Source organism: Vipera ursinii, assembly GCF_947247035.1.
Source record: "Vipera ursinii genome assembly, chromosome: 1".
Classification (NCBI taxonomy): Eukaryota; Metazoa; Chordata; class Lepidosauria; order Squamata; family Viperidae; genus Vipera; species Vipera ursinii.
The window spans coordinates 330,848,024-330,902,567 of NC_139512.1; the positions used below are offsets into that span (position 1 = coordinate 330,848,024).

General features: G+C 39.8%; 1 protein-coding gene across 1 annotated transcript; it reads left to right on the forward strand.

Moving 5' to 3' along the window:
• Positions 1 to 13,451: 13,451 nt before the first annotated feature.
• PINX1 (PIN2 (TERF1) interacting telomerase inhibitor 1) lies at positions 13,452 to 54,306 on the forward strand. The gene is given in 8 exon segments (XM_083374815.1): positions 13,452 to 13,480; positions 15,635 to 15,744; positions 16,464 to 16,556; positions 17,815 to 17,893; positions 18,923 to 19,015; positions 19,441 to 19,514; positions 53,661 to 54,149; positions 54,152 to 54,306. Coding segments are annotated over 8 exon segments (984 nt in total). The 5' UTR covers positions 13,452 to 13,461; the 3' UTR covers positions 54,179 to 54,306.
• Positions 54,307 to 54,544: the final 238 nt, after the last annotated feature.

A 54,544-nucleotide genomic window follows, 5' to 3' on the forward strand; every position in this document is an offset into this window, starting at 1 on the left:
CCCATTTATTTGAAAGGAAAGCACACTGCACTTCTATCTTCTGCTGTTATTTGTGATTACCCACAGTGTGATATTTTTCTTTAACTTCATTCATATAGGGTCCATTTTAATGATAATTTTCTGGGAAGGGACAACTCAGCTCATGTCCTTAAATAGGTTTCTCTAAAATGACATCTTTCTAGATATCTTCCATAATTCTTTGTAATTATTCTAATAGTCTTGTCAAATTTTTGGAAAAAAGTAAATTCAAGATAGTTAAAACCAAGGCCTCTCCCTCATGCATTCACTTGCTGCCCGGCTGGCCTTTTCACACAGCGCTCATCAGCTGGAGCTGTGAGCACTGATTCTGGGGTCCCTGCCAAGCCCCAGCAGCCCTGCAGCTCCAGCTGACTCTTCCCCAAAGACTCTGTGCGGCTGCCGGCCACCTGAGGCCGCAGGAAGCCCCGCTTCAGCTGGAGCTGCACGTGACAACCCCAGGCCCTCAGCAGAGCCTGAGCAACACTGCAGCTCCAGCTGACTTTCCCCCAGGCCTCTCTGTTGCTGCTGCCACTTCAGCTCACCGCCCCCCCCGCTACATACTCAATCACCTCCTCCTACTAGTCTGCTTGTGGGCCATTTCTAAACACATCACAGGCCGGATCTGGTCCACGGGCCTTGAGTTTGACATGTAAAACTCAAACTCAGGGTGTTGGACTAGAACAGACATGTCAAACTCACAACATCACATCATATTACTGAATTGTTATTGCAATTCACAGTAGTCTAATGAACAAAACAAACAAAATCCGCTAAGTAGAAAAAAAACCCAGAAACATTGTCCATCCCCAATTTGCAAGTTTTAGAATGAAGAGTACATGACATATTGACCCTAAGGCTAAACTCTGGTTGAGATGGAATAAAATTAGGTGGCTACTTGAGTGACGTAATTAGTGAACAATACAAAAGTCATGTCCTGGAGGGTGAAAAGCTATTGTCATTTGTTTATATTCAAAGCATAGGGCAGGGGGGCCAAACTCAATTTCATTGAGGGCTGCATCAGCATTATGGTTGTCCTCAAAGGGCCAGTTGCCTTCTATCCCTCAGGCTTGCCCCACAGAAGCCTGTCCTGTCTTATCCCCTTCTCTTCCTCAGACTTTCCTCACAGAAGCCTCTCTTATTCTATCCCCTTCTCTCCCTTAAGCTTGCCCCACCAACATGTCTCCTCCCTATCACATTCTCGCCCCCACTCCTCCTCCTTCCTGCTAAAACTCCTCCTTTTATATCCTCTCCTCCCCTCCCCCATGTGTTCACTCACTGCCTGGCTGGCCTTGTCACACAGCACTCAACAGCTGGAGCTGCATGCACTGATTCTGGGGTCCCCACCAAGCCTCTACAACTCCACAGCTCCTGCTGACTCTTTCCCTGAAAACTCCATGTGGCTGCCGGCCACCCCTTAGAGCCCCGGAAGCCCCAATCAGCTGGAGCCATGCATGCCGATCCCAGGGCCTCAGCAGAGCCCCAGCAACACAACAGTTCCATCTGACTTTCTGCCAGGCCTTTCTGGCGCTGCCGCCAGTTCAGCTCACACACACACACTATATACTAAATCACCTCCTCCTATTAGTCTGCTTGCTGGCCATTTCTAAACACATTTGGGGCTGGATCTGGCCCATGGGCCTTGAGTTTGACATATCTGGCATAGGGTAGCATGGTGGGTATGTAAGTGGTACTTTGGCCAAACAGTTTCCCATGGGAGTGGGACTGTTTCACAATTGGGCAACTTTTTTCCACTAGTGTTCTACATTGGTCACATTACACATATCCAACTAGGGAGTGTCAAGTAGCAACATGACAGGCAGTTAAACATTTTTTCTCCTTCATTCATTCATTTGTATCTACAATATTATGGTGGCAAATCACAGAATGTACAGTACATGTTGTAAGAAACCATGGAGTTCATCTGCTTCAATCCATTGTCCAGGGCAGGAATCATTTATTCTAGCATCTTCAAACATTATTAGGATTTCACAGGAAAGTTGTCAGTTGAAATTAAGGCACTATGTCCTTTGTATTTCCAAGGTCAATTTAAATGTACCATCAGAAAAAAAGAACAGGTTAACTAGGCATAACTTCTTTTTGATAAACCCATGCTGGCTTCTACTGAAGAATATATTCTTTTCTAGATGCTCATGAACTAGCTGCTTAATAAACTTGCTCAAATTTTGCCAAGTAGTGATGTCAAGCTGACCATTGTTATCTGTTTCTTTTCCTATCTTTTTGAAGATAGAAAAAATATTTGCTCTGGCACTACTGTCTATTCTCCATTTCTCTACAATACAAAGAGTTCCAATATGAGCTCTGCAATTTCCTTTATGTGTCATTGATATAACTGATTTGGTTTAGAAGACACAATCTTTTTCATGGTAGACAAGTGCTCCCTGACAATCTCTACTTAAGTTGCCTCTCCCTTCTTGTGTTAGTCATTGTGCTTATGTACAGCTGAACTGTGGAGGAGACCAAGGCAAAAGAAGGCAGTAAGATGGAAGACTTTTCCTATCACCATCCTACTGTCTTCTCCAAGCAACGAGGCTACACAATCCTTTTTCTTCTTACTCTTAATGTAATCCAAAAGCCCATTTGATGCTTTTAGCATTCCTTGAGTATAAATTCATTTCTGAATTTCTTTTTGAGATAATACTACTTGCTAATACATATCTTTGGTGACACATATCTACTATTTTCTATATATGCTTAAACTCTTAGTTCAGTCAAATGATCCCTATTGTAACCTAACAGTTTCCTAACATGCTATTTCTTCTTTTAATTTGGGGAATTTGCAGTGTTGGCTGAGTTGCTTTTTCAACAGATGTCCAGGTAATTAATAATAATCATAATAATAGTAAAGTTGGAAGGGACCTTAGAGGTCATCTAGTCCAACCCCCTGCTCAGGCAGGAAACCCTATAACATTTCAGACAAATGGCTGTCCAGTCTCTTCTTAAAAACTTCCAGTGTTGGAGCATTCACCGCTTCTGGAGGCAGTTTGTTCCACTGGTTAATTGTTCTAACTGTCAGGAAGTTTCTCCTTAGTTCTAGGTTGCTTCTCTCCTTGATTAGTTTCCATCCATTGCTTCTTGTCCTGCCTTCAGGCGCTTTGGAGAATAGTTTGACTCCCTCTTCTTTGTGGCAACCCCTGAGATATTGGAACACTGCTATCATGTAACCCCTAGTCCTTCTCTTCATTAAACTAGACCATGAGTTGGCAACCCGTGGCTCCGGAGCCACATGCAGCTCTTTCAGCCATCTCCTGCGGCTCCCAGTCCTCCTCCACCATGTGCAGTCCCCCAAAAAAACTGGGACTAAAAAAGTTCAACCAATCAATTCAAACTTCTCACAAAAAAGACCCTTGCGAAGTTTGAATTAATTGGTTGAACTTCTTTGGTTTGTGGGACTGCCCACAAGTTTCTTTTCTTCTTTGGACTGCACGTGGTGGCAGCGGAGGAAGAGACGGAGGACTGCTGGAAAGGTGACTGGACCCTTTTTCTACCTGCTGCGCCTTCCTCGGGCTCCCCTTCTCCAACCACGCCACTGCCGCCTGGCCCGACTCCCTCCCCCCTGTTTCGTCCAGCCCTTTTTCTACCTGCTGTGCATTCCTTTGGCTCCCCTCCTCCGACCACACCACCACCACCTTGGCCAATTTCCTCCCCCCCACTGTTTCACAGCAGAGTTATCTGGCCCTTTTTCTACCTGCTGCACCTTCCTCGGGCTCCCCTCCTCTGACCACGCCCCTGCCACCTCGCCTAACTTCCTCACCCCCCACTGTTTCACAGCAGGGCCATCCGGCCCTTTTTCTACCTCCTGCATGGTGCCTCTCTCTGCCCTGCGCTGGCACGAGGATGCTGTGGAGCCGCCGCTGGGAGCTGCCCCACTGCTGCTGCTGCCACTGCTGCCGGTTGCACTGGGTAAACCCAGAGAGGCGGCGGCAACTGGGCAGCCATGTCCCTTCACCATCCTCCAGAGGCAGTACCTGGCTCTGCTGGGCAGCATCTTGGGCCTCCTGCTGGTCGCCACTCTCCTGTTGGCCATGTGTGTGTATTGGCCGATCCACCACAGGTAGCCTAGGAAGCTCCCTCTGCCTACTCTGCCTGCCCCTCACGGCCTTCGCCTGGCCTGCCACTACTGCACTATCCCCGGTGGGCTGGATGAGATCGCTCCCCCCCGGCAACTTGCTCGACTGGACCATCTTAACCAAGCTAAGAACTGCATCCACCGCCCTGTTTTGATCTGATGCAAAGCATTGTAGAGCTACCCTGATGGCGAGATGGGAGGCCACCTGGGGCCCCCGCTCAATGCCAGTGCCCCCCAATGTGAAAGAGTGGCATTTTATGGGCCACCACAGAAAGCCCTGCTCTCTTCAGCTGTCCGACTACCACCAACCCCCCCCCCCTTTGCCAGGAATCTAATGGCATCTATCCCTCAAGTGGATTCCAGGGAAAGCACGCTCACCCCCTCATTTGCTCACGTTGCTGCATTTGATATTTTAGATGTCAAAAGGGTTTTGCAGCTCCCAGTGTTTTGCTTTCAGTGGGAAATGGGTCTAAGTGGCTCTTTGAGTGTTTTGGGTTGCCTACCCCTGAACTAGACATACCCAATTCCAGCAGCCGTTCCTTATATGTTTTAGTCTCAAGACCTCTAATCATCTTTGTTGCTCTTCTCTGTACTCTTTCCAGAGTCTCAACAACTTTTTTACATCGTGGTGACCAAAACTGGATGCAGTATTCCAAGTGTGGCCTTACCAAGGCATTGTAAAGTGGTATTAATACTTCACATGATCTTGATTCTATCCTGCTGTTAATGCAGCCTAGCACTATGTTGGCTTTTTTGGCAGCTGCAGCACACTGCTGGCTCATATTTAAGTGATTGTCCACTAGGACTCCGAGATCCCTCTCACAGTTACTACTATTGAAGTTACTACTACTAATTGAAGTTTCCCATTATTAGTACATCTCTCCTTTCTGAAACTTTGTAATTTGGCCCAGGAGCATTACTCAGATCTTTTGCCTAGCTTGGCAGTCTACAGCACATCTCTCACAATAATATCATTATTGCTTTTTCTTACTTGTATTACTTGTATTTTTATCTAAATGCTTTTGACTGAATTCTCATGCTCAACTTCTTGGTTCTGTTCACATATCTGCATTTCCTTCACCTTTTATACCACTCCATTTCTTTCATTTAGCCTGTACCTTTTGAATTAGTTGCATCCTTCAGTCTTTGCATTACATTCATGTGTTTTTCTTCTCTCCAGGTTTTTGTTATACTACATATCATATTAGCCTTCCTATATTTAGACCTCCAATTCTCCCCATTTGTTAGCAGTACTCATACAGAAACACACACAAAAAATTGGGTCATATAACATGACTGATTTCTTCCTGGTTTTTTTTAAATGTTTTATTGATTTGTAACAATTACAATCTTTAGTGCTTAGTAAACAACGTATTGTCTGGGTTCACATATTTAATATTAACTTCTTCAATATAAATCTGTTCAGTACTGCACAATCCAGTATTTTTTCCCTGATCCTCCTTTCTTCCCCATATTTTTCCATTTTCCCCTCATTACACAATTACAATTCTTTCTACCATTAATGCATACAAAATTAAATATAAGCATCCTCATATTTTGCTAATGCTATACAAATAACAATAATATCAATTAATAAATCAATATCCTGTTTTTCATGCTTTGTTAGTTTGATTTCCCATCAATTTTTGAAATATCTTTGTCAGTTATGATTTTCTCAATATTAACTACATTTATACAGCTAAGAATTTTATTCATACCAGCCATCCTCTTATTTCATATTTCCCATATCAAAAAAGAAAAAAAGTACTATTTTAATTCTAAATCATATCTTTCATTATAAAAGTCTAATTATATCTAAGGGTCATCTGTTCTTTTAATCATATTCAAATAGATATTTAATCATATAATGTCCCCTCTAATAGGTCAAATCTTTTGTTTTTTAAGTCTAACTCTTGCTTTCTTTCTTGCCAAATAGCTTGCCAGGCCAAGGTAATTAAGTTGCCCAGGAATTTTCTTTCTATTTTTGTAAAAGTTGCTTGGAATGAGAAAGACAAGGTAGGGTATTTTTTGGGGGGAAGTCCACCCATTTATATTCTCACTTTTCTTCTCCCTCATTTTCTCTTTTCATTTTTTGTCTCCCAAGTTGTGACATTCCACTGACAGCTCTATATTCCATTTTTTAAAATCTTATCATCAGATATATTTTGCAGACCTAAGTGGTAAAGCGCCTTTTCCATTTTCGTTATGACTAAATCTTGCAGTATTTTATTTGTATATGATAGTTTATATGTCCCTTCTTTTATCTCTTCTGCCTCTGAGTCAATTTCCTCTGCTTCATCGTCTGATTTCTAGTTTATTTGTTCATACTTTGTAGTCATTGTCTTGGAATTTTCTAATTGTAGATTTAATTTTAAGATTTGCTCATTTATATTAGCTAAATTGTTTTTAGTCTCATTATGGTTTCTTTTTGTGTCCTTTTTGTGTGCGACAATTGTTTGGTGAATTAGTTGTAGCATAGAGTGTATTTCCTTTTAAAATGTGTTTATTTTTTCTTGAGGCATCTTTCCTGGAGATCCTTGGTTAGCCTGGGTGGGGCCTTCAAATGGAGGTGCATGGTAAATTTTCTTACCACTTTTAGCTCGGCGTGAAACATCCATTTTGTCTCCCCCCCAGCTAATCTGTCAAAACTTTTATGTTCTCCAAATACAAGTCTTTTCTAGTATCACAAATCTTAATAAGAGTAGAACAAAGTTTCATCTAGTTTTCTAGTCTTAATATGTAGCCTTTATAGTCCAATAGATTCCAAAATATGAGTCCAGTCCTAAAAGCAATATTTTGTAGTGATCCTTTGTCTCAGGTGTCCAAGAACTGTCAGTCAGAGAAGGTTCAAAATGTTCAATCACCCTGAAAACAGTTCAAAAGACTCTCCCAGGCAGATGTAGTCAAAAATATTTTTTTCTTTCTCTCCCAATAGTTCTTGAGATTAAAAGTCCAAGCTCAGTGGGTGTTTATAGTCCAAGAAGGTCAGGGTGATTAGTATGCCAAAATATTTTCCTTTATTGCCAGATGTTCTCCATTGAGCTAGGAGTCACCAAGAAGCCAGGAAGCTAGTTCTAGTGCTATACTCAAATCCACCACTATTTTCCACTCTTAAGACAAAGGGTTAATTTCTCATATTTCACCTCAATGTTTTTTTTACCAAAGAGAAAATCTTAACAGTTATTTCAGTTCTTAAATTTATCAGAACTGTAGCTTTATCTTACTTCCACTTCATTATATATTTATATTCCCCATAAAAGAAATTAAAATGCCACTTCCGTTCCTCTGGAATGATGGGGCTACCACCCCCTTCCTTCTGACATTTGGAGGTTTTTAGCTTCTTGGGAGCCTTTCCCAAGAACTTCACTTGTAGAATAGTAAAGAAATGATCAATATTCTCACCTAGTTCCAAACATGCTGTTTACAATCTGCTAATTGGTGCTTTTCTTCTTTGGTTGTCAGTGGCTAATTGCTGGCCACAAGAATGTAGCCAGTCTTTCCCCTGCCATTTGGAAGGCTTTCCTTGGATCAAACGGAAAGACCACCGTCTCTCCATGATCAACAAGGCACCCTTCCTTCATTGCCTCTCCAGGATGACTTTAGGCCCTTTTAGGGCCCCCAGCAGGGCGAAATCGGGCATGGAAGGCAGACCCCTGCCTTCCTGCCTCCATCTCACCACAACGCAAAACGGAAGTCCCTGATTTCTTCCTGTTTTTATGAGGTCATTGTTGAGTGCCTCCACATCCTGTATATCAGTCCCAATCCCAGTCTCAATCCTTTGTATTTAAGTATTTTTGGGTCTCTTTTTTCTCTTCCCACGATTCAGTTTAAACTCTTCTGGATCAGATTTACAAGGTGCCTTTCAAATATATTCTTCTTAGTTCTTACACAACACACCCCGTATCTTTCAAGCGTATTCCTCCATCATGGAAACACATCCCATTATTGAAGATTACAAACCATCTACATCAAGAACATGAGCCCCAGGAAAGCAACATGACAGGTATGTGGCCAAAATTATCATGTGCTAAGTGCACAAGGAATGTTATTGGATAGTTGGAGTTATACAGAAAAATAATTGGTAAGAAAGATGAAATTGTCTACTCTTATGGTGAAAACCTGAACAAGAACACTGCACTATATTTTATATTTTACACTCTTGTGTAAAATGAAATTAAAACTATTATTGTCTTATAAGAAGGTCCACAACTTTGGGCAAAGATATATCTAACAATATGGGCCAAATGGGTGGGTGAAATACCACTCAAAATGTATGGCCCAATGATTCAGCATTTCTCTCCTTAATGGCTTTTTTTCTTCTGTTGTTATAAGATAAAAAGATGGAGAAAAAAGTGGGAAAATGGAAAACAATTTTGTCTGAAGAGCCCCATAAAGTTGTTCAAATGAAGCATGACAATTGTACAATAAAAAGCTTCATCTGGAAGCATTCATAGCTTGTTCCCCAAATAATGGCTCTTACTTGATACTTTCTTCCATATGGCTGAAAGGTACAAATTTAGTCTCAAAATATTTTATTCCAAAATCCATATTAGGTTAGAAACAGAGTGCTCTCTGCTGTTGCCCCCCCCCCACACACACACACCTTTAATGTGAAGAAATGGTTGCTCATGATGAAAATTTCTATTGCGAAGAAATTTAATTGCAGTTTTGACTGAATGGAAACTGCAAACATTCTGAGGCTGAGAATAAAGCACATGAAACATTTATATAGTTTATTTACTCAAATGCAAGCATGGAACTGTTACTGAGAGCTATGATACATTCCTATTAATTTTACTGGCTGAGGTACTCTTATTTTTCTTTTTATTCTTAATTTTGTGTCTTTCTTAGTCTCTTCCCATTGTATGTATTGGGAGAAGGATAAATAAGAAACGTTACTTATCTTAACCATTTGATATAAAAGCCAGAAATATAATGGTGATATCCTTTATTACTGTGTGCCTTATTAATGTATCTTAATTAACAATTGTCTAACTGATGAGGAAAAAGAGAAGCAAATCCTTACATGGAGCATTATTTCATTACATGAAATTCGCAAAGATTTCCCATCTCATCCTCTCCTTTCTTCCATATGTACGTAACAAAGACTTCCAAGAGATTCATAGGTGAAAGACACAGTACAAAAGCAATTCTTTTGGATTTTTATTTTATTTATTTAACAGTATCAGTTCATTTTATTTTTCTTAGACCAACTCTGCAAGCAGAATTTACATTAGCAAATGCCCATTGCTTTTTCTCTTCACCTCCTAAAATAACAGAGGCTTGGCTTAAGTGTTTTGTAGGTTTTTTTTCTCTCTTTCCTACTAAATATCATAACCAAAGATGTCTCTAACTGCACATATTTTTTGCCAGTTGAATTGTTGCTTCAACATGTATGTATGGTGATTTCTAATTAATCTAAAATCTATTTACATCCTATGTTAGGTAAAGGTAAAGGTTCCCCCGCACATGCGTGCTAGTCGTTTTCGACTCTAGGGGCCGGTGCTCATCTCCGTTTCAAAGCCGAAGAGCCAGCACTTGTCCGAGGACGTCTCCATGGTCATGTGGCCGGCATGACTAGATGCCAAAGGCACACGGAATGCTGTTACCTTCCCACCATACCTTCCCTATTTTTCTACTTGCATTTTTACGTGCTTTCGAACTGCTAGGTTGGCAGAAGCTGGGACGAGTAACAGGCGCTCACTCTGTTACGCGGCACTCGGGATTCGACCCGCCAAACTGCCGACCTTCTGATCGACAAGCTCAGTGTCCTAACCCACTGAGCCACCACGTCCCTTACATCCTATGTTAGAGATAAGGAAAAGGCTGGAGATGTACTAGTTCTCTTCTCTCTAGGAAACAAAAAACAAAAAAAACCCCAAACACAAAAAACAGAAGCAACCAATTTAATAAAAAGGATGTGAGGGGGATCTGGATAGCAGAAACGCTGTGAGCAAAAATTTATCAGTGATACAAAAGCTGGTTAAGACTTGGAATCCCATGTCTGAGGCTTTTTTCTAGGTAAACTGTGGTTTGGGGTTTCAGGTTGTTGTGGGTTTTTTTTAAAAAATATGCCATGTGTTAGTGGTTGAATGAACTTTCCCTTCACTCTGTCTTTTGGACAAATTGCATCAGCAGACTAGAGGCTCTTTGGTCTTTGACTTCTGACAGGGCACTGCATCTAAGCTGCAAATACAGTGCAAAAACTTTAGAGCAATTATTCCCTGGCTGAGAAAATTCAATTTATTTATTTATTTATTTATTTATTTATTTATTTATTTATTTATTTATTTATTTATATTTTTATACCGCCCTTCTCCCGAAGGACTCAGGGCGGTGTACAGGGCAATAAATATCAAAATACAAAATACAAAAGTTAAAAAACATTAAATAATTATGCCTGATGTAGTACATTGGTTGAAATCCATGTTAAAACCCCAGACCCCAAACCCATCAGACCAGGCCGTCTTGTTCAAATAAATAGGTTTTTAGATCACGTCGGAAGGAGTGAAGGTCAGGGGCCATCCGGAGCTCAACCGGTAAGCGGTTCCACAGGTCTGGCGCGCCCACAGAGAACGCCCTCCCCCTGGGGGTCACCAGTTGACATACTCTGACCGGTGGCACCCTGAGGAGGCCCTCTCTGTGGGAGCGCACTGGACGGAGGGAGGTTGACGCCGGCAGCAGGTGTTGCCGTAGGTAATCCAGACCCATGCCATGTAGGGCTTTATAGGTCATCACCAGCACCTTGAATCTCACCCAGAAGGCAACTGGAAGCCAATGCAGCTCACGGAGCAGATGTGTAACATGGGAGTATCAGGAGACCCCCAACACAACTCACGCGGCTGCATTTTGCACCAGCTGAAGCCTCCGAGTGTGAGTGACTGTACGCAAGGCATCCCGGTCCAAATGGGGCTGCATCTGGCGCACCAGGCGAACCTGGGCGAAGGCCCCCCTAGTCACAGCTCTTATATGATCTTCTAAGGAGAGCTGTGAATCTAGGAGGACCCCCAAGTTGTGAGCCCTATCTATGGGGGGTAATAACTCACCCCCCATAGTAAGAGGTGGAATAATCTGAATTTCCCGAGATGCCGGCACGCACAGCCACTCAGTCTTGTCAGGGTTGAGCCGAAGCCTGTTCTTCCCCATCCAGACCCGGACCGCCTCCAGGCACTGGGACATCATGTCGAGGGCATCACTGGGGTGGTTTGGGGTTGAAATGAAAAGCTGGGTATCATCAGCATACTGATGATACCCAACTCCAAAACCATGAATGATCTCACCCAGAGGCTTCATATAGATGTTGAACAGGAGAGGCGAGAGGACCAACCCGAGGAACTCCACAAACGAGAGGCCTCAAGGTCGACCTCTGCCCCCTGCCAACACCGACTGCGAACGTCCCAGAAGGTAGGAGAACCACTGAAAAACAGTGCTTCCCACTCCCAACCCCCTGAGACGCCGCAGCAAGATACCATGGGCGTTGGTATCAAAAGCCGCTGAGAGGTCTAACAGGACTAGGACAGAGGAACAACCCCTGTCCCGAGCCCGCCATAGATCATTCATCAGCGCGACCAATGCCGTCTCCGTGCTGTACCCGGGCCTGAAACCTGATTGGTATGGGCCCAGATAATCAGCTTCCTCCAGGAACAAAGGGAGCTGATGCGCCACCACGCTCTCAACAACCTTCGAGAGAAAGCGAAGGTTGCAGACCGGACGAAAGTTGTTTAATACAGCTGGGTCCAGGGCAGGCTTCTTAAGGAGGGGTCTCACCACCGCCTCCTTCAAGGCGGCGGGAAAACTACCCTCACTCAAGGAAGCAGTTATCACTGCCTGGAGCCAGCCTCGTGTCCCACCCCGCGCCGCATAAACCAGTTGTTGCGAAGTTCACTCATCTTAAAGTTGCTGTAGTGCTTTGCTGCCATCTGGAGTTTTTTGGAGTTTTGCAACCAGTTATGGCTGCTAAAAACAACTCCTAATACATGTAGTCCTCAACTTATAACAGTTCATTTAGTAACCATTCAATTTTACAACATTGAACAAAGTGACATGACCATTTTTTACACTTACAACCATTGCAGCATCCCCATGGTCATGTGATCAAAATTCAGACACTTGGCAACTGATTCATAGTTATGACGGTTGCAATGTCCCAGGTCACGTGATTCCCTTTTGTGACCTTCTGACAAGCAAAATCAATGGGGAAGCCAGATTCACTTAAGATCTTTGTAACTAACTTAACAACTGCAGTGATTTTCTTAACTGCAACAAGAAAGGTTGTAAAATGGGGCACTTAACAAATGCCTCAGTTAGCAACAGAAATTTTGGGCTCGACTGTGGTCATAAGTCGAGGACTACCTGAAATCATCTGCAGACCCTGGCCTATCTTCTCAGCAGCCTGCCCAGAACATGAACGGCTCTCCTCTCTCTGTCCTTGCCTTCTGAAACCAATAGGGTCGACCCACCTATTGGATTCTTTCTCTGTGGGTGAATGTGACTTCCACTTTACCAGCTTTTTGGTAATGTTTTAAAGAAGTCCCAATATCATAATTATTAAGCTATAATTGTCATTAATAGAACCAGGTTGGTGTAGTGGTGAGACAAGGGAGAAACTATGAGTTCTAATCCGGCTTTGGGTACAAAATCAGTTGGGTGACTTTAAACTACCGTAGTCAACCTCTCTTAATGGCAATCTGCTTTTTGAAATCTTGCCCAAAAAATTGCAGCGGCAAGGCCAGGCAATCGCCAGGAGTCAACACTGACTGGAAATCATAAAAAAAAAGTCATGGCCAGCTTACTTGCTATTATTTATTTTATTAGTTTTCATTACACTTTTATGAAAGCATCGGTATTTTAAGGATTGCTGATGTACAAACGGTAGTGACCGAAAGCTTCTCTCGCTTGGGACTTCAAATGCACAAATAGCGGACTTGTCCTTATGTGGATTTCAACAACGGGAAGGAAGTTGCGCCTTTCGATATCAATTACAAGGCGAAATAAAAATTGCGGTGGATAAAAATGCGTTTTCGCGCTACTAAATAATTACTTTAAAACGCAAGACACTTACCCGCCCCCCAAATTAAAACATCGTTAGAAACTCATCTACAGAGAGAATTAGATAACTTAATGTAGCCTTGATTGAGATCATCTGTTCTGCGGCCTAATCAAAGAACGGGAAAAAAAATCACTTTTATTTTTTGGCCATTCCTTGGGATTTACCTAATCTATATAAGAAAAGTCCCGTCGCTTTTTCTTTTCTTCGCCTTCTTTTACTGGGCACTTAGGTTGGACGCCTATAAAGCGGCGGTCGCGGATGTCGTTCCGCGCCGGAAGTAGTGAAAGGTCCCCTCTTTTCCCGCAAGATGGCGATGTTGGCAGAACGTGAGTATGAAGCCGGTTAAAACGGAGTAGGTAAAAAGCAGCGCGAGGTATGGGGGTAACTGGCAATCTCTTCCTCCGCTTCATACGCCTGTGATCATTATGAGATGTCTCTGGTTTGTGTAGATCAGCTATGGTAAAGTGAGATTTAAATATATATCCAGCCGGGATCTTTCTTCCAGTATGGGACGATTAGATATGCCCATTAACAAAACATGGGAGCAGCAGCTGCTTCATTTTTTTTTCTTCCACTAGGTTTCAAATCTTTCAGTCTCCAAATCTTTGTTTGGTTCTAATTGAAGACTGTTCGAGCAGGGGGTTGGACTAGAAGTCCTCCAAGGTCGCTTTCAACCCTGTTCTATCTTCTGTGAATATCTAAAGCCCTGTTTCTCCCCGGATGATGACTAGGTGACAGCACCGAGTTATCTGCATCTTTGCTTCATTTAATGGTCGTCCAGATTTTCATAGCCACAGAACGTATATAGACTTCTGTGGTGTGCATTTAAGCAAATCATTTTTAAAGCTACTTCAAGTGCTTATGCTGCCCCCAGATGGTATCAAAGGAGTTAGAAACAATATTGAGATTGGGGCGAGGGAGGCTTTACCTTTGTAATTTGCTTTTTGCTTCTAAGTTACAAAGGCTGAGGCTAAGGCTGTGTTGGCGAAGCCATAGAAAATCCCTCAAGACAATTAAAGATTAGAGGAGACAGAAAAGCTCAGGTTGAATGCTGTTGTTAAATTTATCTGTAAACAAGTGGGCAGTACTGCAATATTAAGCTGTGCAATATCTGGAGTCAAACGGTATCTGAGGAGCCATCTCGCCCCAGTAGGATTGGCCATCACACTCTAGCGGAAGAGGCTTGCTATGGACCCCATCTGTCAATAAATTTTGGCTGGTGGCATCCAGGAAAAGAGGTTGTGGCCCCCACGCTTTGGAAATTTCTGCAGCCAGAGATAACATTCACGCCAACTTTTGGCCTTCCAGAAGGGTCTTAAAACTGGCACTTCCAGCTGGCCTGGGGCCCTAGAGTGGGAGTGGCTGATGAGGTACAAGGAACATCCCACCCCTATGCCACTCTCCTCTTGGTTTTTAGTTTATATTCAATCCTCGTTAATTGTTTTCAAATTTATCTTTTTATATTTTGTAAAGTGCCTAACATCATCTCAATAATGAGATAACCAGCATATAAATTGAATAAATAAATAAAAATGCTAAGTTAATACTGAATTAAATTTGAGTGTTTGAGATCAGAAGTATAATATACATTTCAATTATTACCAGAGCCTTTTTTGTCATAGAAAGCTCAGAACGGAGTTCCGGCACCTTTTTTGGATGGAATCTTGTAGGGTAGGCAAGGCGGGTTGTATGACATGTATGAGATCCGGCACCTTTTTTTCCCAAAAAAACCCACTGATTATTACTATTTATCAGAGGCAATTCCTATTTCCTGTCCCTTGTTCTTCATCAGTGTTTTTTCTTAGAACAGATTTAGGGAATTCTGTAAATCAATGTGTGTGCAAATAGAGATTCACAAAATTACTACAAAATGGCAGACCTGAATACAATATTAGTTGCATTAAACATTTGTCAGTAAAATGCTTAAAATTGCTTGTCAATCATCCTGCCTGGTATCTTAGAATATTGACTATTTCTTGGTAAGCTGTTTAGGAAAAGATTTATTGCCTACTTTCATTTTTTTTGTAAATAAATTTGCTTCTCTGGACGTAATTCAAACATAAAAATAAGTATTTTAAAAATAATTTATGGTGAAAAATGTAAGTCTACCTTTAGTCCTCCAATTTTTAATTATGGAATTTGAGAGTTACTTAACTTGTTGATCTCCCTTATAAGCGAATATAGAATATTCTGGGAAGAGATTATAATATCCTTTATATTAGGAAATATTATACTTATTGACTTGGTTAGTCTGTTTTCTCGCATCTTTTTGGAGCCTTTTCCTAATTTGTCTCTCTTCACAGAATTAAGTGCATCTTGTTGAGATTCCCAGTTCCTTGTGTATTCATTCCCTAAAATGTTCTTTAAAAATCTTTATAGAAAAAGTGCTTTGATTAGGAGAAGCACTACTTGTGAAGAGGAAAGTCTTCCTATTCCGATTTTGAAAATATAACTAGATTTTACTTCATTTTCTCTTCTAGCACGTCACAAACAGAAATGGTCTGTGGATCCCCGGAACAGTGCTTGGAGTAAAGATGAATCAAAATTTGGCCAGAAGATGTTGGAAAAAATGGGATGGTCAAAAGGCAAGGTAAATTTGTATGGTTGAAAATAGCTGCTTAAGTTTTCTTTAGTATTTTCAGGGTTAATTAGAGAATAACATGTTTATGAAATAAGTCTTATAAAAGTTGCCAGAATAAGAAATTAAATGGGGATCATTTGCCAGTTTGGCCTTCCTAACAAGGATCCTCTTACTTTCATCTGGAACAAATTACTTTTCAAATAAAATGTGAAGTTTACTGCAAACTGATTACTCTTGGCATAAGGACTGAGGATAAACTTCCTGAAGCCACTACCCTGAATCCAGTTGTTAAATCTTGAAGATGTGCCTCAACTTGAACTTTCATTATAGGAAAGTTGTCCCAGTTAAATTCTTAACATTTATACTGCCTTATCAGTGCAAAGCTGATGCAAGCAGAAGCACCTTCTAAACCCATTTGTTGCACAAGAATGAAGAGTCATTGAGAAATTACACCTCAAGAGTTTTCAGATTAGTAAGAGAAAGTTTCTGTCTCATACAGAAGGAGCAACCTTGGGGACTTGCTTCCCTTTCTCTGCAAGTATGGATGCTTGATTTCTGGTTGCTAGTTGTTTGAGTGTCTGTGGGTTTTGTTTTGTTTTCTAATTGTTTCAACCTGTTGAGAATTGGATTGAAAAAAAAGACAAGAAAATGAAAAATTGTCACCCTTCTGCACACTAAAAAAAACATGAGGTTTTCCAAGACATCTGTTTGTCATTTGTTTCCACTAGGGGCTTGGGGCTCAAGAACAAGGCAACACAGAGCACATTAAGGTTCAGGTGAAGAACAACACATTGGGATTGGGAGCTTCGGTGAGCAAGGAGGTAAGTGTAGGTAATAGAACTGAGGCTACACAGACTCATAGCTCAAGCGCTTACACACACACACACACACACACACACAAATCAGGTTTTTTATTAGGTTTTACAGAAATAGAATTAAATCTACATATTTAGCAGAAGTAAAATTAAGCTTAATTTGATTGGGAAAGAAAATAATTACAATGCATTTTGGTTTGGTTTGACATAAATATTTTCACATGGGACTGAATTAGTTGGCTGCTTATAATGATTTAGAATGTTGATAATTTTAATGCAAGATATTTGTTCAGTTCACACATTAACATTGAAATGGAAGTGCTAAAATTTGATGATGATAATAATATAATTAATAATAATAAAAGTTGGAAGGGACCTTGTAGGTCATCTAGTCCAACCCCCTGCTCAGGCAGGAAACCCTATACCATTACAGACAAATGGCTGTCTAGTCTCTTCTTAAAAACTTCCAGTGTTGGAGCATTCACTGCTTCTGGAGGCAGGTTGTTCCACTGGTTAATTGTTCTAATTGTCAGAAAGTTTCTCCTTGACAGAACAATTAACCAATGGAACAGCCTGCCTCCAGAAGTGATGAATGCTCCAACACTGGAAGTTTTTAAGAAGAGACTGGACAGCCATTTGTCTGAAATGGTAAAGGATTTCCTGCCTGAGCAAGGGGTTGGACTAGATGACCTACAAGGTCCCTTCCAACATTATTTTTATTATTATTATTATTAAATTTTTAACATACAAATTTTAGCACTCCATTTCACTGTTAATGTTTGAACTGAACAAACATCTTGCATTAAAATGATCAACATTCTAAATCATTATAAGCAGCCAACTAATTGTCCCATATGAAAATATGTCAAACCATATAGTTTACAGTTAGCCAGCAAATCAGCATTGCAAGCTTTAGTTCTAAGTGCTACTCTTAGCATCTATGAATTGCTAAACCCCAAAGCTTCTGGAGGCTACTATATCACATCAAGGACGTGTGGGATGTAATGAGTCACAAATCAAAGCAGATTTGAATCGTGGCTCTTCTGCTTGTGCATTTGAGAGTGCAGACCATGGTTTGTATATCATAGTCAGATTTATAATAACTGTGATTTGGTGGTCTGAATTTGAATCAATAGAACATGGAAGAGGCAATGATGGTCGTAATAATTTTATAGTTTTTAATTAATTATTGTCCTTTTTGTTATCTTTTTCTCACTCCTGATCATTTTAGATTGTAATCATTTGGTTTGTGTGTTGTGTACAGGACAACTGGATTGCTCACCAAGATGATTTCAACCAGCTTTTGGCAGAATTGAATAATTGTTATGCACAAGATGATCCAGGTAACAGGATTCAACTTTGAGAGCAACTGGTAATGATAATCTTAATATAAAATTACATCCAGTATGTTGACCACATGAGGTCACTATTGCTGTTTGAGTGCAAGCATGTGTAATAAAAGCCCACCTTCTACACTGTCAGACTTGCCAAACATTAGAATTTTGTGGGATTAGGTTATAATCTTTGGATGAGGTGACATTACTCTCACATCTAGCTGATAGTTTTGCCAAAATAGTGATGCTTGTAGTTGCTTGTAGTTTGGAGGAATGATCATTTTGAAATCCTCAACTTGATGCAGATCTTCTTTATCACCAAGATCACTTTGCATCTGAATTTGGCTTTTGACATCTGAACTGACACTTGCATCTTAGTGTCCATTAACACACATTCCTGAAGATGCCTGAAAGAACATCTCATATCATGACAGACACAGAAAAAGCTGCCATTCTTAAGCACATGTTCTTCCTGTTTATTGTGATCCAAAGCAAAAAAATGAATTGTCCATTCTCTGGCTAATTGGCAACAGGGCTGAGAAGAACACAAATCTTTTACACAAGTCATTCACCTATGGAACTTGAAGGCAAGACTTTTATAACTTGAGAAACTCAAGGAAGAACAACACTTTCAGTGTAGAAGCTGGGAGCAAGCTATTGTTGTAAGAATCAGTAAAGATGCACTGAGAAAGCAAGAAGTATTGAGAGGATATTCTACATTGGAATTTAGTATGTTAGAAGGACTGTAGATTTTAGCCTGTTGCTCGTCCCAGCTTCTGCTAACCTAGCAGTTCGAAAGCACGTAAAAATGCAAGTAGAAAAATAGGGACCACTACGGTGGGAAGGTAACAGCGTTCCGTGCGCCTTTGGCGTCTAGTCATGCCGGCCACATGACCACGGAGACGTCCTCAGACAAATGCTGGCTCTTTGGCTTTGAAACGGAGATGAGCACTGGCCCCTAGAGTCAGAAACGACTAGCACGCACGTGCGGGAGAACCTTTACCTTTACCTTAATGGCATTTTCTGTTTGTATTCTAGAATCTACTTGCAAAGATAAAAAGAAAACTTTTAACCTTGAGGAAAAATCCAAGACCTCTAAAAAACGAGTTCACTATGTGAAATTTGCCAAAGGTAAATTCAAATGAAACTAAATGAAACCTGTTATGTGAAAAAAAAAACATTAAAATGTTTCTACTGTGATCAGTACAATAACCACACTGAAAAAAATCTATTTAAATATATAATAATATTGTTGAGAGAGTATTTGATGGAGAATCTGTAGCATGGAAAGTATTAAATTTGAAGCTGAGGCATGTGTGTTGGTGCCTGTAGAATATTGAATGCAGTTGGTTTTGATGCACATTGCAACTTTTACTTAAAGGAAGCAAGTTTCGAGAGAATTTTTTTTCTGGTTTAAGCATCATTGAAATGAATGAAATGTTTTTAAAATGTGTATGGAGAAAACTTAAATTTTCTTCCTCAGGAGCATTGACCTAACCTTTATTCTAGAAGAAAGCAATACATTGTTTTGTTGTTTTTCCTGCAATTCTTTCCAGGAAAAGATCTCTCTTCACGAAGTGAAGATGACCTATCCTGTATTTTTGGGAAACGCAAAATCAAAAAAATGCAAGTATGTGATTTTAACGTGACATTGTAGATATGCATTGGGCTATTTGATTTATTCTAATCATTAAAAAAATACTTCTGCTATAAATCATTTGAGACTTACCGGTATATACATTTCTGTGGCCTATCCAAGGCAGCTCCAGTTCACACAAAGCCTTTAGTCTTGAAGTGGTCTCAGAGAATGCTCTTCCACGGCCTTTGCAGGGTTTTTTCTTTTTGGGGGGGGGGAGAGAAACCTTTGAAAAGCAAAAGCACACCCACTTTTCTGTGATTTTTAGTGGGTCTGGAGGCTGCACGAGAACATGGCCCTCTCACACAATCCCATGCAGCCTCCACGAGCTCTGAAAATCACACAAGAAGAAGGTGTGCTTTTGAGAACAGTTGTTGGATGTTGGGAAATGCTGATATGTCACCTAAAATATTATGCCATGTCATAGGTTCACCATCACTGAGCTACTTGCAAGTAGATTATTAGTGCTCATTTATAAAACATAATAAAAGGCTAGGCTCAACACTCCATATTTTGTGTCATAAAAAAACCTTAGGAAGCATAGGTCTCAGTTAAACTCTATTATCTATTCCTGTAAACCACCCTTGTACAACATAGTATGTTTCACCATAAATACCATAATTAATAATCAATTGATTGGAAATTATGGGAATATTTGCCTATCCAGTTTGGGAATAATGTAAATTCTCTGGAAATGATATTTTCTGGAGGGTGGAATTTGGAAACAGAATAACTTGCTGAGGAACTAGTATGAATTAATACTTAGGATAAGTTGATTAAATTCAGCTGTGAAAAAGTGTCGATGAAATTAGGCAATTTGTAAAGTTTTGTTTCTTTTTAGAAAAATTCTCATATTTTATCTATCTATTTGTTGAGTATTTGTTCCAGAATGAATGCCTTTGGGAAAAATATAAAATCCTGGAAAATATATGGAAATTGCAGCCTTCCAGATAGTGAGCACCCATAATTCCCATTCAGCTTAAGCCAGGAGTGATGGGGAATGAAGTCTAGAAATATGTGGAAGAGCATTATTTTCTTTTGCCTCTTGTTTAATATGAAAGTTCTAAGGAGCCTCAAATTTTAAGGCCTCCACGTTGCCTTCTGGTGGGTATAAACAGTTGGAAAGGATGGCTATCTTCAGAATCTTCTTTTAAAATGGTCAGAAATAAATGTTTGGCCTCTGCTAGAAATTGAATGTCAAACTAAATATTCCTTTGGTTTTAGCTGTTCTAGCTCTTTTTCTGCTTGTAAGACAGCTGCTTCAGAATAACTGAGGGAAGTAAATGTCTTTTTTAAAAATACTATTGTTTGATCATTGCAACCATCACATAAATTGCTAACTGCCTACTACCAGACTGCTTTCCTGGTTCCTGTTTTATGTCTTGGAAGCTGAGATTGTATAGTGATAGGGAAGCTTATTTCATTCAAAAACTGTATTTCAGATTAAGTTTATTATGGAGACACACAAGTTCTTCCTTTTATCTAGTCTGGTATGTGGGATTGATTAGAAGTAGTAAAACATGGTACTAGACAGTACCCATGAGCTCTTGGTATGTCCTTAGGATGTGGTTGAAGGTTTGTATTCTTTGGAAGATTGGAATTAAACACACACCCTTGATTTCAAAATTTTGGCATATATGAGTGTCAAGATTAAAAGAACAGGAAATGGTGGATGAGAACATCCTTGTATCTCTTCCTGGCTAGATAGGAAGAGTCCTGGTGTCCATCAAGGCTTAGAGTTCTGTTGTCAATCAAAGATTAGCACAGCCAACATTTTCAATTTTAGTATCTAAGCCAGGTGAATCAGGAATGTTCCTTTGCTAATATAGTTTTCAGCCCATGTTTCTTGCTATCTTATTTCAAAAGAACTCACTTCTGTTTTGCTGGAAGTTTTATGTTCTCAAGAAGCTCCACTGTACCTTTTCTCTTCTTTGCGTATGCATCAGCTCTTTCATCGATTACAAAACACCAAAAACTCCTGTGATTGCTTTTCAGTTCTCTCAAACATGCACTTTAAGTGAATTCTTTAAAAAAAGAAATGCCAGCAACTGAGAACAGGCTTTCTCTGATTTCCTGAAAGAGGTGCCTATGTCAAGCATGATCCTTTCTACCCTTTGCCCTCTAGCTACATTGGATTAGCATAGCTTCCCTTAAAATATGAGATAAGCTTGCCAATAACAATGATATTTTTTATATCTTAACCTTATTGACTTCCTGCATTGCAGATCCTCTAAAACTAAACCTCTGAGCCTGACTTATATTTTTTCCCCTTGGAGGCAAATATTCATGTTCTTCTGTCAACCTCCAATTAAATCTTCAAGTGGTAGAATAATGTCCATTTCTTCCCTTATGTGAGATAAACTCTCCTATTTTTTTGACTTAGCTGCAAACAAACATTTGGCCTCCTTATGAGTTGACAGCTTATTTCCTATACAACAAATTATAAGGCTAAGCAACAGTGTGTTTTGTAACTAGTTAAGGGAAATTTCTGTCATCCTTGATGTCCTTGTTATATAAAAACCACAACAAAAAGTTGCCTACCTAAATATTTTTACATTCAGATTGTTTGCATTTTTTCTCAGGCAGATGGTGAAGTAATTGCAGTTACTGATTAGACTTCCATCAAGGAACCTTTTCAGCAGAAGGAGAATTGCTCAGATGTTTATTTATTTTTTATTGAGCAAAAGTTCTCAACTAAATTATTCAAATTATGGAGAACTACTGAGAGCCCAGTGATTAGAGAAAAATATAATCTGGAAACACCTTAAAAATAGCATTTCCACATAATTGTTTGGATTTGTCAAGAACAAATCTTGCAAAATTAATTTATTCTCATTTTTCATGTGTTAACTTTCTTAAAAATGTGGAATGCATTAGATGTGTCTTGGCTATAATAAAAAATAGCCTGTGTTGTATAAATGTATGGTTTTCATCAAACAGGGGAAAAAAAGTTTTGGGTGTGTTTCCACAATGATCAGTTCTCAATATTCTACTTTTAAATATTTTTATTAATTGTTTTGATAAAAGAGATAGAAGAAATTTATATCAAATGATACAAAATTGGATTGAATATCCTAATATGCTAGAACAGGAGTCCCTAACCTGTGGGCCGTGATGCACTAGTGGGCCATGAAGGGATTGCAACCGGGCTGCAGAAACGGCCAGCCAGTATGTGCACACGCATCTTCATTTGCACAAGCAGTGGTAGAGCACATACAAGTGCATTCCATTTGCGTGAGTGGCAGGCATGTGTGCACGCCACTCGGGCAAATGGAGCTGCATGTGTGCGTGCTTTCTGATAGCTCACGGGGAACCATCTGCTCTCTTTTCCCCTCCACCCCATTGGTCCGCAAAGTTGGAAACATTGGGGAATTCAATCCAAGAAGACAAAACTAAAAATAAATTAGCATAGAAAAAGGCCAAAAATAAAAAACAAATTTTAATAGATAAATACAGAGTTCATCATGAAAGAAAAAAAATGAAATATCGAAGTACTGAAAAGGAAGTACATGGCTTGGTAGGGGGAAAGAAATTGCCTGCAAACAATATTAAGCCAGCAGCATGGGGCAAGTGCAAAAAGGACAAATACCATTTTTGGCTGCATCAGTTGAAGTATAGGTTTGGGAAGAAATCATTCCACTTCATTGTGCTTTAGTCAAATGCTATGTATGGTTTGATTTAAGAATTCAGAAAAATTGAATCATAAAAGGGCAATAAGGATGACGGGAGGATCATAAAAGGGCAATAAGGATGACGGGAGGACTAAAAACTAAATTCTGTGAAGAAAAATAGAATTGAATATGTTTAAGCTTGAGAAATTACAATAAAGGCTTGGATATTAAGTATTTTTTCAGATATAACAAAGAGGATGTCACACAGAAAACCACAGCATATTCTCTCTTGTACTAGTGAGCAGGGCACAGATTTATGTTACAAGAAGGCAGATTCCAACTGAACGTTAGAAAAAACATCCCTAGCGTTAGATGTTAGGCTCCCTTTCATCGGATGTATTCAAACAGAGACTAAACAACCATCTGCTGGAATGCTTTAATATGGGTTCTTACACTGATATAAAGAATACACTAAAACAAAGAATACAAAAAACTAAAATTAATATTACAATAAAAGCCAATTAAAAAGGATACATCTTTCTAGACTTTTTGAAGGAACTTCCTCAGGATGTATGTATTCTAGCCTGGGAGTAGTACAAGAGAAAGTCATCTCCCAGGTAAGCAAACATTGGACAGTGGAAGCATGTTTAGAAAGGGCTCTTCTATAGATCTTGGTGAGGCAAATTCATAATGGAAGAGGTGGTTCCTCGGAAGCTGAAACCCTAAGTTAAACTTCAATATCGATGCCTTAAACTGCACCCAATAATCGGTTGGCAATTAATGCAGGGTTTTATTTTTTCCATTTTTATTTTTGTTTTGTTTAACTTATTACTTATGAAATGGCGTTTTATCGGCAGCAAACTATAACAATTACCTGTAAGGAAAAAATGATTCTCCATAATTTATCGTCATTATTGTAATGACACTTATTTCATCATTAGAAAATTATTTTATGTGCATGGTATTAAAAATTGCAGTAGCTTAAGAACAGGAAAGTTGTGATCATGTCAAGTGTACATAAACTACAGCTTGAAGAATAAAAGTAATATTTTAAAAAGTCCCATTTAATGTAGTTTTTCAGGAACCCTTCGCTTGGCCATGCCTGGAATATATCCTCAGAGCTGCCCAGGAACCTTGAACCCTCCTGTGGCCATGCCTGGAATATATTTCAGGGCTGCCCAGGATCACAAGATGAAAGGTGACTAAGCTACCTTGGAAGCCAGAAGGTCAGTTTTCAACAGCCACTAGTGCAGAATGGAAAAAAGAGATAATTTCCAATCAGTAAGTCAACCTCAGAACAACTTTGTTAGCATGAAAAGATTACTTCAGGACTTTCTTCAGCAGATGGAAGGTCCTATTTCTCTGTAGGGCAGAAGAACCACCTGCAGCAGCCTAGTTAGGGTCATTTAAAGAGACAGATGAAAATAAAGGCTTACTTTGGTTTTTTGTAGATCTGTCAGGCTTGAATAGTGCTTTCTCTCTTGCTTTAAGCTGTTTTGCTGTTTCAGCTGCATCTTACGTAACAGGTTTGAGGTTGATGCAGTTTTCCACTTGGAATTCCAGCAGTGGATTTTTTTTAGTAGAGAATATGTATGTGTGTGTGCACACACAAACACTCCCCCCCAAATACACATAGTCCTTGTAATTTGCATGAGTTAGCAAACAGAATGCTGCATTTTTAACAGTTACTGCTTCTGGACTACAAGCACGTACATAAATACAGAATGTTGTCAAAGCATGAATAACTGTCACACACCCTGACCAGTTAAGGAAAGGTCACAGTTGGCAGCGTAGGCATGATTATGTGAAATTATTCCGCATCATGCCATCTGCAAATCTGCAATGACTGTAGAGATAAAGAAGTATTCACAGACTGTGAACCTGTACTTTCAGAGTGAGTACAACTCTGTGCAGAACATATTGCTTATTTCGTAGTGACCAACAGCATTTATAATTTTCTGGATCTAATTTTATGTTTCCCCCTTTATTTAGTTCATTTTTAATTCAGTCAGCGTTCAAGGTATAATAATGGCTTTTCTGGGACGAGAACAACTCACACGTTGAAGCTGGACGTTATTAGCATATTGATGGCACCTCTTTATAAAATTCTAAGTAACATCCTTAGCAGTCTCCTGTAAAATGCTGTTTAGCTCAAGAGGCAAAATCTGATCTCTTTCTGGTACCATAAGTGTTCTGGGGCAAAACAGTAATCTTTAAGCGCAAGCTTCTGGAACTATTGCAAAAGACTGCCTGAATATCTAGTTTCACAGAACAGTATGGAATGATGTTATAGTCAGTTATATGAAAAGTGGCCCTGAGCTTTATTTATTTATTAAACTTGCATGCAAGCCCATCTTGCCTAAAGGTGACTAGGCAGTTTAAACTCAATAAAAGCTATAATATGAAACACAAAAACAATGACTAATAACACTAAAATTAATTTAAAATTAAGAAAGATGGGAAGGAAGGGAGCAAGATGCAACAGGGAGGATATGGAGTCTTGTCCATTAACCACCTTCAGATTTAGGAAAACTAGTAGGCTGCATCTATTCTACCCATTTTCTAGCATAGCACCAGACAAAGCAAGCTCATTACTTTATTCGAGCTGTATCTGGCCACCATCTTCTTGGTCACTTTTCCAAGACACTAAATTTTTGGGATTGACCTATAATTAGATAGATCTCCTTGGTCAAAGAAGTTTCTTTTTTTTCTTTTTTTCAGTAGAGGTCTTATAATTTGATCTTTTAGGCAATAGAATGTTTGTCTCCTACAATCAGTCACTTAATCATCCCTTTTAACCAGAGCGCAAATCAGTTATTTGATGTAGATGATGTAGAGGTAAAGCAAATCTTCACTGATATACAGTAGGCAAAGAATCCTGAAGTTCTTTATTCAGTATTTAAACTGAATACTTTCTGGCCAATATTTTTAAGACATGGTTTGCCATTGCCTTATCCTAGGGCTGAGAGAAAGTGTCTAGCCCAAAGTCACCTAGTTGGATTCATGCGTCAAACAAAATTACAATTCACTATCTTCTAATTTCTAGCCCAGTTCTTTTAACTACTACACCAAGCTGGCTGGCTGTAATCCATATCTCTTCTGATTTCCTTCACTTACATTTCAATTCTCTTCCTCTCTGTTTCATTGTACTCAGGTCGGTAATAATCAGAGGAGCTGCTTAGATCTGCCAGGGTGAAGAGAGCATTTAGGAATGATTGTATCAATCGCCTGCACTGCTTCTATTCCACAGATCAGCCAGTACTTTATTTCTTTTACCAGTAGAAAAGATTGGAAACTCTCCTAGCACATTCAGAAAAACATCTACATATATTGGTGCCTACATCAAACTAATTTAATCATTTTTTTTCACTCCTGTATATGTTTTACCTTTTAGTTTCAGAACACAAAATGAGTTAAATAGTTGCTTCTTATGCCTGTCTCTTTTTAAACCTCTTTGCAGTAATATGCAAAAATAATATTCTATCAGTTCCTATCCGATTAAACTCCCTGGATAACACACACATGCACACTCTCCTCTGCATTTCCTTCTTCCATCCAGCTGTGTTTCCCATCAAAACTTTATCACTAGGGAATGTGCTCCTGAAAGTAACATACAGTTCAATTTCATTTTAATGGGTATGGGAACATGCAATCAGAAGAATGATGGAAAAAATCATGGTGTCCCAACATGGACACAGAAAACTATTTTGCACATCTACGGTACATACTATTATGAGCTGTTTTGATTAGTAAAAGCCTTCCTTTTAGACATGTAGTTTCAACATATTAGAGGTTGGAAAAGTGACACCTCCATCTTCCGATCCCTTCCCTTATTTGGTCATGGCAGATTACAATCCTTGTGGGTGATGCTACTCTCTTAAGACAGTTTCCTGATTACTAACACATTTTTCTGCCTAAAGTTTCCCTTTCCTGATGTACACATTTCCTGATGTTCAGATAAATTGAATGAAGGGGTGAGCTGCTTGTTTAAGACTTGAAACAGAGTTGGCAGCCTTAAAATTTTCCAGTCTTTAAAATTATGCTGAAAACAATTCTTCAAGATAAGAATTTGCTCAAAGATATTCTTTTTCTTGATTTTTCTAAGTTTATGCCTGGCTCTCATCCATTTTTTGCACCTGGTATTTTTAATGGCTCCAAAGCCACTTGTTAAAGACTGAAACAAATTCCACCAGACCAAACTCTACCCATACCTAGTCTACAATGACTTTGCAAGGAGAGGGTTCTCCATTAAAAGCCTGGTATATCCAATTAAAAAAAATAGAAATAATCAAATTCTGTATTCAAGATGCTAGAAATCAAGGTTGACTCAGCCTTCCATCCTTCTGAGGTAGGTAAAATGAGGACCCAGATTGTTGGGGGCAATTAAGCTGACTTTGTAATAATGCCGCTTGGGGTGTGTGTGAAAGCCCTAATAAGCAGACATATATATAGAATGAAGGCTACTGCTAAGCTTGTAAGCCGCCCTGAGTCTTCGGAGAAGGGCGGGATATAAATGGAATTAAAATAAATTAAAAAGAAAATATAAGTCAAAATAGATAGTGGCTGAAATCTGAACTATTTAAGGGGGACATTTGTCCATCAACTAATCAGCTACAGTTCAGCTTCCCCATTCTGGAGAGCATGGTGTATGCCACAGCAAAGTATTTATGAAAATTATTTAAAGACCTTGAAGTGAGCACTTACAGGTTGTGAATGGGAGATGGGACATCTGTTTGCAGCATGTTTGATCATAGTTGGTCCTGGAAGCTCTTTACATATTTAGTTTTGGATTTATATTACTGTCTTTCAAAAAAGTTAAATGATGGGTAAAAACAGCTTTTTAAGATGATTTTCTAAGCAAATGAAACAATGAAAATAATATAATTTATAAAGTACATATCAACAACCACAAAATAAATTAGATAACACAGGGGTAAAATGTTCAGTTGAAAGGATTACATGTACAATATTTGCAATGATGGCTACAAATTTAAACTCATATAAAAGGGTGTGAAGTTATTGGAATTTATCCATTATGATAAGTATACATGTTACTTGCAGTAGTGAAAGCAGTGTAGCTCAACAGCTCCTGGATGTTGGTTTCTCAAAGGCATCTGTCTGGTCTCTGTGACAACAGACTCTTAAGCTAGGTACGCTGACCCAGCGTTTTGTTACATTCAGTGAATAATATTCATGGCATCTATATGGAATTTCAAGGTCAGTAAGAAAAGGCTATTTCATGTCTGATTTTGCAGGGAGGGAGGTCTCAAGCCTTCTTTCACAGAATAGCACTGGGGAAGAGAAAGATTGAATGAGATGGCCCTTTAAAAGTTAACCACAAGAACATTTCTTGTTGAGTTCTGTACCTGCAGTCAAACACCGTACATGCATTCCTCACATAATGCAAGTCAGTGTTCTTCAACTTGAGGACCCTCTCCGTGTATGGATTCAATCTCAAGAGTTCCTAGCCAGGTGGGCCATTGTTGGAAATTCTAGAAATTGATGTTCACTCATTTGGATGGCCCTAAGTTGGGGAAGGCTAATATACATGGTATTTGCTAGTATTTGCCTTACTTTGGTATTATGCAAACTTTTCCATCAATTTTTAAATGCCAACGATCCAACAATATACTGTTTTGAGGATCTGTTTAGGATATACACTTTTTGGTATATCTCAATAAACAGATGATACTGTATATGGCAAATGTTGCTGAATTGCCTCCTATATGGGTGCACTTGTGACCAAATTTGTTGGGGTTGTGAGTATAAAAATAATAAAATAAAAACCAGAGATAAGGTAGCCACACAGAATCAAGCATAGCGCTATGATAGAATTTACAGTTTCACCCTTCCCCTGCCAATTTCTTCATTGGTGAAGAATCTCTTCTCTAGCTATTGATTCCTTAGGGGATTTGTTGGGGCCCAGTGCAATACCAAGAGAGGGGAGGAAATTGGGTTTTGATTTATTATCTGGCCTTCTCATTTGGTCACTTCGATAGGCTAAAAGAGCCGAGTTAGCTTTAATGTGTCGCCATTAGAGACCAAACATTAGCTGGGATAACCCATCATGCTTCACAGTGAAAAATGTCCCCTGATTGGCTAATTAATCAGTCAAAGGGGAATGACACGACTCTTCGGCTTGAGGGACTCTGCTGTGGAGGTAAACAGCCATGTTGATAAATGGTCTCTCTGCAAATTCATATATCAGGAAAACTTAAGTCATTTTTTAAACTGTACTTTGGCTGAAAGCAGGATTACTTGTTTTCTACAATTTTCTCCATTCCTTTTCTTTTCTTTTCTCTTTTAAAATTCTGCTGGCTTTGCTTTTTATAGTATTTGGGGGTACAGTGAAAAGTATGGAGAAAAGCAAACCCCTCCATGGTGAAGATGACTAGAGGGTTGCTGTCAGGTTCTTAATGGGACCTGATCCCCTAAACTGTCTCCAGGGCTCCTTCCCATATCATAGCCCAGCTGGGCACAAGGAAAACTTTCCAAAAGTGTTGCCTCACTCCTGAGCAGCTTGCTAAGCAATGAGAATAAGCAAAACTTAAATAAGAATTAACTTTGTTGGTTTTGGAAGTTTTAAATTTATGAATGGTGGAACCAAACTATAGAGGCCTGTGTTACTGAATACCAGTGGCTATCTATACAGTCTTTCTGTATTTTAGCTTTTCCAATCCCTTTATTTATGAGGGAGAAACACTTCCCAAAAATAAGCCCTACTTATTTGCTAAGACACAAGGTGGGGGGAGGGGGAGCTGCCCCATGTGCCCCACACCTGCTTACCTTGCTGCAGGGCTCCTGCTGCTGCTACTGCAACAAGGCATACCGCATCGCTGTTGTTGTTGCCGCTGGCATGAGACATGTCTCACTGCTATTGACGCCGCTGCAACGTGTGTTTTGTTGCTGCCGCCACCAGGTGCATTGTGTTGCTGTTGCTGCCACGAGGTGCATCCCTCTGTGCTGTGAAGCATGTCATGCCATTGCTGCCACCTTCATGAGGCACCTCGCGGGATATGCCTCACGGTGGTAACAACAGCAGGATGCGCCTCGCAGCAGCAATGGCTACAACACAACAGGCCTCGCAGCGATAGCAATAGCAGCAGGATGTGCCTTGCAGTGGTGGGTGCAGCGTGACAGGCCTCACGGTGGCGATGGCAGCAGTAGCCCTGTGGCACGGTAAGTGGGTGCAGGGCATGTGGGGCAGCTGCTGAAAAAAAATAAGACACCCCCCAAAAAAATTAAGAACTAATGCCTCTTTTGGAGACAAAAAAATATAAGACTGGGTCTTGGACTTCCGGGTGGCAAGGCTCCGTCAATGGTGGTCATTTCTGACCGTCAGCCCCACTGTTCCGTTTAAACCGCGAAAACAGCGACGATCAGCTGTTTCACGGTTTGGGAATCCCCCCTTTGAGAGAAGAGGGGGGGTGAGCATTCAGGTAGAGGTAGAGCTCCCCTAGACCCCCAGGACTTAATCTGGGGGTTGAAGGGTGAGAGCTCCCTTGGAGCCTGAATTAACTCCGGACTCTTCTGTTTCAAGGCTTTGAAACAGAACAGGATGCTGCAACCATCCCTGCTTTCAACATTGTACTTTGGATTACTTGGACGCAGGCAGAGCTGAGCAGGAGAATACAGAAACAGCAAGTATATGATCTTTAACTCCGGTTTAACTTAAAAGTAGAGGAGGAAGATGGCGCCGGAATAACTTCTGAGAGAAAGCGTGAAGTACAAAAGAATAAGGAAAATAAAATAAAAGCAAGGGGGAAGACAGAAAGTGGATTTTTAAAAGTTGTAAAAGACTTTGTTTAAAACATTTGAAGTTGGCTTAAAAGTGATTTAAAAGACTTGGCTATTTGACAGTGAAGCAACAAACTTGCAATTAGTGCGGAAAAGTGAAAGTGAGAAACGAAAGTTAATTGGGTGTTAAAATGGCTTCCAAACCACCTAGATTTTCCGTCTCTAAAAGTACAGGGGCATCACCAGTTCAACAATATGGACTTCAATCACTGATACCACCCCCTGCAGCATCTGCACCCACATTAACATTGAAAGATTTACAAGATGCTCTAAAACTTCAATCTGAGCAAATATCTGAGCAAGTGGCAGAGCTTATTAATGAGAAAAATAAAGAAATAGGAGAGGATATTTTGCCGGCATTTCAGGGACTGACAGTCTGTATTGAGAATCTGGATGATCGTGTGGAAGAAGTTAATCAAAACAATTTGATATTGGAAGCTAAAGTCAGTGAAGCTGAGAATAAAATGGAAAAAATCGATGACGAGATGGTTATGATACAATATAGGGACATGGCGTTTGCTTTGAGGATTAGAGGTCTGAAAGAAAATCCACAAGAAAATTTGGAAGAAATAGTGGCAAAAGCTGTGGCGCCTATTTTGGGTTGGCGAGTTGAAGATGTTATATTGGAAATAGATAAAATATTTCGCGTCAACTCTTGGATTGCTAGGCAAAGAAAATTGCCAAGGGATGTGGTTGTTTATTTTACAAAGAGAACGATCAGAAATGTGATTATTCAAGCTTTTTATAACAACAGATTTAAAGTGGCTGATCAAGAGGTTTTAATTCTGAAAGAAATCCCACCAAAAATTCTAAGAAGAAGGAAAGAATTTGTTTTTCTGGCAGATGAATTAAAAAAATGACAGATTCAGTTTAGATGGGAGATACCAACCGGGATAGTGGTGAATTATGTTGGTACAAGGTATCGTCTTAATACAGTTCTCAAGGCACGAGACTTTTATCGTAATATACTGAAATCAGGCTCACCGCCATCCCCAGAAATTAAAAGGAGAGAGGAAAAAGAAGTGTGTCAGACACAATTGGAAGGTACACAGCGAGATGAAGAAATCATCTCGCTGATTTCAAAAGAAGTACAGCAAACTTTGGAAATTGTGCAGCCCTTGGTCCCATTAGAAGACCCAAGGGCTCAAAGAGTGACACGAGCTGCGACTAGACGCAAGGAACAACAACAACAACAACAGAAAAAATATTCTACAATTACAACTCAAGAATCTACTAATACAGAAGCAGTGGGAGGAGCGAGACCAAAGAAGCAGATGTTTGTGAATCTGCAAGACATGCTCCGAAAGCTTCAAGTCGCAAAAGATGGCGACAAAGTTTCTGACATGGAATGTTAATGGTTTAAATTCACCGCAAAAGAGAAAGAAAATATTTCAGTGCCTGAAACAATTTAAAAATGATATTATATGCTTGCAGGAAACGCATATTCGTGTAGCTGATCAAAAATATTTGATAAATCTAGATTGGGTATACAGTTTATTGCATCTGCTCCAGAAAAGAAAAATGGTGTAGTCATTTATGTGAAGAAGAATCTGACAGCCAACCTAATTGAAGCAGTAAATTGATGTTGAATTTAATAACGGCAGCAAGACTTTTGGTTTCGCAATATTTGAAGAAGGAGGAACTGCCTCCTATAGAAGAGTGGACTTTAAAAGTTTCAAACTTGGCAGAAATGGTAAAAATTTCAGCATACCTGAAAGAACAATCGCAACAGAGATATATTTCGGAATGGAGAAGATGGATTGAATATATTCAGAATAAATATGGGACTAAAAAATTTCACCTAGCATATGAATGAATATTAGAATTATAAGATGTACTATTATTTACCTATGTATAAGGGGAGTGCGATAGGGTTTAAAGTGTATTCACAGTTGGTTAGCATATTTTAGTTTAAGCTTGTTAGAGGCAATACCCTGCTTTCAGCTCTGGGAAGTCAGGGGGGAGGGGGGATGTGGGGGGGGAGGGGGAGGGATGGAGTATAGTTAAAATGTACTGTAAAACTTTTCAATAAGAAAAAGACTGGGTCTTATTTTCGGGAAAACATGGAACGTAAAAGAATCACCAGTAAGACAATGAAAAATAAAGCTTTAAAATCAGTTCCTGTCCAACTCTGACCATTAGAAGACATAGCCATCTTATTCTATTTCTTGTGAAAATTGTGCAGAGATAAGCTTCTGTTAATGGAAGGGGCCTAGGTGCTTTTGAGGTGTCTCAGGACAAAGTTTGATTAATATCTGCATGTACTCCTAACATAAGAAAAAGCATGCTGATCTTGGAGTTCCATTATATAATTTTCTACCTCTTGTTTCTAATGGCAGTTCATGTATCAAAAAACAAAACACAAATAAAAGGTAAGGCAAGAAGAGGGAAAAGCTGTTTCATTCTTTTTTAATAAAGCTGTTCCTCTATCATGAATTGCGGCATCCCAACTACAAGGGAGGTACCTTAATAACTGTGTTAAGTAACTGAGAGGCATCTATGGGAGTTTATTCCTTCTCTGTAGAATAGAAATCCCCCTTCCACCTTGAAAACAGGTGAAGCAAAATTGCAGGTGAGGCAAGAGAGGGCATAAGCATATTCAGTACACCCTTAATGAGTTCGTTAGGAAAGCTGCAGTCAACTACCGCCTACTGCTAAAAGATTTTATCCAGCTAATGCTGCAGTACAATAGATTTGATCCCTTTCAACAAAGAATTGATCTCCATTTCATGCTGTGGTTTAAACAAAGTTGCATTATATCTAAGCTGGAAAGGCTGGCAGTAAACTGAGGTCATCTTCCCCAATCTGATGAACTGGAATTATGACTTTGGAAATAAATTAAATAATCAGCCCAAGTCAATGCATACAAAAAGACCAGGTCAAAGGCAGCCAATTAGAATTACTATTTATTACTATTTTGAGGGCAATAGAAGAAGGGGACGACAGAGAATGAGGTGGCTGGATGGAGTCACTGAAGCAGTAGGCGTGAGCTTAAATGGACTCCAGAAGATGGTGGAGGACAGGAAAGCCTGGAGGAACATTGTCCATAGGGTCGCGATGGGTCGGACACGACTTCGCAACTAACAACAACAACAACACAACAACAACTATTTTGGCAAAGAGAGAAGCAATTATCTCCACAGCCTGCATATAACCCTTTCTTGCCTCATCTATGGATCCCAAAGCCCCCAGGGACTGTGTGCTGAAACTGAATGGTAAACCAGGAAATTTTGTGGCACAGACAATATACCACAAAATAAAATGAGCTCTCTTTCCACCTATTGATCTCCCTCCATCTCTTTGGTTGTCCAGTTTTCATGGCTTTGATCAAACTATTAAAAGCTGTGCCATGCCACAAGCTCTACCCCTTTTGGTTGTGCATGCCACATCATAGTACATGTACAAAGGGGGCAGGGCTACTTTTACCAGACTGGCTGAGTTTGATTTCCCCCTGCCCATTTCCATTGTTCTCTTGTACCAGATAGATTGAGTTAATGTGAATTAAGTGACCTCTCTGGTTTGCCTGTCAGAAATAAACAGACAATGTACCACAAAGTCAGTGGCAAACCTGCTGATTGTTGGCTGCATATTTTTTTATGTAAATAATTTCAAACTAGAGCTGGAAATTAGTGCATAAGGTGTCTCTGAAACAAACTCATTCCTGATCACTTTTAAAAAGCTTTGGAATTCTCAAAAACTGTCTTTATGATTCTCTCTCCTCCTGTAATGCTACCATATCCGGGAGAGGTTCCTATAACCTACCAGCAGATCAAACTGAAAAGGACCACTCAATCCCAAATTTGCACAATGCCTATAAAGTTCTTTTAAAAAATACCTTGTTGTTTCAAAACCTTGAGAATCAGATTATTTTGAAGCCTCATATCTCACCCAGAAGATCTGCCATTAGTTCCTGATCATCTGCTTTGGAGGTCACTTTTCCAATTCTTGTGATATAGGGAGGAGGCCCCACAAATTAATGTCTCAGAATTTTTTGTGACATGAAGCACTTCACCGATAGATACTGCATGTTTCCTTCAGAGAAAAATGGATGTGGGACTCCCCCTAAAAGTCAGAAGTGTAAGGGACAAGAAAGATACAATTATTTTAGAAAATCATTGTTGGGGGAAGCTTGTTCTATTTGAAGAGTGCTAAGCTGGGTATGTCAGAGTGTGAGAAGAATTTCAAAGTGGATTTTTGTGTCTCAGGAAGCTGAGGTCAGAGAGCAGGGGAAGGAGTGGAATTTGCCTGTGCAAATCAGTTGCTGCTTGTAAAGTGAAGTAGTAGCTCCAGTTCTGACAATTTGTACTTAATGCATCATTTGAGCTGTTGACTCTATGACATGTATTCATTGCATCTGAGGCTCCTCTAATCAACCCTTGCAGGCAGCAAAGTAATTTTTCCTTCCCCTCTTTTCATAGTATGATGAAAGGAGGAGTTTAAAAAAAAATACTATGCGTAGGTAACTTAAATTCAGGTGTAAAAATAATTGGCATCTCCCAATGAAATACTTTGTTATTTTCTTTGTTCAAGCCTAAATCTAAATCAAGAAATGTACAATAGACTTATGTGCTGAATTTTTAATTCTGAGCGTACATGACCACATTATCTGAAAGTTTTAGAGGTCTTATTCAGCATATCTAAATGGTACTGGGGGAAGATTGTAGTAAAAAGCTCTATGATGTATAGAAAAGCAATGTTGTGGAATAATGAATATCTGGACCAGAAAGGGCCTGGATTGAAATATTTGTTCAATGGTCAAAGTTGGTTGGTAGCATTTGGTGAGATGTGTGCTGCATCAGCATCCTAAGCAACTTGCAGAAGAAAGGCCCAGTACAAGCCATCTAACTTCCAAAGCAGGAGCGGCGGATGGTAGTCTTCAAAATACCTTGAAAATGTAGCAACTGTATTTATTTATTAACTACTTCACTTCACTTCACTTTATGCAGAGGGTTTCTACAACACATCAGTGCATGTGGTTAAGCTTGGCTTTGGTCAATATTGGTTTTGGCCATACCAGAAGACCAAGGGTAATGAAAGAACCAAACTATTAAATGTCAAAGGTAAAATTCAACTTATGCCAAGTGAGTTACGCAAATCTTGGAAGTGCCAGGTGGATTGTCACTTTTCATGCGTCAAGAGATCCGGGTGGCAGTAGGGTGTTAATGCTTTATAATTTATGGGCCTGGTCAAGCGTTCTTTTTTCCCCCTTTTTGCTATCGTCGCATTGCCCAGAAGTTAGGTGTTTTTTTTAAAGGAAGCCACATTACTCTGTCTTTTGACTAAGTATTAGGAAAACAAAATTCACATTAATCATTGGTGGTGGGAGGGAAAAAAAATCACCTTCCAACACTTTTCTTTGCCAATTATTTATTGGCACAGTTCTCTCCTTGCTTCCCCTCCCCCCCCCCCCCCCGAAATGGGCATGAAGAAGAAAACTTGCTTTGGATAAATTGGGTTTCTGTTCCTTCAGGAGATGTTTTAGACACCTTTCTTCCAGATTAGCTACCAGGCACAGGAATTGGTATGACGCTAGACATTTCTTTTTTTAAAAAAATCTCCCTAGGTTGTCAGCCTAAGATTTATATTGTCACATTTCGAAAGGGGGAGATAATAATTAGGGAGGACTTTGATGTTTGTAGCTGTTAGTTTGGGGTTGTTGTTTTTTTTAACTTTTGGGTATGCAAAAAGCTGAAACTTAGAAAAGAAATGATACGAAGAATGAAACTAGGCTGGCCACTGTGGCAGAAATAAAGGACGAACCTTTACTTGAAGGTCAAGTAAAGTGGTCAGTGCTGGAGACAGCTTGCAGTTGAAGTTAAGAGAGGAATTGGACTTGAGCAAAAAATAAAGCCCCTCCTCTAAACTTTGTTTTCCTAATTTCACATAGGAGGAAAACTACATTGGGGGAAGGCGAGGTCCAGTGGACACCATAGCTGATTTCATATGCCATGGACAAAAAAAAAAGTTTAAAACAAATCAAAAAGCTAAACTTGGTTAAAATCGTCAAAATCTTCTGATGCAAGACCTTCAATCTTATGATATTTTATCCATTGTTTACTTGTTTCTTTGTCACATCATAATGAGGATGATAATAGTATTTTTCATCAGACAGCATGCCAATCTATGTTTTGTTAAAGAATTACATGACTAGATGAGTGTAATGGTCCCTATAATACAATAACATGTTTTCAACAGTGACCAAGAAAAAAGAGAAAGTTCATTTCTGACTTAATTGTAATAAACAGATAAAGGTAAAAGCTCTGAAAGTGGTAGAGGTTTTGCACTTGCTGTCCTCCTTTACCACAGCATTTATAAATCCATCTCGGGTATAAAGGAACAAATTGGAAAGCCAAATATCTTTTAACACTGGCAGTGACTATATTCAGTATATAGGGAAATGTACCTGCTTATTTAATAAGCAGTTACATTTTTCATACCCCAACTGTATTCTCATGTTGCCTTGAGCCATTGACTGGATCTTGATAGTTGGGAATTTGGTAGCATTTTTTCCTCTTATAAAAGAAGATCTTTGGACAAATGGGCCCATCTGATTCAGTATTTTCTGCCCCCTTTCCATAATCTCAGAGTCAAATCAAAAACCCTGAAGGTTAAGCCTGAGGCTTTTTGCCTAGGGAGTAGTATTTCCAACACACATCTGCTCACTGAAGGATGTTTGTGGGGGACAAGGAAGAGGGCGTTTTTCTTTGTGGCCTCTGTTTTAAAAATAGATCAACATTTTGCACAGTCTCATTATGAAGCTCATTCAGAGCTTGATTTCATCTTTACCCGATACTCAAAAGCCTTTTGGGGTTTTTTACCACCGCATTTTTCCGTGTATAAGACGCTATTTTTTCCTGCAAACACCCTGTTCAAAAATCAGGTGCATCTTATACAAGTGCAGCATCTTATACACGTAAAAATAATGATAACCTCCGCAGCCCAGGGCATGCCTGTGTGGGTTCTTTACATGCCGCTGCCGTGCGCCTGGTGCAGGTGTCAAGCCCCTGTGGGCTTGCCACTGACGGAAGGGGAGAGGGGACAAGTTCATTAGATGGCGGCGTCCGGAGGCAGCGGATGGGACCAGCAGCATGGATGACAGTAGCAGCCCTTTCCCTTACTCGTGCCTGTATGCTGGCTGGGGACCCTGTGGAACGCAGCTGCGAGGCTGTCCTGCTCGATAATAGCGGCCAGCTGAACTTCCAGATTTGCCGGCTCAGCTGTTCGGTGCTGCGCCGAATAGCTGATTGGCGCGGAGAAACGGGGAGTTTAAAACCTGCCTTCGCTTCCCTTGCCTTGCTGTCATGCCGGTGCTCACGCCAGTTTGTTTACCAGGGTCAGAAGGCAGCTGCTGTGAACCGACTATGCATGCTCATCGTGTCTGATGCTGGTTAGGTGGGTGGGGCTGGCCGGGAGGCATCTATTTAGAGCGCTAGGACTGACTTTGTTTGGTGTAAGCTTGGAACTCGCATGCCAGAGCGTCTTATACAAGGGTGTGTCTTATAAACAGAAAAATACAGTAATTCCCAATAAATGAGCTAGGGATGGGGTAACTTTTTCCCCCCTTTCTCCCATTTTTTGGTAGGGCCTAATGTCAAAAATATTCTTCATCAATTAAGGGAATAACTATGACATACGTATGTTCACTTTCCCGCATATGCACATAGACACTTGTTTGGCCACCACAGGCTAATTGCACCCTCTTGTGTTTATTTTATTGTTCCCCAGAGACAAATGCTTTGCTAACTCCTGCTGCTATTGCTTACAAAGAATGTCTTTAAAAATTGGCTGGCTTCTTTTTGGAACTCTTTCTTGGCTGATGTTCCAAACTTTTCCTGTCCTGGTCTCTTAATATCTAGAAGTAAACATATTAGATTCATAGCAGGGGGGAAAAATCACAGTCTTGCATTTTTTATTTCTCTTCATAGGCAGAGAAAATATATTATTCTCATTTCTTTTAAATTTTGATGCACCTCTTTGTTCCTATGAAGTAATGGCTGTATGGGGTGCAAAGAAATTATTCATATCTTAAGTTAGGCATGATCCCTGTTAAATCCAGAGGACTTTATTTCTAAAACAGTATATTATATAGGAACAGCTAGTTAAATTTCACACATTACATATGTAATTGATGGATATTCAGTGATAACACATCACTGCAGGTCATGAATGGACAAACAAAAATAGAAAATTGGCCATATTAAATGATTTATAAGTCAGCTCGTGGCCCTTTGTGTATGAGTTTTTCCAGCCATTGTTTTAATGCTGGGATAGATATTCCATATTTAGGGATCAAGCAATTTGTAACCACAAAGTTGCTGTCAGGTTCAATAAAACAATAGTTCTGTCTAGTCCAATATTACCTATTATTGCAATATATCTTGTACAACAGGGATCCTCAGGCCGTGGATTGGCACTGGTCTGCGGCCCACTAGGAACAAGGTCACAGAAGCAAGTAAAGCCTCCTCCACGCATGTGCAGGATCCATGTAGCACATGAAACCATGCCCCCCCAGTCCACAGAAAAACTGCCTTCCACAATACCAGTCCCTGGTGCCCAAAAGGTTGGGGGGGCCGCTGTTGTACAGTCTCTCCCTCCCTCCCATTCTTTTTTTTACAGTTAAAGATACATGTAATTGGATGTGGTATATATTCATTTTTAGCCTGATTATGTGACATCCCAGCCAATACAGTTTGGTTCCCTTTGCCTTTCCCAATTTTTAAAAGTAAAATGAAAACTAGTACAGATGGGTGCAGAAAGTTGTTTTGGTTCAGAAAAAAAAGGTGCAGGCAAGGTTTGCTGATTGTCAGGCCTTCCGTACAAAATAGTGTAGTTGAAAAGCTGCTATGGTAGCAAAGATCAGGAAAGGAGACGATTCACATACAGCCCAAAGGAAGAGGGTAGCTGTTGATGAGAAAGGCAGAGAGGAAAAGAAAGCTCATTTGCAATGCATCCATTCGAAAAGATCATCTCAAAGGTTAGTGTGTGGCTTGTATCTAAAAATATATGCTGATAGATGTGGGGGACAGCTGGGTGTGTCTGTGTTTTAATTTTAGACAAGTTTTCTTTTTTTCTCCTTTGCATGTTAATGCAGAATTGCTGTTGTGAGGCCAAACATTTGCCCTTTGCTTTGGTGTGTGTATTGTTTTGAGCATTTGAATTTGGGAGGAAGCTTTACTGAAATAAATCATTCCAGGAATTAGAGACCTAAATCAAGGGGCAGTAGCAAAAGATAATTGCAGTCATGAATAATGATCGATAAATAGATTTTTATTAGAACTTCCTTATGCTCTTAACAGCAGGTTTGGACCATGAAGAGATAAATTATCTGATCTGAAGAGGCACATACTTTGTCAGGTGGTATATTGGCAGCCATACATGTGAATGCACACATACAAAGACAAAATACCTTGCCAAATACACATTCTCTTCTGTTTCTTGGATGATGCAAGTGATAACAGATCAGGAAGAAAGCGACATGGCTGGTTGGGTTAAATAAGACAACAGCTTGACTGTGGAGAATTGAAGTTTCAAGAAGGACTTGTTGCTTGCTCATAAGCATGCCAGGTACTTATTGGCTGTAGCTACACATGAGAAACAGCCAGATGAATCCTCAAAGACTAGTTAACACTGGCTATGTCCTCCACATTACTCTGCAGCAACTCAAATGCAGACAAAGTATGAGTGTGCGCGCACATTCATATGTACACGCATCCGTATATGCTAGCTTTTGATTGGTGAGATTTCTTTGCACCTCTCTCCCTCCTCAGTGTATATGAGGAAAAACTTGGTTTGCCAGTTTTGGTGTGATGTCTGTGTTGCAGAGTAGCCGGAAAAGCCGATAAGGCTCCGGGACAGAAAGCTCTGTGCTTATCTCAGTGGAGCACATGGGCTGCTGAGAGTGCATCCTTTTCCTGTACTAGTATCAGGAGACGTAAACTGACCATCTCCCAACAGCTAGGACTTCAAACAGGGGGCCATACCGTCTACAGGGCAAGAGCCTTCTCCTGCACAACTTCAGAGGCTGGGGAGGTGAAAGTGGGGCACTCCTTATTCAGGAAATGAGGGGGGAATGTTTTGTGTTTTGTTTTGGATTTTGTGCATGAAAATTTCTGATAACAACTGGGGAGGGCAGCTAAAAACCTGCAGTTATATTTTATTTTAAACCAGTGTAATTTCAGCATGCCAATTTCTTAGTTTAAAAAGAAGTTAAGCAGGGAAAGGCACGCTCTTCTCCCTCTCCCTCCCTCTCTCTACAGTACAGGTAGTTCTCGACTTACAACAGTTCATTTAGTGATCAAAGTTACAACGGCAATGAAAACGTGACTTACAACCGTTTTTCATAGTTATGACCTTTGTGGCATCCCCATGATCATGTGATCAAGATTTAGATGCTTGGCAACTGGTTCATATTTATGACAGAACTGAAGAGGCTTCTTGGATAAGAAGTGAAACATCTTCAAGGAAAAACAAAGTCTAATTGCTTTTTGAAAAAGCACCTTCGGGACCCAACCGGACAATCATTTCTTTGTTCACACTCAGTGTGGATTGATAAAATGGGAAACAACTGTTACCTGAGTGCTGAGTTTTAAGAGTTTTGTTTTAATTTGGGGTTTTTTTGTGCGTGTGTGTGTGTGCACGCGCGTGCGCCTTTGAGTCAGTATTGACTCCTGGCAACTGCTTGGACAAGTCCCTGCAGTTTTCTTGGCAAGGTTTTTCAGAAATGTTTGCCCTTGCCTTCTTCCTCAGGCTGAGAGATAGTGGCTGGCCCAAGATTACCCAGCTGATTTTGTGACAGCAAAACATCTGAAGCCATGTTATCGTGAGGCAGTATTGTTTACATCCATAGCAGGTGCTCTCCAAGGTCATAGGAAGAGGTAGATTTTCATTTTAGTTCTGCTGAGAATTCTGGGACTCATTGCCCTAATATACCTAGAAGTGCCAGATCAGGTGAAACTGCTTTAGAATGATTTGTAGCTGTTGGATTTAGCTCATCTTTCAGAATATTTGATTATTTCTGCTATTCCGTTACTTTGGGACGGCAGAAAAAAGCATAGAAAAGGCAGCAGTTTTCAAACCAATACTTGCTTAGAAGCTGAATGGTTTCAGAGTTGGGAAAAGACTCTAGTTACTTGCTATGGATAGAGAACTGCCAAAGTTTGTTTTCAGGCATCTTTAGACAGCACACCTTTCCTCACCTTTGCCAACATTGCAGTGTTGTAATGGAAGGAGAAACCTATATTTTGCCTAACTAGCACATTCAGAGTTGCTGGTCTTTTATTGTATGAACAGAGATTAGTATTTAGGATTGCAAATTGCTGCTGAATTCTTAATTGCTCTCTTTTTGCAAGCAGTCCTAGAAACCAGGAGACTGAATTCTAGTCCCACCTGAGCCATGAAAGATGGCTGGATGACTTTGGGCCCATCACTCTTTCTTAGTCCAACCCACCTCACAGGGCTGTTATGGGGAAAATCTTTGCACTACTTATAAAATAATAAAGATGGGATTTTTAAAAAAAACAAACCAAAAATCTAACAAATCCTATAATCTAAGAGTGGCAAGTCAGCAAATGTTAACATAGTATAAAACAGGATTGTTTAGGTTGGTTATTTATTTATTTATTTATTTATCAAACTTATTAGCTGCCATCTCTTACAGAGGGGCTCTGATGGTGTACAATTTAATCGATACAATGAAACATTTTAGAATTATTTAAGATTAAAAATGTAAAACATTATAAAATTGAAAGTAGGGGAGACTAAGAGTTGCTAATCCAGGTGGTGGTGGTTCTCATGAGACTAGCCATCCCCATGGCTGTGTCCGCCCATGTCTTCCACGCAAGGCTACACAACAGGACTAGCCATCCCCATGGCTGTCTCCGCCCATGTCTTCCACGCAAGGCTACACAACAGGTTTTGACCCCTTTGCAGAAAGCCAAGAGATTGGGGGCTTTCCTCACCTCTGGGGGCAAGATGTTCCTCAAAGCAGGAGCAGCAGCAGGAAAGGCCCTCTTCCTTGACTCTGCCAGTCAGAATTGTCTGACGGACGGAGTCTATAGCATGCCTTCCCTGCCTGAATGAGTGAGATGGGCTGATGTGGTATTATGGCATTTGGAAGTCTATCCAAATTTGCCAGTAGTTGCTTTGTGTCACCTACAGTTTAATACGATGAGCCTCCCTTCTCTTCCATCTTGTGACGGAACATCCTCTTCCACTGAGCAAATTTTAGCCTGTTTTCTAAGTAAGCCTCTTCCAGTGATCCCTACTTGATTGAGACAATTGCATCATACCTCATAATCCTTCATCCTACAAAAAGAACTACTAGAGCAGGTTCTGAAGTAATCCTCTGTTACTATGTGCTGTCTTATTATTCAGCCACCCCGCACCTGATTGCCTTCCAGATGTATGGCCCCATCATCACATTTCTCAGGAATTTCATTAATTGAAATTCACACACTGGAAGATGCCCAAATGAAACAATTTAGTTAATTTTTCTAAAACTTGTATAATTTACTTAACAAATTGCTGGATTCCAGTCAGATTATTTATGCATTAAACCCAGTATACTCTGATTTGCAATGGCACTCCAGGGTCGTCATCTTATAAATGGGAGATTCTCAGGATTGAACCTTAGACTGCCTACATGGCTGTCAACTGTGGATTTATATCTCCCATTCAAATTTCTCTAATAAGAAGCTGATCAGACCAAAAGAGCCAATTAGTAAAATATGGGATAGCTCTCCCAGTATAGCAAGAAGAAGGCATAGTCTTTCCCTATTTCTGTCCACAAATTAGTAAAATTTGTGGTGTTTTTCTCTCCTTATTTATCTTTGTGTCACCTGTTGATTCAAGTTAATCCTGCAGGACAGAGTCCTAAACTTTTATGGAAATGACACCAGCCTTCCAGAGATGAATATCCCAAAGGAATTGCGTGTCCCAGGATGATCTTTGCATTGAACAAACAGAATCTGCTTGACTTGGGTTTACATCTGACTCCATTCCCAAGCCATGCCTTTGGGCATGTACTACCAGAAGATGCAATTTCCTTTTGCCAAGGCATGCCTGTAATATTTTATAATGGAGCAAACAGGAGGGCTTGCTTCCTCCCTCCCTTTGGAGCTATCATTTGTGAGCAGAATGTTGTCGCTTAAAGTTGTAGCATGCATATGTCTCTAGATCATGTAGCAAAATTGATTGGAGATTCAGAGGAGATGCAAACCTTGGGTCTTTTCTATACACAAAGTACATCAAGCCTTTTTTGCATCCCAGTTTTCCTTTTGTAGGAACAGTTTGTACATGGAGCAATCTGAAAACTTTATAAGTTTTGTAAGTTGCCATATTTGAGCACCACGAGTTGTTTTTAAGACTTCTTGTTTTAAATCATACATGTGAATGCACAACTCCTGCTCAAAGAGTAGAGTTGTGGCTAAGAGGATCTTTCTGCAACTTCGTATTGTGCACCAGTTGTGCCATTATCTGGATCATGAGGCCCAGTGCATGAGGCCCACTCATGCCCTAGTCCAGGAGTCAGCAACCTGAAACAGTGAAAGAGCCACTCGGAACCGGTTCCCTCACAAAAGGAAAAACTGGGAGCCGCAAAAAATGTGTGCGCATGTGCGTACATGCGCGCATGCGCAGAACAGGGTTTGACTGAAGAGTGGAGCCAAGGAGAGATATGCACCTACCCTTTATATTTGAATTGATTGAACAAACTTTTTTAGTCCCACTTTTTTTTTTGGACTACACACAGCAGAAGACTGGGAGCCGCAAAAAATGTGTGCGCATGCGCGTACATGCGCGCATGCGCAGAACAGGGTTTGACTGAAGAGTGGAGCCAAGGCAAGATATGCACCTACCCTTTATATTTGAATTGATTGAACAAACTTTTTTAGTCCCACTTTTTTTTTTGGACTACACACAGCAGAAGACTGGGAGCCGCAAAAAATGTGTGCGCATGCGCGTACATGCGCGCATGCGCAGAACAGGGTTTGACTGAAGAGTGGAGCCAAGGCGAGATATGCACCTACCCTTTATATTTGAATTGATTGAACAAACTTTTTTAGTCCCACTTTTTTTTTGGACTACACACAGCAGAAGACTGGGAGCCGCAGGAGACGGCTGAAAGAGCCGCATGTGGCTCCGGAGCCGCGGGTTGCAGACCTGTGCCCTAGTCCTATCTCGAGTGGATTACTGCAACATGTTCTACATAGAGCTACCCTTGAAAAGTATTCAGAAGCTGCAGCTGATGCAGAATGCAGTGACGCACACAATCCTGGGAACCCCTAAGACTGCACATATAACACTGTTACTGCGCAAGCTGCATTGGTTGCCAGTTTCAGTTAGCCAGTTCAAGGACTTGGTTGTTAACTTTAAAGCCCTACAGTACATGGCCTGGGTCCAGGGTATCTGAGGAGCCATCTCTTTCTAATGGGACAAACCCACCCCACTCATGCCAGCAGAACAGGCCTGCTATGGATCCCATCTGCTAAGGAATTGAAACAGGTGGGAGAGCCTTGGTGGAGCAGTGGGCTAATGCCTCCTTAAGTAACACCAGCTGCCTGCAATTAGTGCAGGTTCGCATCCCACCAGGCTCAAGGTTGACTCAGCCTTCCATCCTTCCCAGGTTGGTAAAATGAGGACCCAGATTGTTGGGGGCAATTAAGCTGACTTTGTAATAATGCCGCTTGCGGGGTGTGTGAAAGCCCTAATAAGCAGGCATATACATAGAATGAAGGCTACTGCTAAGCTTGTAAGCCGCCCTGAGTCTTCGGAGAAGGGCGGGATATAAATGGAATTAAAATAAAAAAATAAAATAAATCAAGGAGAAGAGCTTTTACTATCATGGCCCCATCCCTGTGTAACAGTCTACCACGGAGGTGAGAGCTACTCTCTCCCCTTCGGCATTCCGGAAGAGCATTAAATCCTGGCTTTGTCAGTTTGGCTGGGACCCCGAGGGGCTGGCTGACCGGGTAAGAAGACCTCATCCCCATCCCATCCAACTCTTGATCCTTTTAATACAGTTTTTAATATAGGTAGTCCTCGACTTACAACAGTTCCATTTAGTGACCGTTCAGAGTTACAGCAGCACTGTAAAAAGTGGCTTATGACCAATTTTCACTCTTACATCTGTTACACAGCATCCACGGTCAAGTGATTAAAATTCAACTGGTTGACAACTGGTCATATTTATGACGGTTGCAGTATCCCAGGGTCAAGTGATCACCTTTTGCGACTTTCTGACAAGCAAAGTCAATGGGGAAGTCTGATTCACTTAATAACGAGTGCACTAATTCACTTAACAACTGTGGCAAGAAAGGTCGTAAAATGGGACAAAACTCACTTAGCAACTGTCTTGCTTAGCAACAGAAATTTTCGTCTTTAATTGTGGTCATGTCGAGGACTACCTGTAATATTTTAATGTCTATCATTTTAATCTGTTAATATTTTAATTATTTTTCACTTGTTTTTATAACTTATAAGCTGTCTGGAGTCACCTTGTGGGGAGATGGGTGATATATAATTTTTAATAATAACGATAATAATAGTAATAAGCCAAATCCAGTCTGAACATCTGGCTGACTGTGCAACAAATCAGAAAAATAAATGAGCATATTTACATACACATGCATTCACACAATTTAGCATCTTGTATTTCCCGTTACTCTGGGCTTTGTTAATTATTTTATTTATTAAATTTTTATGCCAAATAATTGATTTGTTAATCACCTTCAACTCCTGGCAGTCTGTTGGGCAGGTCTTCTGCTTATTTTGGACTTCAACGTGTTGGCCATGTTGCCTCTGTATTTTAGATTTGCTAAAAAGATGTATGTGATGGTGCTCTCTAAGCCTTCTGCAGTCAAAACAAAATGTTCTGCATGTTGAGGTCTCCTTTGAAACAACCCAGGGAGCTTAACTTTTTCCATTACGCTGTGCTTCATTGAATTGTCTTGGTTGCCGTGATTGGTTGCCAAAAGGGAAACAGAGTAACAAATCACGTAATTATGATGTCACATCTCAGGATAGGCGGTCAAGGGAATGACATAAAGGAGAGATCTATCAAATATATGGAGATTATTTTCTTCTTCTTTTGCCTTTAATGTTAGAATCTGAAGTTGTCCATTGAATCTGTTGGCAGGAGATTCAGGACAGAGAAAAAGAAGGGATATCTTCACACAGTACATATGTAATTTAAGAAAATTTTTTGATGCAGGATGCTTTTCAATTAGAAGCAAAGGGGCTTAGGGAAAAAAACACATGGTGGAGATAAAGGCTACTCCTATCCATTAGTCTGATGAATGGATGTGATTTCTAGGTTGAGAGACCATTATTGCAGGAAAGAACTCTACCTTCCCATCCTGCTTTTGCACTTCCTTTTATCAATTGGTCAGTCACATTAGAAAGCAGAGATGGGTGTTTTTATAAGGAGGCAAAATAAGCTTTTCCAGAATTTCCATTGAGGGGCAGTTACTACTATAAATTGTAGCTCCACATTTTTCTCTTCAATAAATAGAGAGAAAAATTGCAGATCTGGGTGCATTGACTTTCATTTTAGCTATTTGGGACTGGTTTGTAGTTCCCAACTTACTCTTGAACAAATAGGGACTATTTCTGCATTTATAGGTAAGCTATTGGTTACCTGAGATTTCTCATAAGCTTGGCCTCTTTTCCTTCATTGTCTGCAAAGCAGGAACTACCTGTTTCTGTTGCTAACCTGGAGTCAGATTGATTGGACTGTGTGACACTAATTACACTCTTTCCCAGCTACAAACTGTGATGTTAATTCTGCAGTGAACATTTTTTTTAGAAAAAGCTTATTCGACATACAAGTTGGGGAAAAAAAGTATTATTCCCCCATCACTAAATTATATTATTATTTCCCTATCCCAACTCTTGAACATTACAAATGAAAATTCCTGAAAGTGCCAGTTATTCCCAATTTCAAAAGCAGCATCGTTTCCTCATCCCTGAGAAGCCCGGCCCTTTCACTTGTTGACACAGCTTCCTCCTATAATCTGTGCTGGAATTCTTTTCCGTCTTCAGGGTTTTTCCAAGCTCGGACTGACATCATTTTTTCCAAGCCATTTTATCTTGACAATCTACTTTTCTACTCTACTCTCATCCCACAAGCCATGGCTATCTTAACACAGATTATTATTAGGGCATTTTCCCCCTTATTTTATTCTCTTCACCTTATTTTAATAGGGTTTTGTTCTTTTCCCCCATCTATTATTTTCACCAACATTTTTTAATTAAATTAGTCTTTGGTATAGAGTATTGGGAAGTACCATATCTTGCTTATTTTGAAGTCAAGTCCTATCAGATGCATTTCTTATTTGCTTCTCTCAGCTGACATCTTTTTGCAAAGGATGAGTGGAGGCTTCTGGGGCAATTTAGCTATTGTTGCATTGCAGTTTCCACCACTTCTGACCATGGGGAATTGGAATCTAACTTCTAGATCAGGGGTGTCAAACTGCCGGCCCGTGGGCTGGAGCGTCACGGAGAAACAGCGCCCATCCCATTTTCGGCATTGGGAAAAAGTTCCGATACGTCGCGCGACGTCACATGACGTCGCGAGTTTGACATGCCTGTTCTAGATTATAGGTAACAAGTCCCTATTTCTACTGTAAAGCATAACATCTTGCTTTTACTTTTTTTCTGGTTGGACCTCTTTTAAATACAGTTCCCAAAAAACCTGAATATTTTATAAATTTATATTGTGGGATATCACACTTATAGCTGGATATGAATAAAAAAAATCTTAAGTTTTGAAATCTGTTCTGCCACCTACTCCATCACATGGAATAGATGAAGTATCTACATATTATTAATGATTGTTTAAAGATGCTTTAGACATCTTTAATTCCTCTTAATGTCGGTAATGTTCAACTTACAACAATTCATTTAGTGACTGTTTGAAGTTATAACAAGTCACTGAAAGAAGTGATTTATGACTGTTTTTCACACTTACGACAGTTGCAACATCCCCATGGTCATGTGAACAAAATTCAGACACTTGGCAACTGACTCATATTTATGATCACTGTAGTGTCTCACGGTCGTGTGATCTCTTTTTGCAACCTGACAAGCAAAGTCAATGGGGAAGCCAGATTCACTTAACTGTGGCAAGAAATGTCATAAAATGGGGGGAAAAAATCACTTAACAACTGTCTTGCTTAGCATCATAAATGTTGGGCTCAATTGTGGTCGTAAATCAAGGACTACCTTTATAGGGGATGTACAATTCAAATTTTCATCTAATATAGGGGCTGAATAAATGCTTCATTTTCATAGGATTGTGTTCATTATAGTCCGCTATTTGTATTGAGGAAAGTTTAGTTTTTATGGTACATATATGTTCAGAGAAATATTTGAAACTGAAAAAAACATGCAATCCCTTCCAAAAATGTTATAATAATCGGTTCAAGAATCACAGTGAGTCCATTTTCCTATTACTTAAATGAAAGGGAAACCAGTATATATATATATATATATTTATTTTTATTACATTTATATACCGCCCTTTCCCGAAGGACTCAGGGCGGTTTACAGGGTAATTAAAAACCAAAATACAAAAGTTAAAAACAAGTTTAAAAAAAATTAAATTTGTCCCTGTATAAATAAAACCCCAGTTAAAATAAGATTAATCCTCAGCCAGGTCCCGGCGGAATGAACTGTCGGGGGCAGTCCTCAGCTCCACTGGCAGCTGGTTCCAAAGGGCAGGCGCCCCCACTGAGAAGGCCCTATCCCTGGGTGTCGTCCACCGGCAATCTCTTACCAGTGGCACCCTGAGGAGACCCTCCCTGTGGGAGCGCACTGGACGAAGGGAACTTGATGCCGGCAGCAGGTGTTCCCTCAGATATCCCCCAAGCCATAAAACTCATGAAGTTCTGTTCAGTTTTAATACCATAGTTTATCATAGTGAATCATTATCATAGGGTAGCTCTGTTTTTTATATAATGGCTAATTGAATTACTGTTTAAAAGCATTTCAACTAATTGCACATTTTATATTTCAAACTAAATTATTTGACAATATCAAGGAATAGCTTTACAAGTTAATGAAGTTATGTACCCAGTTAGTAGGCTTACTACAGGGCTATCCTACCAATTTTGTCTATACCGTATATTATTCTTTGATGGTTTTAAATATTTGATTTATAGACTTTTTGAATCTTTCTACAAAGCTGATACTAAAAACTTACAAGGACATTCTTTAGCATCCACATAAAAGGAAGCTGTTTCTTATCTAAGAAGGGATTACTATTTTTCATCAGGAACCTGAGTCTCCTCATCCTTTCACATCTTCTCTGAAACAGTTCTCCATACCTCTATGCAAATCTATCATTTCATTATCAGCTATAACTTTTATGAACCCACTTGGTCATTTCAGATTCAACAGATGCTCCCTGCTTCTTGTAGTTGCCTGCTCTTTAGAATCTACCATATTGCATGTCTTAAGAAAGCACATAGGACTTCTTCTTGCTCTTTGGGCACCAAAAAAAAAGGATTGGAGATAACATTTCTGAGCTGCTGCCTCTGGGTAGCAACCGGGCAAAAAAGGCCCCAGATTTTAATGATTTGGTGTCAAGAATGAACACCGAAGACATAGCAAGGTTTGAGGATAGACAAGGAACATCTCAATGGATAAGGGGCCACTCCTCCTTTTCACTCACCTCTTGGTGGCAGACTCCAATTAGTACATTTTTTCCTGATGTAAATAGCAGCCGATTTAATCTGACAACACTGTTCAGATCACCATCATTGTTTTTCCCTGGTTTCTAGGGTTCCAAAGAGAAAGTTGGTCATGCGAAGCAGTTGGGAGTGTTCCTGGCACCTAGCTTTTCCAAATGATTAACGGTTCTCCATCAGTGTCCCCGAAATGCGGTGTGTGAGTTTGCTTTGGGGCTGACACTGCCTTTACCTGTCTCCATGCCCTGCTAACTTTGTGTTCAGTGGCCCGTGGTTATTAAAATTCCTGTCAGTACAGGAGTGGTTTAGCCTGCGTTCTTGTCTGTAGGCATCATGGGTTTCTCTGAACTTCTCCATTTTAGGCAACAGTGCATGTGTCTGGTTACTGACTTAGAACTGATTTAATATTCTGTGCTTCTAGCTTAATATTCTTGTCTTTGTACCTTTCACCTTATGCTCAATTATGATTTAACTCACAATGCTATTTTTTTTTGGGGGGGGAAACATTTTAATATATAAAATACTAAAGGTTCTTTTACTCAGGTGAAGCAAACTTTGGTGACAGCCATTGATGATTTTTTTCTGTAGTCAGAATATAATGAAAAAAGAAAGGGAGAATCAAAATATTTTTGCGCCTGCTTGCACACCTATGCTTTATCCAAAAGATACACTCCAAATTGATGTTTCTTCTTTGCATAAATATATTAGAGAAAGGTAGAAATCAAGGAGGCTTACTTCCACAAATATCACTCATGCTTTTATTAAAATGTTATTTTTTTTTATTTCAAGAAAAACCCAAACGAATAATTCTTTCCTGCTGAAACTAGGTAGTACTTAATTTTGGTTGTGTCATAATAATATTAATAATAATAATAATAATAATAATAATAATAATAATAATAATAATAAGAAGAAGAAGAAGAAGAAGAAGAAGAAGAAGAAGAAGAAGAAGAAGAAGAAGAAGAAGAAGAAGAAGAAGAAGAAGAAGAAGAAGAAGTTGTACGGGACCTTGGAGGTCATCTAGTCCAACCCCCTGCTCAGGCAGGAAACCCTATACCATTTCGGACAAATGGCTGTCCAGTCTCTTCTTAAAAACTTCCAGTGTTGGAGCATTCACAGCTTCTAGAGGCAGGTTGTTCCACTGATTAATTGTTCTAACTGTCAGGAAGTTTCTCCTTAGTTCTAAGTTGCTTCTCTCCTTGGTTAGTTTCCATCCATTGCTTCTTGTCCTGCCTTCAGGCGCTTTGGAGAATAGCTTGAGTCCCTCCTCTTTGTGGCAACCCCTGAGATATTGGAAGACTGCTATCATGTCCACCCTCGTCCTTCTCTTCATTAAACTAGACATACCCAATTCCAGCAGCCGTTCCTTATATGTTTTAGCCTCCAGACCTCTAATCATCTTTGTTGCTCTTCTCTGTACTCTTTCTAGAGTCTCAACATCTTTTCATGGTTCACAACTTTTAAATGGCACGTTGTTTAAGTTCACAAGATGAAAACTAAGATTTTTGTTTGTTTTGTTTAAAAAAGTTTTTGTTTGTCACAGGAGAAAGAATGAGGAAGTGGCTAGACAAAACTTTGTAAGGCACAAGTTCTTTTCTGAAGGAGCTTGCTTGCTCTGTTAGTAGCCAATGTCTTCTCTGAGAAGATTGAGATTTTTCCTTTCTGTTCCATCATGAATGGGGATGTAGAAAGTGACAAAAATGAGCTTCTGGTATAATTAGGCCTGCCATAGAAAAGAGATGTAGAAAAGGACAATTGTCTCTTCACACATATGTACATATTGTTTTGATTTGATTTTTAGGGAAAAGGTGATGTTATATAGTATTTATGACAGTGCAGTAGGAATTCACAGCATCCCAACCTGAAACCAGCTGGAACTTAAGACTGAACAAGACATCATAAGATGAGATCTTTGAACTGTATAAAAGGAATATTCATATTACCTCAGTGATCAGTCTCCAGTTGCATTTTCTCAATCGTTGTAAATTAGAATATGTAATTCTAGTATGAATTAATACATCAGGGCAATTGTAGGATGTTAGGGGAAATTGTGATTCCATTTGCCAGTGAAATGAGAACACATGATACCAAGTGCAGAGAAAACGTCTTCCTGCAGTATACCCAGAATGATCTCTCATATTGTGAGAGATGTGAGAAAGAGATCCTTCATTCTGGATAATGGCTAAAGAGGCACATCCTCATTCATACGTACATACCTATCACTCTCCTCAGGGTAATATGAGACAATAATACAGGATATCCAACTATTTGAAGTAAAATGTTTTCAAGCCCATATCATACTGGGAACTCCATGTAGTGTTTATGAAATCAATTACTTCTTCTGTTGGATGTGATTTATACTGTCGCATTCTGAAGTTCATTAAAATGTTGAATTATTTAAAATTCACATCTTATGGCTCATTATAATCTGCCCTTCAGGTACACCACTGGCTGCTTTCAAGTGTATGTAATTGAGATTCAGTTAAGGGAGACTGTGGACATCTGCCTGATCAGTAGTTGCGTGAAAAGGCAACTTCCTAATGAATATGCACTCCAAGGACCAAGTCCAGTGGAACAAAAATAATGTTGCTCTTCAAATTCCATTAGTGATTCTTGGGGTACTTAAAAGTAAATTCTCCTTAGGAATTTTTTTAAGTGATTTGCAGTGTTGAGTATTCCAGCTCTTGAGTCGGTCTGTCTTTACAGGATTACTATGTTTATTTTTACCGAGTTTGCTCTGTGAAATAAAAGGCTATCCCATTCTTATTGGGTGTATAACTTGTTGCTTAAAAAGACATTCGTCTGCCAACTGAGTCTTCAACAAACCCCTTAGATTTGGCCTTCCCAAATAAGCAGCAAAAGTAGAACATTTGACAAGTCCTTTCTGTACATCATGTATGGATATTGGGTTTCATCTGATCTGACATGTGCTGAGCTCAGCTAAGCAGGACTGACTTGTTTCAGGAAATAAAGCAGGTTTGGACTGAGGTACATGCACTTACTCAGTTTACTCCCCTGATTTCTACCCCCTCTTCTTTCATTCTCAGGTTGATGCTGCTGGCACAGGCTCTCCAGCGGAAGATTCAAAAGAAGTGATTGTGCCACCTGACCAAGTAGATAGGAGCAATACTGTAACCAGCACTCTTACCGTGCAGGAATATTTTGCCATGTGCATGACAAAACTGAAGAAAACTCAACATTGCATCACACCAGAGTCAGCTAATTCTCCTCTAGTGATGGCTGAGAAGTTGGAGAGTCTGGAATCCCAGACAAAGAAGAAAAAAAGACACAAACATGCACAGGATGAGGCTGGAGAACCAAAAATTATCTGCACTGGGATACTAGGTTCAAGCAAAGATGAAGTGGACACCCAAAAGAAGAAAAAGAAAAAGAAATCTAAGCATCGGGAAACTAGCAGTGGTCTTATTTATAATGAATCTCAAAGTGGTTCTCAAAAGGCAGGACAATGTTCCTTTGAAATATCTAAGGATGATAATGATTTAGGAGAGCAAAAATCAAAGAGAAGGAAAAAGAGCAAAAAAAAAGTAGACTGGGATGTAACTGAAGATGTTGAATGAATAAAGCTGAAGAAGAAATATTCCAGCTAATATAAATCTGCATGTTTAACTTCAGTGAAATATACTTAGATTTCCACATTTACCCAAATAAACATACAATATTTTATAAATCAGACATGGTCCTTATTTGTTTAGTTATTTCAGCTCCATAAGCATACAACATTAAAAAAAACAGTAAAGGTAATAGAAAAATTATGTGTATCAAGAAGAGGAAATGTTCAAATTAATTTTAAAAACCCACCCCATAAAAGAATTGCCATCCACCTTAACCAAGAAGTGGGGGAAAAGACTAGTTTTCCACAATCATAGTGGGGACCATATGAATATTTGTTGTCTTTGTTTCCCCCCCCCAT